Below are 68,444 nucleotides of genomic sequence, written 5' to 3'. Positions count from 1 at the left end.
TAATGAATAAAAATCAGACACAAATGGACACAAATATCTTTGAATACTGTTATTTCGGATCTCTTCTCAGATCTCTTCTAAAAGCATAGTGTTGAATTTGAAGCAGTACTACCTGACTATCTGTACTGTATAACAAATACTCAGGACTATGTTGCTAGATACAAATCTAAATGGTTATTCAGTAGTAATGACCTCTTTTTTTAAAAAATGTACAGCTTTAATTGGTCTCCAAAGTTTAAGATTTTGTTTACCATTCATCTCTCATCCCTCAAAAAAGGAATCCTATTTTATCTGATGTATTTACAATTCAGTGTCTAAGTTTCCTGTGAGATACTATACAAATATATTCAAACAGTCTTCATATCCGCCTTAGAACCTGCAGCTCTACAATTAAGTTTCAAAATACGCATATACAACTTAAGAACAGAGATTGCTGACTGGTACAATAAAAGACATGAGATGTGAATGGCTCCCATATGTCTCATGGGTTCTAATCCTGAAACTCAGTAATCACCTTTTAAAAGGAAATATTAGAAATCACTTTACTTCTGATTGGGAAAAAAAAAAAGAGGTTACTGTGGCTGATAACTCCTCATCACTATTGATTAGTGCCATATTCCAATCCAAACATGGATTGGAACACATACTTACCTGCTATTTGGAATTGCCTGCCAGGAGAATGAAGTTTAATCCTCTCTTTAAAAGAATTTCATTTTCATCCTGGTACACATGACATCCTTTTCACTAGCCATATTTTCAAATGTTCCCTCAACGAGGAGGGCAGACAGCTACAAGCTTTATCTTTCTTATTTTGTGAATAAAATGCTGATTTTTTCACATATGGCTGACAACAAGTGAAACTTCACAGGAGGCCTGCTCCTTTCTTCAGACTGCTCTTGATCTGGAACTCAAGTTAGAGAAGCATTTAAGATCTGAATAGAACTGTCAAGTGATTGTCATTTTTCTTTCTCTTGGATGTGAACATGGCCAGAGAACAAGAGAGCCCTGGAAAAGATGATTCCTAGACTTTGCACAGGAACTGGAAGGAACAGAAGCTTAGGACAAAGTTCTCTATGTCTTAAAGCTCTTCTAAACATTTAAATAATGCTAGCAATGAATAAGCTGCATCTTACCGGGCAAATCTAAAGGATGTGACTGATACATTTGATGTCTGGCTGACATTCAGCAACACATCTAATCATTCAGTAGCAAAACTGAAATCTCGTCCAGATTACAAATGGGTTAAACTCAGAGACGGTGTGAATTAGAGGCCAAACCTGTGATCTCCCACGTCACATACACCAAGGTACCCATTGGTTATGACCTCAGGCACCTGTCCTTGACAGCCACAAGCCCCAGCATGCGGAATATCAAAATTCGTCCTGCAAGTATGCAGCACATAAGGCTATGTGGAAACTCAAGCACATGTAGTATTGTCAGCTCCTCTGCCTCCTTCATTAGCTTGAAGTTTAATTATGTTTGCCTTACAGTCTCTGACTCTCTTATTCTCTCTAGAATATTATGGTTACACCAGAATCTAAGCTTTCTTTTTAAAATGAAATACTTTAGCTTCTGTTTTGAAGATGGAGTTTGGCAATATAACTTGTGTGCCCATTTCAGGTTGAAAACACAGGAGGTAAAACAAAAGGTCCAGGCCTGGGTTAGTTTTTGTTGTGGGAGAGGAATAAACTCAAGAATTTTTGCGATACAAAATACGTTTCAATATATTGGATTAGTATATTAAAGAACTCACTAGTCTTCCTTGTTGAAAAAACTCATAAACATCCTCTTAGAAACAGATTTCGTACAAAACTTTACAGAACGCATTCTATTTAGAACTGAATTACAAACACGCTATCTATAAACAGCTCTACAGAAAACTTTATTTTTAGAGTTTATCTAATTGGTAATATAATTTCTAGTTCACAATGCAGTATGGTCTTCCCATGATTCTGCCAGTATTGTCTCACAAACAGTAGAGCCATTAAGTACTACTTAAAGGGTAGCAGAGACCTAACAGGACACAGACCCTTTTATCTTTGAGTCAGCTTCAACAAGTAGTCCAGGAGATGAAAGGAATGATTGATCTGTGTTTATAAAGTGAGTTAAAAAAAAAAAGTACAGAGGAGTTGCCTGATGGCACCATGGGGAAGAATACTGAAGGCAAGCAATCTTCTCAGTCCAATTCTACCCAAACCGATATCTGTTTTGTAACAATTACTGTCCTTTCTGATACTGTTAGCAGAAAGGTCAAGCTCAAGAAGATTAAATACATCTTTTTGGGTTCTACTTGTTCTGGTCCTTAAGTAACTAACATGGACACTCAATACCATTGATGGACTCCTACAAAAAACATGTAAAATTACAAGGAAGTCAGAAAAAAACCCCAAACACTAAAATCCAAGTACATGTTTGAAATTTAAGTAAATTCATCTAAAGGGGTTAATATAATTTGACAGTTTTTGTGCTGTCATGAATTCCTGTGCATCTAGAGCGTTCAAACCCAGAGCCTTTTCATTGAACTGCAGACTGCATCAGATAATCTGATTCTTCAGGCTAGCATGTTATATGTATTAATGTCTGGTAATTCAGCTATAAATCAGCAGAGGGCATAAAGAAATCAGAAAGCTTTCAGTTGTAATCTAATCTGAAAATACCTTTCAATAATCCATTGTTTTAGCATAATTTTTTTTCATTATCAAAATTTGCCTTTTGTTACAACTACAAACTACTGCTTCCAGGCATAAGAAAATGAATTTTATAAACATTAAATATAAAGACATATTCTTGGTATATGGTATATTCTTACAGCTGTTACCTTCCCAAAGCCTTTGTTATATGAATTTCCACAGAAAAGCACATAGGAAAATAACAAAACAAAGGCAGGTGTTTGCAGACTTACCCTTCTCAAGAAAGCCCAGTATGATTTATAAATGAAGTTTTGAATGTCACAGTACTGGCTTAGAGTACGCACATTTGAAAACTAAGAGTCAGCATATGTAAAAAAAGTTATGCCTGAAGCAGTGAATCTAATCTTATCTGTGCAGCTGAAAGCATGATTCAGTGTTTAATTCAAAGGACTCACACAACTCAATGTACTGATCCTATTTTGACAAGAATCTTAGAAAAAGACAAAAGACTCGATGTCTTTATCAAACAGTTTTAGGTCTACTTTGGCTGTAGCATGATTAGAAACTTCTAAAGTCATGGCCAGTGCCTTCAGTAAGTTGTGCATATTTTTTGAAACTGTAATTTTTGTCCTCACAGCTGATAAATATAACAGAACCTAGAAAATTCAAGTCTGGTAAGGCTGAATGATCATATGTCTGATTTTGACTGTCTTAACCAGCTGCATCAGAATCTGTTCCTGCACAGTACTGGAAACACTTATTAAGAGCTCAAGCAGCTCTGCACCTTGTGATATCACCAAGGTCATCAGAAATGTAAGCAATAGCTTTGGAGAGAGCTCATCACAAAGCTTTAAACTTTGCATTAGAGCCTCCCCGGTGGTCTCCAAAGCATGTATGTGGTAGGGGGGAGTACCCCTCAGGATGTGTGCAAAACAACCCACTGGAGTGCAGGAATATGGTTTTTAGCATTAACAAATAAAACAAAATGAAATGAAATAAAATATTTTTTAAAATAGTGTTTGTTTCATCTTTATCTCATACTGTTTTGATTTTTGTATATGCTTTATAATGTATATAAAGTATTAATACAACAGTACATGTATACAAATATATATGTGTCTATTAGGGGTGCATGCTTAAAGAGGTTTTACTGATAGAGGTGCATGATCAGAAACGTTTGGACATCATTGTTTTAGCCCTAGTACACTAATGGTATCAGTAAATAAGAGCAGAGGATGTGCCATTCTTAGATGTAAATTCTTTTATCAGAATGAACTGATTTCTCCTGGACATAAAAAAAAATACAGGAATTGGAAAAACAGAAGTAACATAGGATGTTTCCCCCTTTCATCTCCTTTCCACTTCCTTTTATTTTTCCATTTTCCTTCTTCCTGTCTTTCACTGTATTTGGCACTTCTTCATCTATTAATTTCTCCACTCCCATTATGATTAGTTACATTTTCCTTTCAAAAAATGTTTTATTTTATAAAGACAAAAGCTCTTAACTCCTTTTATATTTTTCTTCTCACTTTTCCTTTTACTCATTTTGTTTAGTTCTCTCAAAATCTCTCACTACTCCCGGGATCTCCCATTTCCATCTCATTCTGCTCGTTTTGCCCTCCTGTCCCCAACCACAAGCTCTTTTTATCTGAATTGCAGATCCATCTTTGGGCCTTCCCCAGGCCTATTTCCTGTCCCCCAGCTGAACTTTAACCTTTTTTCTTTTTCCCCAGCGGAGCTGTGTATTTCCAACATCCTCTCTTTCCTGTTATTTTCTTTTCCCACAACGAGATGGAAGAGAAATACTTAAGAGTAGTGACATGCCTTTGTAGTGTTCTATTTCCTCTGGCCTTCCAGCTACCCTTCCGCTTGGCAACAAACCTCCGCTTACAAAATCAGGAATAGCTGAACACTTGCTGCAGCAAGTCCCTTCCTGTCTGCGTTCCTCTGCACCACTGAAACGCAGGACATGGCATGCAGTCAGTGGAGCCTCCTCCACTTCTGTCAGCAGGTTGGAAGATTTCTGAGATGATGTACAGGCTTGTGAATCACTGAACTGGTACAGGGACAGCTAGACAAGAAGAGTGCAAGGGTGAAAAAAGGGAACAGGTAAGAGCCTGCAGGAAGAAATGAGTGTGTCCATTCGAGAGCTGTAGCACAGGAACAAGACAATCTAACCTCAAGGGAAGACTGGCCACATTTGCATGTGGCAATTACTTTAACTCAAATACTGCAATAGGAGCAAACATTAGAATAAGCAATTTGGCAACGTGCAACTTAAGAGCCTTTGAAGTCTGACATTATGTATTTAGTTGTTTCCCTGCTGCTGCACATTTAAAAAAATTATTAACCTGTTTCGACACACACAATGGCATAAGAAATTATCAGTTACAGTGAAGTGTAAACCAAAAAATAGTAATGTAGATACTTAAGGCACATATCAACTAACTTTACTAACATGTGAAAGATGACCACTGAATTAGTCCTCAAAATATTTGCTGATTCATAATTTCACTGCTTTAACTATACTAAAAAATAATAATCTAAGTGCTTTGGAGAGTATGTCTTCCTTTTTTGATACATTTTATTCTATTAATGTATTTTTTTAATTATTCTATCAGAGAAACAGTGTGAGCATCTACACTCCATGAATGCCATCTCCTTTCCTACAGTAATGGTCTCAAAAGTCAATAAAAACATGTCTATAGAAATATTGTTCCATAATATACAGCAACAGCTAAATTATATATTTATACCCTATATATATATCTATATACAATATATACTGTGTCTCTCTTTATCAGATTATTGGAAATCATGTGCACCTATTTTCAGTAATGCAGTTTCTTAGTGCACACTATGTTTGCACTACTTTTCAAACATGACATAACATAGGAAAACTAAATGATTAAGGAGAGGGAGCATTTGCTTTACAAATAAAAACTACGAAACCTGCTAGAGGGAAGTTGGGCAAGACAATGGCAGAATTGTTCACCAAATCCTGCAAACACAAAATGGAAGACAATCATTTAGCAGTGAAAATTTTAGGACATGGATTTAGAAGAGAAAAGAAAGTACTTCTTTTAGGGTGAGTGATGAAACTGTTGGATTTGTAGCCATGGAACAACAGTATCGAGAAGTTTGGAAAGGGAATAAATACAATCATATATAAAAGATATAAAATGGCATAGGTTTGGACATAGCCTTTAACATTTCTAGTTCTCTGATTTCAGGTGTTGGTGGAGCATAAGAAGATCTGACAAGAGGGTACGCACATCTACAACCTCTTCCTAAGTCACACCTCTGATTAGCAATGTTGCAGACAGAACACTGGGACATATGGACAATTTACTTGACATGCTAAGGCACTTTTTAAGAGAATTTACTGCAAGAAAAGCACTCACCATGCATTAGTTGCTAATCTGTTTGCATGTTCTAAGATGTGTAAATGTGATAAGATTAAAAGAAAGAAGCATGAGGAATCATGTATTTATTGTGGGTAAGGTCACAGGGTTATTGCAGAAAAATCAGTATATAAGAAATTAATACTGTGCACCTATATTCTGTTGCTCTACATGCAGTCCACACAGTGCAGAAAGCTGCAATGATATAAAATCTAGATGTGGAAACAGATGTCTCTATGTTTCATGGAAGCTCAATGCAGTGGAATGGCTCCTATCATCATAACAAAAATGGTTCTTTAATTAGACTAATCATTCACTAATAATAAGAATCTAATTCTTGGCAATCATAAATGATCACAATTGACTAAAATGAAAGTATACAATTATTCAAAAGCTATATACCGACAGAGTTATGATATGTGTGTATTTCAAAAATACTAATCAAATGCTTAAGAACACACGCCTTAGTTATTCCTGGTTATTTATAAAATAAACAATTTTAAAACAATTTTAAAATTGTTCACTGAAGTAATAACATGCTAATTACAATTCAGAACAAGTGATAAGTTTAAATAAAAGAACAACAAAGTTACCATTAAACACACATTCTCATGGCCAAGTCCTCACATATCACACATAGAAAGAGACAGATGACTTGAATAGCTGTTGAACACTGACAAAGCAGTAATCAGAAATGAGTCATAATTCTTTGTTCCCACATGAACATTATTGTTCATATGTGACTGTTTTTTGAAGCAGCTATTCCCCAACCACAGAATTCATAGAATTGTTAAGGTTGGAAAAGATCTTTAAGGTCACCAAGTCCAACCACTATCCATCCCATGTCCCTGAGTATTGTGTCTACTTGTCTTTTAAATACCTCCAGGGAAGGTGACTAAACCACTTCCCTGGGCAGCCTGTTCCAATCCTTGACAGTCCTTTTGGTGAAGAAATTTGTGTTAATACTCAATCCAAATGCTCCTGGGGCAACAAGAGGCCATTTTCTCATCCTATCACTTGCTACTTGGGAGAAGAGACTGACATATGTAAACAAACCTGTTTATGCAAACTTCAGTACAAAGCAAGCATAAATGTCACAGATCAGACACTCGTGGGAAAATACAATGTGATTTTGTAATTGATGAACAATGCCTTGCATTTCCTTACAGTTAGTAGTTGAAAATCTAGCACAACAATGATGTATTGTAACAGCAATGTCTGAAATGATCATAGCTTAGATTTAATGTTTACCTTATCTGCTTTATTCTGGAGTTGCCTTCAGGGCTGCATATTTAATTTGCATAATCAGATTTGCCAGTCCTTGTGGTTTTATCATGCCTTATGATATCTCACATCTCTGAAGAGCTCTAGTTACTGACAAGTGAACCTCAACTTTTCTTTGAAACAGAACCATCTATCTTTGTGACTACAAACACATAAAATACAGCCTAGATATCATTCTAACTTTTAGAATTACTCCAATTCTTTTTGTTTAGGAATCATAAATGACATAATGTTAGGTCATCTATTAGACACCTGCTACAGCAGAACAGTAACTCATGCATTTTCAAGACTGCTTTCTTTGCCTGCCCTCCTGTTCTGGCTCCAAGCATATGGCTTGTGTTCCACCACTTGGGAGGCCACAAAACCTCTGACAGGTAGCAACTTTCATTCAAGCTTGTTGCTAACTATACAAAAGAATTGGCCAAATACAAAATAAAGACGCAAACTATGTACTTATTTAGTGACATCTTCGGTAGTAGAAAGGTCTGAAAACCATAATTCCTTATCAGCACTTAGGCTTTATCACCCAGATCTTTTGTGAATGTGCTTCTAGTGAATTAAAACATTGCCATCAACGTAACAAAACAGAACCATCCTGGCAGGCTGTTTTAAAGCAGTGATCACACTGAATAGTGTGCAGCATCTACCAAATGGACCTAGCAAACCTATTTTAATAAATGCATCATATGTGCCTACATATCAATAATGCTCTGACAAAGCTGCTAGTGATTTTTAGTTCATACTCTCCTTGCTCTCCTTAGAACGGCTTACAACATTTACAGTGTACTTAGACTGTATGACCTTTAAGAGCTGATGACTTGCCCAATCGAAGATCTTAGCAATACTTAAGGCGCTAGAGAAAGACTTGCACTGCTGTTATATTTCTTCAAACAACTAGATGAGTTGGTGATCAAATGACTTAAAATGCTCTTCTAGCTTAAGACTTATTTGGATCTTTGGCATAGTTCAGTTCTAGAATATAGTACATCCACCATTTATCTGACTCCAGAAGAAAACTTGGGGCAAAAACTTTTGTGGTGTTGTGGTTTTGGAAGTCAAAAATGTCCCAGTGTGACAGCCTGCTAATATTCATACGGATATGCCCTATGCTCTAGGAGACAGGGCATAGTTACCTATTTTTGATGCCTGCAGCTTCTAGCATAATAAAAAGGTAAACTGACTATCTCATCTTCAATAACATCTCTTTCATGTCTTCTCTGCAGTGCTTGCTGAAGGTTAGAAAACTATTTGCCCTCTTGAAGCAAAAATATTTGAAAATGAAGCATTAAAATTACAACCATTTGTACGATGCCTCCTTTACCAACCACAAAACCTGTTCTAGGCAATAAAACCCTTTTGAGGTTTTCTAATTATTTTGAAATACATTATTAGACTAAGACACCTTAAAAATGCCTCTGGGAAAAAGTTAATGCTGGGATAATTTCTTATGGTTGGTCCTCCTTTGCTGGCAGGATAATCTGTTTTTAAAACCACTTTTTTTACACTGTCCTCTTTCTTAAAGCATTTTCCTTGCCATTTCACCAGAAGTTTGCTAGAACTTTACTTCCTTCCACAGAAAGAAAGAAGACACATTAGCTGAGGGGGAGGAAAAAAAAGGAAGAAGGTACAGTATAGAATTTATTATCATCATATCACAGAAATTCTTAATAGGGAAACATTGTTCCTTTGTATGGCTATTTTACAATTAATAATCTCACAACACAAATTGGTTATGAAGTTCTATATGTCAAGAGTTCTAAGAGTTCTAATGAGTTCAGGAGTTCTAATGCTGCTATTTTAATTTGGTGCTACTTAAGCTTTATTGGTTTTCACACAAACTTTTAACAGTTGGAAAGAGTCAAATGCTATTTGAATTGTTTAAGTGACAGAGAGCAAGCCTGATGCACAGTTACTAGCTCATGACAAACTTCCCCATAAACAACTTCTCATTTCCATTCTACAAAGAAGTAGAGCAAGCTTTACTATTCAGGTTTTTTGAAACAACCCAAAACAACCCTATCTCCATTCGGTCCCCTCTGCTGCTTGCCAAGCACATAGCATCATAGTAGTTGTGAATGCAACAGTCCCATCTTTGAGAATGTTTAAGATATCTTCTGAGCACTTCTTCTCTTTTCAGGATAGCATGCTTATACTTTGCATCTAGCTTTTCAACCTTCCATTTGTAGTACACTGTAGCAATGTGATCTCTGATGACACTGTCTGTGGTATAAATTTTGGTATGTCTGACTCAGCAGCAGTGCATCAAACAGTGATGGCCTCATGATTAAGAGAAAAAGAGGTCTTCCCCTAGCAGTCTCCTTTGTTGCTTTCTGTTGCTTAAAAATGAAAGCATCAAAAGTAGAGAGCATCAAATGAATATAATTCTTGTAACTAAATCTTCACTTCTGAGCTGGTGCACAAATATGTGTAATACTAAATATATCAATTATTTGCATACTTCACAAAAAACACATAAAGGCAGAGGCTGAAAGGGACCCCTTGAGATCATCTGCTCTGACTCTTGTGCTCAGAGCAGGGTCAGGTACTGCAGGTTGCCTAGGGCTGCACTCAGCTGAGTTCTAACTGTTTGTAAAGATGAGACCTCCACAGTCAGTTCCAGAGTCTGATCTTCCTCACAGAAAAAAAAAAAAAAAAAAAAAAGTTGTTTTCTGATTCCAGATTAGATTTCCTGTATTTCAGTGTGTGTGCTCCCTGACTCTTGCCCTCTCAGTGACAAACACTGATTTGGGGAATCACTGATTTGGGGACTCCAGCTCTCGCCACACCCTCCCTCAGATACTCATGCACAATTAATATCCCGACAAACCTTTTATTCTCCAGGATGAACACCCCCAGCTCTCTCAGCCTGTCTTCCTCCAGTCCTTCAGTCATAGCTGTGACCCTGTACTGGACTTGCTTCAGTATATCCATATCTTCCTTACACTCAAGAGCCAATACCTAGATTCAGCTCACATGTGTCCGTACTCACAGTGCAGAGTTGAGGGGCAGGATACTTCCCATGACCTGCCATCAAGTCTCTGCCTAACACAGCCCAAGACACTGTTAGTCACCTTTGCTGTAAGGCTGCATTGTTGGCTCATGGTCAGCTTGTGGTCCACCAGGGTCCACAACTCCTTTTCTGCAAAGTTTAGAACAGATCAGTCCCCTACTTACGTGCTATTTTCCTTACTTTTGACTTTAATATAATGACAATATCTACTGTATAGTGAGAAAAATTAGTATCTGTAGGACCTGGAATATTCCATAGGAGAGGTACCCTGCCCTAATGTCATCTAATTAAGAGCCCAAAAGTAAACACGCAATTTTTTCCCCACTAAAAAAAAACCCAAAAACCCCCCCAAAAACAAACCAAACAAACAAAAAAGCCAAAAAAAAAAAACAACTTGAAAAGGAAAGCAAGCTTTAAATCAGTCAACAAGAGTAGCTAACTGAACATACAGTGGAATTCTCTGCTGCCACAAGCAGAGAGTACAGAGAGAGAAGTTTTATGTAGCTGTGAATGTAACACAGCAAAACATGTCCAAAAGACCCCACTTTTAGATGGTAATCTCATATTTTACATAAACAAAGTTGTTGTAAAGGTTGATTTGCCAAGGTTTCCAGAACTGAAGAAAACAGTTTACTGTCAAATATTTGTCTCTTAAAGAAAGAAAACAGAAATGACACCACGAGGTTCACAAAATGCTCTTTTCTTTTTCCCTAAAATACAGACATTGTCTCGTTAATGAATGCTGAATCAACTCTTATTTATCATGAGACAATTGCATTTATAACATTAAACAACACCCATTGTCAGTTTCACCAAAATGATGGTTGAAGGACAAGACAACCAGAATGTCACATGTTTTGTGCCTAGCTGCAACAGTTCGGAGTTGTCTTCTGTCACTAGCAAGTTTGCTGATATAATACAATTCTCAATGCAAGCTAGGCTTTGCCTTAAGCCAATTTTAGTTCCTTCAAGTAAAAACTTATCTGAAAAACCTAGGTGTAAAACACAAATCAGAATGAACTGGTAATAATTAATAATGGATAAGTGGCGCAAAAGAGAGCAGAACCTCTTCTCACCAGTGTAATCCAGCACAGCTGCATATACTGACGACAAAACAGTGTTAGTCAGGCCTTTTGTTCTGCTTCAACAAAACACAGAAACAAAAGCAGCAAAACCACTATGCCACCTTTTCTGCCTCTTTCAATTACAGGGTGCCATAATATTCCCTGGCACAATCAGATAGTTCTTGCGATGCCACTTGATCATTTGCCTGTAATTTGCAAGCCATCAAAATACAGCCCCCATCTGTATCACTTATCATTGCACTTATACATTCTTTATTTGTGAATTTCTGAAGAAGAGTCTCAAAACAGGCTTCATTCATCATACAGAAAGCACTTAAACACTTAATTGTAATGATTTCTGTCTAGAACAGACATAGTGGTCGGAAAGTAGCAAGAAAAGGAAACCAAACTGTATTCAATATGATGTAATAAAGCTCAGTTACACACCTTTAGCCAAATACTTTGTATTAGGATAAAAATCCTCTGATCTAATGTTATTTTGCCTGAATATATTCTGAATTTCAGAACACATTGAAGCATACTTGATCAAGAAGACAAACAAGAAGCCAGTTGCTTGAGAAAAAATTTCCTTCAACTCAGTTAACTCCCCAAAATGCACAAGAGAAGACATCCTTTTAATTTTGAAGGAGGAAATATCAGAATTCATTACAGAAGAATGTTTACAAGCATCTTTGCAGCAGAAAACCTGTATGCTGAATGGCAAATAATAGCAAGATGAGGTCTGGGGGTGGGAGGGCAATCAGAACAGTCACAGCTGATGAAGAAATGTGCTGACAATTCATAACAATGGGTTAGCGCTTTAGTTCTAAGATTTCCTAGAGTAAATGGGGAGTTGCTTAGCATTTTGATATTGCAAGCAACCATCGCTATTTCTTTGGAAAAAAACTAAGGAAGAAGAGCAAGTTTGTGGAATATTGTTTACTTTTAATCAACACATCTTAAAGTTTTCACAATACTTGAAGCTACACTTAAGTATACAACAGTCTCAATCACAAAAAACAAGCAGAACAATTAAACTACATAAGGCCTCAGAAGCACAGTGTGTATTGTTGGAATATTATTTTGTTTCCAAATAGGGTACATATAATTAAGTTTATTTTCCATAGTTTTATTAACGCAAAATGCATTCTAGGGAAAGGTGACTTTATTTCACTATGAGTTAACAGAAAAATGTCAACATTCTCTTCTTGTCCCTCCTCCCACCCCAACCAGGCCTGAATAGTAAAATTTCCATACAATACTCAAAAACCAATAAGGTTTTGCACTAAGCATTCAAAAGTAAGCCTGATCAGACAACTGCAAACTTGCAAATTGTTTATTACAATGTTGGATAAATTTCCAGGTTCTTTTGAACAAAACATTGTACCTCTACACAATCAATGTTTAAAACTACTTGGTTTTAAAAAAAACATGGTCCATAAAGTCTTCTAGGTTCTAAAAAGTCTTATTAGTTTCAAAGAAGTAATTTGTGGCCTCAGTAGCAATGATGTGAAAGATACTTGCATTACAACAATGATAACTTCTGGCATTATTTTGGCAAGATTAAGACTCCTGAGGACATGAATAGGTAAATTTTTTTAACCTGAAAGGTAAGGGACAACACAAGTACAAAATAACTAAAGTAAATCTAAGCACAAAAGATATGAAAAATATGGGAAAAGATAACTATTTTGACCCTCTCCCCCCTATAACAGGGCATGGATCATTTCCAGTGACTGTCTGTTCTTATTACATACATTAGTAATTGCTCAAAATCATGGCTATTACATTTTTAGAGAACAACTGCTTAGAAGTCTGGTTTTTAGTAACACCTGCGCAACAGAGTAAGTCACAGTACATTTTGAGATGTTTAAAAAATATCTATAAACTTGTTTTTGATACACTAAAGCACTTGGCAACACTTTTACAGCATTTGATTTTATATAATTAAAATTTCTTACAGTACTCCTTGTGATTTTTTTTACATCTAGGAAGAAAAAACCTCACACAAAGTCATGTGAACTGCCAAGTTTGACCGCAGGATCATGTAATTCCAGTTTATAATGCTGGCACTAAAACCTTCATTAATTATGTTAACAAATCATTACCTGTACATTTAATGAAGGCAACCAAGATGATTTGAAAACACAACATTCAGGTTTTATGTTATGTATTTATCAAGATGTGCAGTTCTGCAGTGAAATGAAAACAGCATATAAATATACAAAGAAAATTACAAGTTCACCAGTTCATGTGAGACAAACTGTTTTAATCTTTCCAGGTACTGTCCGTAGAGTTCCACATCATTATGCCCTGCTCCTTCTACCCACAGTGGTTCTACAGGTCTCTGGCAACGCTCAAACAATGCTAGGCCATGTGAAAAGTCAATTACTTCATCTTCAGTCCCATGGATTATTAACACAGGAGATGTTATTTTAGAAATTTTGTCAATGCTGTAAGAAAAAGATTATATCCATGAACACAGGGATATAGTTCTGAAATATATGACAGGAATTTTCTTCAGTTAAGGTCTACTTAGTTTTACAGTCTTACAGAAATATATTGCAAAAGACTTTCTTCACAGTTATCCAGATTAACAATTCACTGGACTGGAACTACTTGTTAGAACTAGGAATTTACATGTTATGTACAGGAAAACTAATTACTTCTTTAGCAGATATCCACTAAAAAGATTAGGGATATGAAACATCTAGGTTTACAAAGTTCTGCGAACTTCAAATCAAATGGTCCTCTTTGTTATTATTAATTGATTTTTCTCCAACTGTTTTATTAGACCCTTGAAAAATATTTTAGAGAATTTACCAGACTATTTGTTACTCTTCTAGTCGAAAACTTCTGTACTAGAGAAAAATGCTGGAAAAAACCCCATCCCACAACTTACTTTGGGAATGCATCAAAGCAATAGGTCTTCTTTGTATCAGGAAAAGCTACTCGCATTCCTGAGGTCAGTGGAGAATGAAGGATTACAGCAGCACTTTCATACCTAGCAGCAAGATCCACAGATGGTACTGTTCCTATACTCTGGCCATATATAATCACATTTTCAGGGCGGATTCCATACCTAGAAAATTAAAAATGTTAAAAAAAAGTGGAATATAAAGTGAAACAGATAAAACAACTACAGAACAAGGAAAAAAAAAAGCATTTCTGAAGGTGAAAATCTTCTGAAGGGTATCAGCAAGACTGTTCTGTGACATTTGTGACTAAAAGGCACAATTATTTACTCTCCACTTGCAGTAACTTTTTTTCCTTATGCCTGAATGATATTGAAATAAGGGTTTAATTTATTGAATATGGATTTGTGAATACAGTTGTGACTTGCATACTAGTTGAAAGTCTTTACTAGTAACTCTAGTGGACCTACAACAGAAGACTGATGAAATCAAATGGAGCACAATCAAGCCTGCAAAGATTTGGTCAGCTTTACTCTTCTGATACCTGTTAAAAACTGCAAGCTGGTAACATTGTTCATAAATTTAGTGAGACTTAAAGCATTCTCATACTGACAGTGGTCAGAATATTGTGCATTCCATGGAATAGGCGAGATTCTTGGTCTTATCAACCTAATCCACAAATAAGACAGCCCAATAAGCAACACCGAATTAATGCCAAAGCCTCCCTCATAGTAAGGTGAAAACACTCTTTTCTCTGTAATCAACAGAAGTAAAGAAAAGAAACATCTAGTTAACACTTATACAAGTCAGACTTAGTATCTTTTTCTGCATTAGTGTGGATACAAAGAGCCGTTGCTACCCAAGTAACACTAGAAAAGCCTGTAAGGAGAATGTTATGTGGGCAAGAACAGCGCTCACAGCAGAAGTGAGCTGCTGATGCATTGATCTCTGCTAACCAAGTACTCTCAGCACAGGTCAGACTGCAACAGTGTATCTGCACTTGGGAAAGAAAGTACCTTAAATAGGAAGAGATACTGCATTGCATTAAAAGCAAATCCAGAAAACCCCCGGAACCAACAACAAGCTCCTTCCCTCACTCCCCAAAAAAACAAACCACAAAACCAAAACTAAACCAAAAAAACCAAACACTAATAATTGTTCTCATGCATTACTAGAAATTTGTTCAGCTTTCTAAGTGAGAGCGGGCTAGCCTAATGTCACTGTGGAACAGCATGAGGTGACTTCAGTGTTTGCCACTGTAATTCTAAAAGGAATGGAAATCGAGTGAAGTAAAGTGTACCTGTTATCTCATCTACAATAAATGCACACATCTTTTCTGTCAACGCTATATAACACCACCCATACCCACAAAGAAGTTATCAAATTAGTATATTTCTCATACCTTCAGTAAAGTCAGGGAAGCAAAGGTAACGAAAAATTCATAGTATCTTATAAAGATGGGTAAATAACTGTATAGTAACTGTATAGGTCACCAAACACTAAAAGTCCAAAAGACTCAAAGTCAGGAACATTGGAAAAAAGATGTTTCACGTGCACCAAGACATTCAAATTACCAACCAACAAAAAAGCCATAATCCACAAGTACTTTTCAATAAGTCAGAAGAAATGTCCCATATGTTACATCAGTATATAATACACAGTTAATAAAAAATTTATATCTAGGAAGATTTCAAGAAAAACAATATCACATTTGAGTATTACTAAAATGCTAAGTATCAGTATCAGAACTCATTAGGTACCCCAATAAACTTTCTAAATCAGGCTTAAAATCCACTGTTCTCATCTAACATTGTCTATTTAACTATTCATCTCTTTATTTAAATTGTGTTCTGTTAGACTGAAATATAAGATTTAAAAGTATTAGCACAGAGACATTCCAGGAGTCTGCCCTTATCACGACTTCTTAATTACTATTGGTGTTTCCTAGAAAGAGTTTCTAGTCATAATCAGATCATGATCAAATTAAGACTTCTACAAAACTAAGATTCAATCAATCATCAGCCTGGAACAAGCCAGACCTCCACCTTCCAACAGTTCTTGAAGAATAAAAAAGTTCAAACATTCTGATTAACAAGATTTTCTCAAAATTCCAACATACAAAAATACAATAAATGAAAGCTTTGAAATAAAATCAAATGTAAGGTCTTCACTATTTTTGCATCTCTTCTGGAACACCTGAGAACAGATGCGCTCCTATCCTTTTACAATTAATCTCCCAATTCACATTTGTCCACTCTGAAGATACAGCATGACCTTCTCTCCCTTCTATAAAATCTGAACAAAACTTGCATTAATACCTGACACTTTGCATCATTAGTATGGCATGCAGATTGCACACAGCACATTATGACACAACACAGCTCTCCAAAAATAAACCCTGCAAATTATCACACTTGCATTTCCTTGGATAGTGAGTTTTACAAGATGCACAGGAAATTAAAGCACAACTTAAAAGTATATTTTGGAACATATATTCTCCTCTTTTTCATTATTCTTTCCCCTATTTTGGATCTGTCAGCCTAAAGATAGATAAATGATGGCTACAAGAAAAATAATCCAAAAAAAGCATTTACTATATTTGGATTAAAGTAATCCTTTCTCCTCCACAGTCAAGCAGATTGCCTCACAGTGCCCAGTGGAAACTATTTGGCTTGCAATTTGAAAACTAAAAGAGTGAGGCCAATAACCAAAAGTGGTGGTTTAAAGTAGACTTTTGAATATTCTGGTTTGAAGAGAAAAAAACAAAACCCAATCAACCCCCCCCTCCCAAATAACAAAATCCAAGCAGCTTGGAAAACAGATCACCATCTGTTGTTTCTAGTCTTCCCTCTTCTCTTGGACAGGCTTCTGAAATCTTTGAGAAAAAGAAAGAGTCCAACTGTGCCTCAGTTGCTATCTCTCAGAAGTATGACTTTACAATCTAAAACAGAAGAATTCTTGAAAAAGTAACTGTTGCTAAGTTCCCTGGTCTTAAAATTTGTCTACTCCTTTTGATAGTCCCATAAATGCCAGTTAAACTCCAAGAAGTTTTGTACAGAATTATCAGTTGACTATACACCTGGTCTCCCAAATGAGGAAGTGTCAGATCAAGAGAAAAAGTGGCAGTAATATTGTTCTCTTAATCAGTGTCTTAGAAGTACAGGCCATCCTGAGGAAGAGGAATGTGACATTTACAGAGCCATATGCTGCAAGTAGTTGTCCCGGTGACAAGAGGTCAAAGACATGCTGTAAAAATTGTTAATATCTTTGGAAGCTCATTATGCTGATAATAGGACTAATATAAACACTATTGGCCATTCAAGTAATCTTAGATAACTTGTATCACCATAGGTTTTTTGAGGGGTTTTGTATTTGTTTGTTTGTTGCTGGGGTTTTTTTTTGGTGTGAGGTGGGTTTTTTTGTTTGTTTGTTTTGGGATTTTTTTCCTTTTTTAAAAATTTTTTAACTTCAATTACCTTTAAGAACCAAATATCATCTGGAATTACCATGATACACTGTCAAGCTCTTAAAAGAATACCTGCTATTTTGACCTTCATATACGTAAGGGAGACTACTGTTCTTAATCTAGAACACTCACTCAATTTACAACAACAGAATAAAGCATAAGTAAAATCAACCTTAGAAGGGTACATTTTCCATAACACCTCTGAAGCTTACACTAATGAAGAGTTACAATAGATGCTCTCGAGAAGCTACTGTTCCTAAAGATATTGCAACATACACATTTAGGAAACTGACACGGGCGCTTGGGGCACACGGAACAAAGGGGAACATCCTGAGGGAATTTTCAATGCACATTCAGAACCTTTTGTCATCATGGACATAACATGTAAATTACAGCTGCAAATGGCAGAACATGAAGGGCATGAACATTATCCACATCTTTAACTATCAACATTCCAGGCCATGAATAAAATTCATGAGTGTACAGCTCCTCCTCAATTGAGATGCTTGTCCCCCTTCTTGTGTATAAAATACTTAACACTGGGAGAAGAAAAAAGGAACTGTGTTATATGAGAGGCAAGCCTATTGACCATACATACAGTAATCAACAAACTGCACCTTCTCTGTCTTTCTCATGACAGTCTGGTCTTTTCTAAACTTCACAATGCTACTGATACATTTGTTCTATTGACAAGATTTCTCTTCATAACTGAGTTTTTTCCTATCAATTTAAATAAAAGCTCAATTTCTCTCCAAATATACAAAGTTACAGTACAACTTCCAGCTAAAAAAACTCTACCTATTTTTGAATTAAAAAAAAATTAATTTGTGAATTCTCAAATGAACACTTTTGGCCAACATCCAAACAGATTCAATCTTATTCCTATATCTGGCTGTTCCAATTATGGACATCCTGTTCACTTTGACACATCAATCTGATGGTGACATTTAGCCTTCAATGTTTCAATTATAAGACAGCCCATGACAAACAACAATGAAAATGGCTGTTTGGCTTCTTACAGGTAAATCTGGTCATGAGGCAATTCTGGCAAGTCTTCAGAGGTTTCTGAAGGAGCGCCACTTGCCCTGCATTTGCCTGGGGCTGGTTAAACCTTTCCACCCTTGCTAGGGTGTCATCAAAGGCCTTCAGAGACCAGAACAGCAGAAAACAGGCGTATCCCAAAATGACTCCTGGCATTTCAACACTTTGTAGCTATGACAGTCAGAAAAAGAATGTCTTCACTTGCCACGTTTATATAGTTCCATGCACATGAATATGCAATAATGTATAACTTTTCCTAACATGATGAAGGTAGTGAATCACATTGCCTCCTTTCACAGGCAGCTTCTATATAGGTACTTACTGCTTCCTATTAAAACACTTAAAACAGGTAAAGAATAGGAACACAACTCAGAATCTGCGTCTGCTGTTTACCTTTTCTGTTCTGCTACCAAATTAGCTTTCTGTATTCACTTACATCAATGTTAATATTCACATACCCTTACAGCAAAATCTCACCATCACCCTCAATACTAGTTCCAGACTATTTCACCCCAGGTGTCCAGTCCCCACCAGACAGTCGTTCTGATTTACAAATGAGCATTGGATTGTCCCTCCAAGATACAAAGCTTAAGATGCTACCAAGTCTTCACCACAATCAGTTTTGTTGACTGTAGAACTAAGTCCACGTCAGCATTTCAATGTACCCTAGAAACATCTTTTAGTGCTGGGTTCTACAATCCCATTTCTCAGAACAAGGAACGCAGGGAGCTGTGGGTAACTGATCAACCTCCAAAGGTCATTTCTCCATTCTTCATCACATCACAAGCTGTGAGGCACACTTTAAAAGTCTAGGGTCCCTTATCTCATCAACAAGAATTTCAAAGGAGTTACAGCTATACTTACATTTATCCTGCAAAAAACTTGCTGAATTAATTTGCTTTTGCAGAACAAGTTATAAAATGTTGAAGATGATGTCAGTGTAAACTGATAGACCAGGAAAGTGAATCAATATGGCAGCAAGTGTTCAAAGTCTTTGTTCTGGTCCAGATATTCATCAAGTAGTTAAACACAGCTGAGCACTGTCTCAGGGCTCAAAAGAATACCATGGAGTGATAACCAAACATTCAGATACAAGGGCAAGACCAATTGGAAAGTTGTTCTAAGTACTACAGATAAAAGTAGTAACACCAACCTCTTTCTAAGCAACGGACAAAATTCAGTTCACATTTGTGAAATCCACAAGTTGGGCAGACCAACCCAAACTTGAGACACTATACAGAATTATTTCATTTCTGTAGAAGGTTTTGACACAAAAAATAAACATAGACAACAAATAGGACTGAGCTGAGGTCATTCTTAAATGGAAGAGAGAAATGCACATAGATGTAATATGTATTCAGAGGTTCCCCCAAAAACAACATCTGCTCAGAAAAGAGCATGCTTAGATGGGACATTATAGTCATTGAATGGTTTGTGTTGGAAGGGATCTTTAAAGATCATGTAATTCCAACGTCCTGGACTGTGGCAGGGATATCTTTCACTAGACCAGTTTGCTCAAAGCTCCATTTAACCTGGCCTTGAACATTTCCAGGGATGGGGTAAGTTGCCCACAATTTCTCTGGGCAACCTGTTCTTCTCTGGGCAACCTGGTTCCAGAGCTGAATCATCATCACAGAAAAGAATTTCTTCCTAATATCTAATCTAGATCTACCCTCTTTCAGTTTAAAGCCATTAGCCCTTGTCCTATCAATAATGAACAATCTTATTTGATTAGAGAAAGTACACTTCATTGTTTAAGAATGCATGTGAGAATTCAAATGGCAATTACATTTCCTTGTAGGTTTTCTACTCAGATATTTATTATGAGGAAAAAGCAACAATAATTACAAATTAGTTCATAAAACAGAGTCTGTAAATTGACATTAAAAAGTATTGTTTCACCATCCAGTTCTCTCACATTTTCTGATACATTTAAATAATTCAGACTATCTTCCATATTGTTCACAAACCATATTATGCTTTTGGTCACTATCACTGGGTATTTGACCAAGTAGCTAACTTCCAGATCACCCATCAACTACAAACAGTGCACCTGTTGCAGTGCTGGGCTTATGGAACAGATCTAATCATATCTCAACTTTCTACCATAATAAAAATAAACACCAACACCTAATCTAACAACACAGTATGCATGTCTTTGAATATATGAGGCTGAAAATCTGTCCTCTGTGGTTGAATAATGCTTATGATAGTAAGCTTTTCCCCTACTTTAATACAGGAATAAAATACACTTCTTTGAAAAGAAATATCATGCTGTTGTTATAATGTAAAAGAAATGCAAGACAATATGTGTATTTGAAACACTGAAAAGGGATAATCTGCTCTTTAACACTACATTGACCAAGTTCTAAACTCACTGTGACAACTACCAGGCTTTAGTCTTTTGAAGTCTTTACTCGTCATTACGCTAAGTCACATCACTGATACTGTAATTATTAAACAGGATGGTCAAGTTGCAATGATCAAACCATAACAAGATGCTTTACATTAAATTCAGGGTTTCACACCTTTTCGGTGCAAAATGCACAACATGTTGAGATTATTTTTTTTTTTTTGTGCGCAGCTATTCTTATGATTGCATAGGATTTTAAAAAAATATGTTTTGTAGTTTGGGTGTTTGTAACACAAGAAGAATATTGATCTAAATGGAACAAATCATGGTGAATAATGCTCTCAAATTTAAGAAGCTGCACTTATTTGGTGCCTAGGATTCTCACCTGTATCAGTGAATGCCTCCAGTCTTTCATCTTACTATTTTATCTTGCCAAAACCAGAGGCTTAGAACACAGAAACAACATCCTTCCAATTTGCATTTTTTCCTTGTCCAGTTTTATTCTATTTGAGATAACACCACTGATTCAAAGTCTTGACTTTTTGTTCCCACCATAATGTATTCACCCAGATCCATCACATCATACATGTAAATGAAGTAAAACCATTTGAAAAGCATGCTGTAGAAGAAAAATGGCAACTGATGTCTTACCTTGTTCTAAGAGCCACCCAAGCAGCATCAATGTCAGCATACAGATTCTTCTCTGTTGGCTTTCCAGAACTTGCACCATATCCAGAATAATCATATGAGAAGATGTTGCAATTAATTCGTGAACCCAGTCCTATATAAAAGCTGCTCATCTGACCCAGGTCGACAGCATTTCCATGCGAGAAGAGCAAAGTGTACTTGGCGTTAGGTGAGCAACGCACAAACATACAGGCAATCCTGTTACCTTTACTTGTTCTAGTCATGAAGCATTCAATGGCATCTTTTTCTCTAGAAGAATATTGCCAGTCTGCTCGCTCTGAGAGATGTAAAGTCCAGCGACTACCACTCTCATCGCACATCAGTGTGTATGTGGGATCAGGAGGTAAGAATGCCAGCTTGGAGGCAATTTTCCCTGGGCATGGTGGACAACAGAACAGGCAACACAATTCACTAAAGGAAAGATTATTCATCTTCTAGTCTGAAACAGGAAGAGAGAATGATATCAGTTTCTAGTTACAATCCTATATTAAAAAAGAAAAAGAAAAAACCTAATGAAAAATGTAAACAGTGTCTTAGAAAATAATACATAATTTTAGTGGAAACATTTAACAAAATATAGATTCAAATATATATACGTATATTTCCATATAATATCTAAGTTGATATTATTAGTTACTTTACAGTGAGCATATTATTGAAGAAGAATGATAACTCTAAAGCCCTTTGATAAATATCAAAAGTTAAATATGATTACCCAGGGTAAGAACAAGCATGAGTTTTGGAGCTCCTCTGGAGGAAATGAAGGGCCTCATCCTACGACATTACAAAAAGTGTTCTTCCCATTGACAAATACATACGTTTCAAAGAACACCTGGTAGTGTTGCAATGTATCTCCTAAATACAGAGAACATGTACTGCACTCATGAGATATGGGCTCCTCCGGGCAGTATCAGGAGTATGAAAGGTGCATGAAGGCCAAAGCTTAGAAGACAAAATAACCTGATGCTTGTCACTTAGCTAACACTGCAGAGTTTTGGTACACTAAAATCCAACCACAAACTCATCTGTGCCCCATGTACTGGCTGACATAAATGTTTCCTCAAAAGCAGACATTAATTTACATCAGGGAAAAAATCCTTTGTTGTGATGATAGTTTTTTTGAGCAGTGGGAAGAGCAATAAAATTTGCCAAGTACCGTGCTGGAAACCAGAACACTTAAGATAAGCATTTACACTTCTTTCCTTGTGTTAAGGTATCTGACATTTTACCTCAACTTAAACAAATTTTTAATGTCAAATCTATCTACAGGTCTCCAACTCATCTCCTGACAAGTCCCTGTGAAGAGAAACACTCTCAGTTTCACATACCAGCTTTGACTGATAGCCTTAAGCTTACAAATAGGAACAAATCAAGCTGATTTCAGATGACAACAGTACTGTGCTGTTTCAGAAATATTAGGGTCATCTGACAATAAAATCTTACTGCTAACTATAATAACTGACAATATTTAGGTCATATTTCAACTTTTGTCCTCTAACTTGTATACAAGTATAGTTTTCATGCCTGTAAAATTTCTCTTTAAAAAAGCTTCAAGAACACTGTTATAAAAACACTTGAACATATATCACAGAACAACTATCTGTATTTTGGATGCATGAATGGTCTGTTCCCTGTGGTAGAATATGAATGCATACTGCAACACAATTCTACATGGAGCAGACTTTCAAAGTAGCAAACACAGGCAAGACAGTCTGACAAACAGCATGAGTGTTCTGGGAATACTACTTCTCTTTGTAGGGCACAAAAAAAGGGGCTGCTGCAGCCAACAGCTTTCATCCCAAGTCTCCAGTTTTCTTCAAAACAGAGGGAAAACACAGATGCTTAGATATGGGAAATCAACATTAACAGTTTAGAGGAGATGGCAGGAAGGGTGCACTGATCAGCTTCCATAAAAAGGTAGATGGTTTCTTAATGACCACACTCCTGCCAGCTAAAGTAACAATAAACTTGGGTATCTATGTAATCAGCCCAATTAGTCACTCATATTTGGAATAATTCATCTGTTCCATCAATGTTTCATCTGTTTCTCATCTGTCAGATAAGATTATATGAACATCAAATTTCATTTTTACGCATGAGTCAGGACAAGTGAAAGGAGTCTATGGAGGATGGCTAGGGATTGGGAAAAGGCTTAGGCTCTCTTATGCATAGGAAAAATCCTATACTTCTTTTTGTTCCTTCTTTACTTCTCTTACATTTGTGAGCACCGAAGGAGCAACTTTTTCACCTCTACTTAGTAAGTTCATGTTCACAGTCCAGAGAAACTCCTGTGATGCCTCAATAGGTTTTTCATCCAAGAACTACTTATGAGCCAATACTCAACCATTCTTCTATTTCTAAGAGAAACTATTAAATGGATCTGTTCCAAGTGAGTTTTCTCACCTTTTCAGAAAAGCTGAAGGCAAGTTAGATATTCTACTTTATTGTAAGAGGTTGATTTTTTTTTTTTTTTGGTGAAAAAGGGAAGAGAACATGTACTTACAAAAGTAAGGTATAAATAGCTTGTTTCTGCGCCCAGGAACAGCAGACTGCACTGTATACAGTATACTGCATACTACGATGGCTGCAGATAACTTCTTCCCAATCCACTTGTCAGAAAGAATTAGAACAGTTTACATTATTTGTAACTATAAACAGCCTAGCAACACTACAAATATGATCTAACTCAGAAAATATTTGCTATTTGTCAAAGTAATCTCAGAAGACTGGAAGCTGGTTGATGGTATTCATGCCCAGGGCAGCACTGCAGTAACCACAGTTAACCAGCTGAAGTGGTACTGTGCCCCAAGACAGCTTAGATGTGCTAAAAGTGGGCTATCACACAATATGGAAAATGACATGCTGAAGACCATGGATGAAGCATTATCTCTCCCCTAGTGCTAGACTAATGCAGACTTTATATATTATTATTTTAATCCAATGGCAGATCTGTCTAGTGTAACTAAAGATTCTGATTCTAGAGTAATTCTCCATCTAAATCATGGTTAACAATAATTCTTTTCTTTAGAACACATACGTGCTGCTTTCTTCACTTAGAAGACCCAAGAAAAACAGCAGATCCCTAGCCTCACTAACTGAACAAATCTGACACAAAACACCTGCTGAACTCCCTCAGGAGGATACCTTCAACTAAATGCAAACAATGTTTCTATTATACTGGAACTGGTTTGTCATTCATTGTATTCACATAAGTGTGTTCTTAACCTCCGGATCTGGAATGGAACGAGGATGTAAGAGAGTCTCCAGGGCGTACAGAGTAATTCTGCTATTGCTGTCTGAAAGTTCAACTGAATCAGCATTTCAGCCTAGTAGTTATCCTGCAGATGTCATAATTTAATGTCAACCAAACATGGATTATCTTTCTTCAAAAGTTATTCTGCTCAGACACTTCAAACAGGGGATTAAACTTAACATTACTTCACCAATAGTGTTATTTTGATATGTTTTATAATTTGATTTGTTATTTTATATTAATGTTAGAAAACATGATTTCCTAATGATTCCTCCATCCAGAAATTATTATGGTAAAAACTATATAAAAAGTCACAAAAACCCTTTCATTTAACACCACCCAGCCTTGGTAAAACCTTTGGAGGTCAACAAAACCAGTCACTTCGAGTCTAAAATATAATTCATGGAAAGTAAACAAGACACTACATGTGATGTTGCATTAAAAGCTAAGAACAAGTGGGTTTGATCTATGCCTAATCTGAGCTCTTACTGAAACCAGGGCAAAACCAACTCTGACTATAAATTACCTTAAGCATACAGTTCCACTAGTACGGATGAGTAACTTCAATGGGACTCATTTGACTAAGACATGTTGTGCACACCTAAGTCTAACACTTTCTGAGCATGTATGATGTAAATCTCTGTGCTCATCAGAGTAGCATCATCAGACTCTGAGGTCAACACATCCTAACAGCATAACTATCTCACCTTCTATTTGACATTTCAATAATAAGGATGCCAGTGCTGTGCTGCAAACACAGTTTCTTCTGCTGGTAAAATATATTAACAACAAAAAGAACATTATAAGAGAAACATACATTCCCTTTAAAATTATACTGCATTCTTCAAATTAATTAAGTAGGAAAATTCTGTGGAAGAAACTGTAGAAAGCTGATACACTTCTTTTATTGCAGTAATAGAGGCTAAGAAATAAAACAGACCCAAGTGGCATCACCTACCCCTTCTGTGATAGCCTTTAAAAGGAAGTCCAGGTCATTTTATCAGTTTTATCTCTTTCACCCTTTTATGAATAATGAAGTAACACATAAAATTACAAATGTAAAACTGCCCCCAGGCAGTAATTTCCATTTGTTCTTTGGCAATTAACCTTCTCATAAAGGCTGACAGAAGGAAGGGGAAAACATCTATCTCATCTTAAAGAACACCTCTGGTGATTCCTACGATAACACAAATATAGTTCTTTCATATAAGCAATTACTCCTGTCCTCTCTCTGCAAATTGTAACGAGAAGGTGGAACCTATTATTGACATCTTTGAGTACTTTACCACATATTAGCCTTAAAAGCCCAACACTTGTAAACACTTATCTAGAAATCTTATATTTACATTAAATACAAATTATTCTAATTGTATAGTTAAATTAAATTATCTTTTTCACAGGAACTATTCACAAGAACAAAGTCAAACTTGTAAATATAGCTGCTGGTTTGCAATTTTAGTGTTGCACTAACTGTACCAGGCAAGGTATTAAAATTTTGGGGGTTTTTTGCTTGGTTGTTGTTTGTATGTGGGTTTTTGTTGTGGTTTTTGTTTGGGGTTTTTTTTAATTATTATTTTTCATCATATATTACTGGAACAAGACATTCTAAAGTATTTTCCCTCACACTTTCATTAAACAAAATGCAATGAAAACTTGAGGTCAAGTCACGACTGAAGTACACTTTAAATATTTACTTCAACATCTGCTTTAAATAAAAAATGGAACAGAAGGATAGTCATCCTTCTAAAGGATGGCCATCCTTTAACTACTTCGACAGTTATCTAATTAAGTATTATATAAAAGGATTAAGTTCATAGAATATTAAGAAAGAATACACAATAGCTCTGGAGAACACCACAAAGGAAGTGTATTTAATAATGAAAAAGCCATACCAAGAAATACTGTGAAGTAACTGTTTAAGATAGTTTTCAAAGAGCAAAGCAACCTACATAAAAACACAGAAGCCTCACAGAACCAAAACTTCATTTTGCTTAATTTGATTCTAAAGAAATAAACAGCTTTACTACTCTCACAAATTGTAGCTAGTTTAGCGTATATGGGGATATTATTCGCCTTTTGCTGGTTACATTGTATATCTCAAACCTAATGGCACAGTTGGAAAAAAGAAAAGGAATACAGGAAACACCAACTGAAAAATCCAGACGTTCCTTATCACCTAGAAAACAAACTAACTCTCTAAAGGTCCCAGACAGACAACTCCGGGATTAAGTCAATTGCATAAGGCCTTGCACGCTCCAAAGTAAGGCTCTGCCCCACGGATCTGCTCTGCTAAAGCCCCCCGCCCGCCGTGTTTCGGACCCTCCACCTCGGCGTTCGCCCTCGCCGGGCGGTCACGAACCCGCAGCTCCGCCTCTGACACCGCTCTGTGCCCAGGGGGCTCCGTTCTCACTTCCGCAGTCACCAAGTTTCCAACCTAATCCCTGACCAAGCACTTTAAACTTTCAAATTAACAATTCCTGAGAGCAACTTTAACGCCAGCGTCACTCCCACCCTCAACACCAGAAGCTGAGGGAATAAATTACATCAGGCTGGAGAGAACTAAATGAATTCCTCAGGTGTCTGTATCTGGAAAGGACTTCAGAAGTCCACAGCAGTAACACGAGGACAATTGTTTAGACCTGAGAAGAGCCAGGCTTTAACAAGCGTGTCACGAGCCACCGAGCTGGTTTCCAACAAAGGCGTCCAGGGCAAGACCACGGAGACGGGAGCGTCGGAACAGCCCCGGACGCTGCGGCGGCGACACCCGGGGGCACCGGCCGGAGGGCGGCCGGGGCCGGCTGCTCCCCGCGCGGTTCAGACCCACCGCCGCCGCCCTGGCCAAACAAATGCGGTGGGCGCCGCAGACCTTCCCGCCCGCCCCGGGCCCGCCTCACGCCTGCGCCGGGCGGAGCGGACGGACCGCGGGTCCGAGCGGGGGGACGGCTCGCCCACGCACCGGGCAGCGGGTCATCGCCACACCGCCCACCCCCGCACCGCCGCCACGGGAGGCGAGTCCGTACCTGCACCTGGCGCTCCGCCCGGCGGCCCCGCGCTGTCCCGGCTGCCGGGCCGGCGGGGTGGGGAGTGCCGGCTGTGCTGAGTAACGGCGCGGCGGGGGCGGCCCTCAGCGCCCCGGTCCGCGCCCGCAGCTCCACGGCAGAGAACGCGCGGCCCTGGCAGCGCTAAGCCCGCCCCGCGCGGCCTCGGGAGCGACGCCGGCCTGGCCTCGCCCGCAGACTGCACCGGCGCGGCGGCTACCGGGGCGGCCGGGGGCGGCCGGGGCGGGGCTTCGGCGGCAGCAGCACCAATGGGGCGCAGCCGCAGCGCTGCCCCGGCCGCAGAGGCTCCGCCTGAGCGCGGGGGGAGGGGGCGGTGGCGGTGACGGTGACGGGGAGGCCGCGGACCGCCGCGGGTGGGGCATGTGCGAGCGCCGGGGCCGCGGGGCGGTTCCGGGGCAGGCGGTCGGCCGGGAATGAGCTCGGAGAGGGGGAACGTGTCCCGCACGCGGCCCCAGCGCCACCAGAACGCCCGCGCCTTTAGGAACGACAAGTACGACACGAGCACCCGGCTCAAGGTAGGCGGGGGTGGCCCAGGGGATGTGGAGGGGTCCCAGCGGGAGAAGGGACCCCTCCGGAGGCGGTGGAGCGCCTGAGGGCGGAGCGGTGGAAAGGGCTTGGTGCCGAAACTATGAACAGGGCCCTCTGCGGCCTGTGAAGCCACGGCCTACCCCTGTGAGGTCTGTGCCGGGTCCTGGAAAACTTCGGGATTGCAGACGAAGTCACGGGGCGGTGGAAGCCGAGGCACCTCTTCGTTATAGTGTTGGAGATACCTTTCACCCTGGTCTGCCCAAACCAGACACAGTGGTGCTAAGGGAGTGATCGTAACAAGGCGCTTGAGTAAGCGGTCACAGATGTGTGGTGTGAAACTTGAATCGTATTTGTGACATGAAAGTACCTCGTTAAGGCAAAGAATTATTAAGAGGAAGACTGAAATAAAGCACTTACATTTATGCAGTGAGTGTAGTAATTAAACGTTCCATGTGGTGTTATCCAGGTGAGTTCCTGAAAGGTGCTTGGACTTCTCAAACTTTGTAACTATATGGTCACACTTCAGAGATCTTGAAGTTTTCAAAGTTTAGTTTGAACAACTCCCCTATCATCGATAGAAATATTAAGCTTTACTTAGTATACTTTTGAGACTTTAAACTGACTCACGTTTGTTTTAATTTCTTAAAAAAAAATTTAAGCATCTTTTCTGATTAGTTACATAAGAAGCTATTCTGTCAGTGCTTTTCCCACGCATTACCATGGTTTGATATCTTCACACTGTTGTTACAGAAGACTATTTTGTGTATTTTGTTTCTAAGCAAGGAAGCGGAAATGGTTTACGATATATTTTTGGAACACACTCATGCTTGTAGTTGTGGTAACATACTAGCACTGTGGGAGGGTATGAAGACAAGTAGTGTGACTGAGTACCACCACCAAGGGGGGGGTGTTTCCTCTTGCAAGGTAAACTGGAAAGGTGAATGAGACAAAATAGAAATGAGCATTCTAGAAGAGACTTATCTGGTGCTATTGCTGTCATGTCAGTGTTCCTTTAACTGAACCTTACTGGGCTGTAAAAAAGGGACAGAAAGTAGTAGGTTAAAACCATGACACCAAAGAGGGAGATTTGGGGTTTGTGTGTGTTTGTTTTGGTTGTTTGTTTAGATGTTGTAGGACTGGTTCTGCAGGTTGAATGGGCTGCTTTCCTGGGACTCTAAGCAGTGACAGTATTATTTATTGAGTGATTCACTGCATCCAGCTACATGCACACACACCTTCAGGCAGTCATCCTAGGAGGACAACTCTAATTCCAAACCCAGGCAGATGGAGCTCTCTTAGCCTTATAAGGCCATCCATCCAAGAGAAGGGTACTGTAATTAAACCTACATCCTAAGGACCTCACTGTCACCATCCAAGCTCGCTAGGCCCTGGCAGATGAACTTTAGGATTCAAGGGTGGGTCCTGTTCTGTGCTTGCTGCATCTCACCTAAAAAATCCACTGCGCAGGCTCGAGGGTGACATCCACATTTGTAAAGCCCTGTAGCAACAGGTGAGGGTCGAAACAGCAGGTGATAGGGTGCACTGGAAGCCGCAGACCCAACCCTGCATGAAGGTGGTTCAGGACATTGGTTGCCTGAGACTGACCCCGGAGATGACAGTCTCTTTCAGCAGCACCCTGAATGACCAAGCAGCCTTTTTCAAGGAGAGCACTGCTTGCTCCACTCGGAGAGGGGCCTAGAAAAGGTGACCTAACGAAAGCCACCCTTCACCCAGTTGGTTAACTGCGGCCAAAGGGCATTTCTGATGCGGTCGAACAAAGTCTAAGAAACAAAGGCATACACCTGCCTTCAAAGGTGTACCCAAACTGACACTCACATGCTGGAACATCAGAACCATGCTTGGTGCTGTGGATAGTGGACATCCTGAGTGCCTTTCTACCCTAATTGCCCACAAACTGTCACATCTCAACATCGACATTGCTGCTCTCAGTGAAGTTCGTCTCCATGAGGAAAGCAGCCTTAGAGAACATGGTGCCAATTATACTCTCTTTTAGTCAGGTAAACCCAGAACTTAAAGGCATCTTTCAGAGTTGGCTTCATGATTAAAAACTCCATTGTTCCTAAACTTGAAAATCTGCCAACGGGTCATTCTGATCGCATTATCTCCCTACGCCTTCTACTACACAACAACCAACATGTTGCCCTCTTTAGTATATATGCCCCAACTCTCCAAGCTGACTGCTCCGAAAAAGATAAATTTTACACTGACCTGCACCGCCTTACCGAAAAGATTCCCACAGATGATAGGATCATAATCCTTGGTAATTTCAATGCCAGAGTAGGACAGAACTTTGAAGCCTGGAAAGGAGTTTTAGGCAAGCATGGTGTTGGAAACTGCAACGATAATGGACACCTTCTGCTAGAATTCTGTGCGGAGCAACAGCTCACCATCACTAAGACTATCTGCATAAAAATAGTCTGAAGACAACCTGGATGCATCCTAGATCTAAGCATTGGCACCTCATTGATTATGTCTTGGTGCGACAGAGTGATGTTCGCGATGTTCGTCATACCCACGTGATGCCCAGTGCAGAATGCCAAACAGATCATCGGCTTGTGCGCTGTAAATTTAACTTCAGCCTTAAGTTCAGACCTATAAGGGGCGGTATCCCAAGGAGGAGACTCCAAGTTAACAATCTTCAAACAGCCACAGTGAGAGACAGATTCCAGGCAAATCTTCAAACTAGGCTTGAAAATCATTCTATAGATCCCTCTCCTGAAACACTTTGGCAATCTATTAAAAATAGCTTCCTGCAGTCCTCTGAAGAATCCTTAGGGTTCTCCTTCAAGAAGAACAAGGACTGGTTTGATGAAAACAATCAAGAGATCCAGGAATTGTTGAGGAAAAAGAGATCTGCTCACCAAGCACACCTTGCTCAGCCATCTTGTCATGTAAGAAAAGCAGCCTTTTGTCTTGCATACAGCGAGCTCCAACAGAAACTTTGTGACACCCAGAACAAGTGGTGGATCAATCTAGCAGAAAAGATTAAATTATGTGCAGATAACGGGTGATCACAGAGGATTCTATGAGGCTTTGAAAACAGCATACGGGCCTACATACCAGGTCCAAAGCCCTCCACTTAGTGCAGATGGTCAAATGCTTCTGACAGATAAAACCTCCATTCTGAATTGATGGTCTGAACACTTTCAGACTCTTTTCAGTACCAACCGTGTAGTTCAAGACTCAGCAATTCAGTCCATCACACAACAACCGGTGAAGAATGAATTGGATACTGCCCCTACTATGGGAGAAACTCTTAAGACCATACAGCAGGTGAAAACTGGCAAGGCAGCTGGGGTTGATGGAATTCCACCTGAAGTCTGGAAGCATGGGGGCCAAGCACTTCTTGCTAAACTTAACGAGTTTGTGGTGAGCTGTTGGGAACTAGGCAAACTACCATCAGACCTTTGTGATGCAGTCATCATCACCTTGTATAAGAAGAAAGGAGATAAATCAGACTGTTCAAATTACTGTGGTATTACTCTGCTCTCCATTGCTGGCAAAATCCTGGCAAGAATACTTTTGAACAGACTAATACCCACTATAGCAGAAGGAATTCTACCTGAAAGCCAATGTGGTTTCAGAGCCAACAGGAGCACCACAGACATGGTGTTTGTTCTCAGAGAACTGCAAGAGAGTGTAGGGAACAGAACAAAGGTCTCTATGTAACCTTTGTTGATCTCACCAAGGCTTTCGATACTGTGAGCAGAAAAGGTCTATGGCAGATTTTGGAACGTTTAGGATGTCCCCCCAAGTTCCTTAAAATGATCATCTGATTTCATGAGGCTCAGCACAGACAAGTCAGATACAGCGATGCACTTTCTGAGCCCTTTCTAATAACTAATGGTGTGAAACAAGGCTGTGTTCTTGCACCAACCCTATTTACAGTCTTTTTCAGCATGATGCTCCAAAGGGCCACGGCAGACCTCGGTGATCAGGACGGTATCTACATTCGATACCGTACTGGTGGAAGCCTTTTCAACCAACCTAAGGCGACTGAAGACCCACACTAAGACCTTAAACCATCTTGTCCGGGAGCTGCTTTATGCTGATGACGACACCCTCGTCGCCCACACAGAAGCAGCTCTGCAGTGTTTAACATCCTGCTTTGCAGAGGCTGCTGAGCTCTTTGGGCTGGAAGTCAGCTTAAAGAAGGCAGAAGTTTTCTATCAACCTGCACCTCAGGAAGTCTTCCACCATCCCCATATCACCATTGGCCAATCAGAGCTCAAATCAGTCCAGCAGTTTAATTACCTAGGTAGCCTCATCTCCTTGGACAGTAAGATTGACGGAGAGATAGACAACAGGTTAGAAAAAGGCATATAGTGCTTTTGGAAAACTCCGTAAAAGAGTTTGGCATAATAAACACCTGAAGAAAAGCACAAAGATCAGTGTTTACAGAGCCATAGTGCTGTCTACTCTCTTATATGGGTCCGAATCATGGGTCATTTACTGCCACCACCTGCAACTCCTAGAATGCTTCCATCAGTGCTGTCTCCGTGCAATCCTAAACATCCACTGGTCAGATTATGTGACTAATACGTCTGTTCTAGAACAAGCAGCAGTCACAAGTATTGAGGCCATGTTGCTGAGAACACAGCTGTGTTGGGCAAGACACATCTCCAGGATGAAGGACCACCACCTCCCTAAGATCGTGCTTTATGGTGAACTTGCCACCGGCTGCTGCAAGAGAGGAGCCCCAAAGAGGAGATACAAGGACTCCCTGAAACAACATCTCAGCCTTGGTCATATTGATCAACATAACTGGTCTACTCTGGCCTCCATTTGGGAGGTCTGGAGACACACCATCTATAACGCTGCTGATTCTTTTGAGAACACACGCAGGATCACCCTTGAGGAGAAAAGACAGCACAGAAAGAATCGTGTCTTGCCGATACCACCTAAGGAGTTTTTCTGCTGTGCCTTTTGCAACCAAACTTTTCTATCTCATATTGGCCTTTTTAGCCACCAGCTCACTTGTAGCAAATGTGGGCAGAGCCCTTCCCAAATCCTCGTTCGTGAAGCCCAGCCATGACATAGATACACAAAAATATCCTCGAGAGTTGGTCTATCAGAAAAGTCTTCTAAGAGAAACTGAATTCTGACATCAGTTTCGTGACTGAAAATATCACTTTAATACCCACATGGCTGTTTTTCTTCCCTTTTAAAATATTTTATATCCTATAGAACAAAATACTGTGCACTCATATAAATGTAATTTTTTAATGTAACCAAGGTATACTGTGGGCATCAATTTGTATATTTTCTGTTTCAAGCAAATTATTTCTTTTCTTTCTGATCCTGCCAGTTCATGGAGAGGGCTGAGCACAGGGAATAAGTGTCCTAAAGAAGGTGCTTCCTATCCTGGGGTTAGGTTGTGTATGTGGTAGGGGGAAGAGATGCGTTTTTCTTTTGGCATGCCGTCATACAGTAATTCAAATCCTAAAGAATGTCGTGGTTTAGGAATGTTATATTCCCCAATTTAGTGTTCCCACTGAAACGCTCCAAACCATTTGCCACTCACTCACTCCCCCCTTCCCCTACCCTTCCTCCTTTGACAGGATGGAATTGTAAGCAAAAAAACACTGAAGATCACAGATTAACATAAGAACAGTTTACTGGAAACAGTAAATGAAATAAGAAAACAACCCGTAACCCCAACAATATTTATAACAGTGTACAAGAGATGAGTGATTCACACGTGAACGCTCACCATGACAATACCTGGCTGTACCATGCTACTCGACTGAAGAGACTCCTTCCCTGTGGTACAGAATAACCTCCAGGTCCTAGCCATGGCCCTGCCGGCTACTGCCAAAATTAACCCTGTCCTGGCTGGAAATAGGACAGGGTTACACAAGGGTCATTATAACAATCAATAGTTCTGTTTCGGCTGTTTGTGAAATTTGTAAAGAAGTTAGACCAGCAAAGATTAAGTCATGATTAATGTCATGGTTTAGATACAGACTGTGTTGAATGGTGACAGTTTTGCATCTATGTCTCGTGTAGCCCTGAGTGATCAGATAGATGTGCCATGGATGTTCAAGGTGTGATGAGGGAAAAGAAGAAATAGTATAAATTCTATCACAGGGACTGATACAGGAGTGGGGCTTTTTTCCTCTCTTCCTCTCATTAGCTCAGTAGATCAGAGGAATGCTCAGAGCTGCTGAAAGATAGCAATCTCCTGTAAATCCCTTTTAAACTCTTTTTTTGTTTTGGTGTTTGGCCTGTCTACTGTTACACACTGTCCAATGCAATACTATCTTTAAAGGCTACAAAATGCTTATTAACTTAAAATTTGGATTCTGCTGCATTTGTCCTCTGAATTACCAATATTGAATATTTACTACAGTAGCTTCAGGTTGTACAGTGTGTGGAGTTGAGGTGGTTTTTTATAGTATAATTGCTGCTTCTTTTGGTGAAGCAGTATGTGCAGAGGAAACTGATCTAATGGTATTTTGACTTTTCTCTGCTGACAGTCATTATCCAGTTGTTTTGTGGTTTTTTGAAAGGTTTTGTGCTCTTTGTCTGTCACTGACTTTGGCCATTTCTAATCTTAAAGGCCATAGATCTGGTTACTTGCAAAAGATCCATCTTTCCTCTAATGATTAGTCTTTACTACAACATTACTCTGGAATAGGCTTGTTGAAGTGAAACACACTTGCGTCAAAGTACACGGCCTCTCTACTGTATTTGCTACAACAGTGCTGGGAAAGCTTGCATTTTAGAGTGAGCTGAAGAATGAATAGCCAGGGCAGGGTAAGACACTGTATTCTTAGTGATTGACTCTTAGAATTTGTTTATGGGTGTTTGCTTTAAATGGTATATTCCAGAACAGCTCTTTGGAGTACTGAGGTGAGGAATATACATTATGTTGTATGAATATACATTTTATGTAAAGCATATTACATAATTCATCATGAAAGCTGCAGTAGTTCCAGAAATGAAAACAGGTATCATTCAATGAGAACATTTAAAACTCCACTGTAGTAAGATGGTAAACCACAAAGTGATTCATATTTACACCTCGATGGGTGATTTTTCTCCATTTCTTTCCTCTCATTAAGTACAATCCAGATGATAATCCACATTTGCCTAAATTTCAGCAGTTTTGAACTCTGAACCTCAGCTTTACCATTGTGTTGATGTCCGCTACATTTTCAGCTGGATATATGGATAAATAACTTATTTCATTGGAGACAGTGGTTGAGGCTGTGGGAAGGCATTAGGAACAGGGCAGGTGAATATAGAGATTAAATGCTGAGTCAGTGATCCTGACTTGAAGCACAGAAGGGAGATAGAGATAAACCAGTGCCCAACTGGAATTGTCAGATAACAGCATTGCAGTGTTTTTAGCTTATGCTCTTGCTGCAACGTACGGTTGCTTGATAGGCTAAAGTTTATTCTCTAGCTATCCCTGTTATTCTGTGTTCAGAAGTACCTTCAGGCTTGGGTTGTAGCCTTTCATGTAGGGAGAATAGGAGCAAATATAACATCTGTTCTGGATTCTAACTCAACTTTGGAAGTAGTGGGGAGAGGGAGAGAGAGAATGAGTGGTTGCACAAGGTGTGTATGGGGGGGGTGTGTATGGGGGGGGTGTCTTCGTGTGTTTTCCATTCTTTCTGGGCTATGTGTTGAGAGTTGACTGACAGTCCTTCCAGTGCTCCCTTAAATGCTATATAGACATCCATGTGTTGATTAAAATTTGAAATACACTTGATGAGAAAGTATCTGTAGAAAAAGAAATTTCAAGTAACACTGATAGAGTATATGAGCAAGTGAAGCTCTATGGGAGACTTAATTTCAGCTGGTGAAATATGTCTTAGAACCCTGAAATCTGCCATCTCAGTTTCACATTTGTTAGTCTGCATTGATCTGCTATAACTGCCTTATAGTGATGTGCTGCAAATCCTGGGGAGTTTTGTTTCTCTGAGAAGCGCAGTTGTTCAGAAGTGCTGCATTCATCCTTGTTGATTGAAGCAGTGTCACCTGTGTTTCTGACAAGAAAATTTATGGGTGGCATTAACATTACATTCATTTACAGCAGAATAGACTACTGATGTGTGTTCAATAGAGAAAATCAAAATACCCATGGATTCACATATAATTAGAAATTTGCAAACAGATGCTGAAGCTTCTTTGAAGCCCTGTCATTACACCTTGCTTGTGAGTGCTTTAATGCTAGTTTAAACTAGGGATTATTTTGTTTGCCAAGTTAGTAGGTGTAGATGCATGTGTTTAATACATTCTGAACTGCTTTTGGCAGGATGTTAAGTGTTTTGTTACTAGGTTTTGTGAGCAGAGGATGTTGATTCCTTAATGTACAACTGTGTGTATATAGGGTGCACATGGAATATTTTGTGACTTCATAGATTAAGACTGTTTATGTCTGTCTGTTTACATATTGCATAACTGTAATTTCTTTGGAGAATATATAGATCTGCTGTAAGCACTGGATGAGTTGCACTTGTCATTGAAGCAAAGTATGGCAAAGAGAGCACTATTGACTAAAACAGGGAAATGAGCATAAAGAAAATCCCAGAAAAACTGCTGTGACAGAAACATAATCTAACCTGTTGGAGTAGTTTTCACACCAAGAAATTAATTTCAGACCACAAGCACTACCTCCTATTTGGGTGTAAAAGCTGGGTAGAAAAGTTGGAGGGGAGTAATGAAGTTGACAAGCCTTATGCAGCTGTTTGTGTGATTGTTGGTTTTTTTATACCCTTAAAGGAAAGCAAGCAAATGGGCAAAAGAAGAAAATATGACTACATGAAAGTTTAAACAATATACAAAATATAATAGGATAATAGGTGACTATTAATAGGAAAAGTAAGCAGCAGAGGGGTTTCTTTGATTTTGCTGGTGACTTCCCCATTCTGACTGGGAACTGAGAAACCAGAAAAGTTTATCTTCCAGTTTGTTAGGAGAACTTACTCTCACATGTTCTTTAGTGATTTCAAAAATCCGAAAAACCAGCTTATTGAAATCTTTCATTAGGGACAGCTTTCTTTAAACTTCTTTAGTCTGCATTGCTTTTGGAAGTGGTATATTACCTTTTTTTTGGTCAAAGAAAATATCGTATTCAGTGTAAAAAACCACAGTAAATTGTCAACTTGTTTTAGTAATAGTTGCATTTAAATATCATGCTTTTTTTTCTGATCAAAATAAATGTAAAAGACAAACATAAGTCAAGGTTAAGCTCTGTAATTGCCTGCTTTACATCAATCCATCGTTCTCTATTGACTTTCTAAACCAACAGCCTGGTAGAGGGATTGTAGAGTCATAATCTCTCTTATATTCGGATGTGCTGAGCCAATGATTAACTACACTGTCCCATATTTGAAGTGTCAACATTGAGTAAAAAATGCAGGAGATTGCTGAAGGGGAGGAAGAGGCTGTATATGTGCCTGTTAGAAGGAGGAAATTAGAACTTGAAAGCTGTTTTCTTTCTTCCAGTTTGTTACCTTCTGAGCAGATGCTATATGATTTCTTTGAGTAGCTGTGTAAGATTTATGGTCCTGCAGATAACAAGGTTGAAAAATCCAGGTGTATTTATACCTTGATCAGGATCCTAAATGTGATTTTTGGCACACATAAATGTGATTATAGAATCATAGAATGGTTTGGGTTGAAAGGGACCTTAAAGATCATCTAGTTCCACCCCCACTGCCATGGGCAGGGATCCCTTCCACTAGACCAGGTTGCTCAGAGCTCCATACAACCTAGCCTTAAACACTTTGAGAAATGGAGAATTCATAACTTCTCTGAGCAGCCTGTTCCAATGCCTCACCACTTTCACAATAAAGAATTTTTTCCTAATATCTGATCTAAACCTATTCTTTTTCAGTTTGAAGTAATTTTTCCTTGTCCTGTCACTATACCCTCTTGTAAAAAGTCCCTTCTACCTCTCTTATAACCCTGTTACATACTGGAAGGTGCTCTGAGGTCTCCACAGATCCTTCTCTAGGCTAAACAGCCAAACTCTCTCACCCTGTCTTCATAGGAGAGATGTTCCAGCCCTGTGATCAACTTAGTGGATCATCTCTGGACTTGTTCATGTCTTTCTTATGTTGAGAACCCCAGAGCTGGATGCAGTACTCCAGGTGGGGTCTCACAAGAGCGGAGCAGAGGGGCAGAATCACCTCCCTTGACCTGCTGGCCACGCTGCTTTTGATGCAGCCCAGGACACAGTTGACTTTCTGGGCTGTGAATGCACATTGCCGGCTCATGTCCAGCTTCTCATCCACCAGCAGCCCCACAGTCCTTTTCCTCAGAGCTGCTCTCCACCCACCCTGTATTTGTGCTTGGGATTGCTCTGACCCAGATGTAGCACCTTGCGCTTGGTCTAGTTAAATTTCACAAGGTTCACACAGGCCCACCTCTCAAGACTGTCCAGATCCCTCTGGATGACATCCCTTTCCTCCAGTGGGTTGACCGTGCCACACAGTTTGGTGTCATGGGAAAACTTGCTGAGGGTGCACTTGATCCCGCTGTCCAAATCCCTTCTTCTTGTCCTGAGTAATGAGGTCTTCGGCATCCTTCCAGAGAGGGCCCACATTTTCCCTAGTCTTTCTTTTACTGCTGATGTACGTAAAGAAGACTTTTTTTTTTGTTACCTTCGATATCCTTGGCCGGATGTAGTTCTGCCCGTGCTTTAGCTTTCCTAACCATCCCCCTGGCTGTTTGGACAATTTCTGTGTATTCCCTTCAGGCTACCTTTCCCTGCTTCCACCCTCTCTGAGCTACCTGTTTATGTTTAAGTTTGTCCAGGAGCTTGTTCATCCATGCAGGCATCCTGGTTTTCTTCCTTGATTTCCTCTTTGTAGGGATGCATTGCTCTTGAGACTGGAGGAGACAATCCTTGAATATCGTCGAGCTCTCTTGGGCCCCTCTTCCCTCTAGAGTTCTATCCCATGGCACTCTACCAAGGAGGTCCTTGAAGACACTAAAGACTGCTCTCTGAAGTCCAGGGCAGTGAGCTTTCTCTCACCCTCCTCGCTGACCCAAGGATCTTAAACTCCACTGCTTCATGGTCACTGCAGCCCAGGCTGCCCCTGGACTTCACATTGCCCACCAACCCCTTCTTGTTGGTGAGAACAAGGTCCAACATAGCACCTCCTCTCACTGGCTCTTCAATCACTTGGAAAGTTGTCATTAGTGCATGCTAGGAACCTCCTTGATTACCTATGCCCTGCTATGCTGCCCCTCCATCCTTGCCATCTTGGGCTTTCAGAATGGCCAGTGTTTCAGTCTGATTAAAAAAAAGAAAAAGAAATCACTGTGTGATTGTTGTGTATTCTGGAGCCAGATGGTAAGCATATTGGGAAAGGGAATAGCTTTATAAATCTTCATTAATAATAGCTTTGCATATTTCCTTGTTCTATAGCAGATACTTAGCAGAATTTATCATAGGCTGCCTATTTGACAAACTTTGGTTTTGCTTCGGATGGGAGGTGAAGTAGTTTCTATTTCATTCTTCTGCACTGTTTATGCCACATGCAGTCCTGAGCCTGGCCTCTTGCCTCCAAGTGCCTTACTCATGGCTGAGCCTGTCCCTCCATTACTTGGTACTGCAGCTCTGGCCCCAGCCAGCAGCTATTGTGTCAGAATGTGTTGTGGGAAATGAGGTGGTTTTCATTCAGGAGTGCCTTTGGAAAGACAACTGTCTGTCTTCAGCTTAAACTAGTGCAGTCTTTTGATGTTTATTGGGTTTTGCCCTAGCAATACTAGCAAATAACAGAAAACAGTAAAGAGCACCTGGAAATACAAATTACAGTGTTTGTGTCTGTCCCCCCTCCTGCATTACCAATCAATGCAAGTCAGGCGAGTGAGAGGGAAAACTGGAAAGTTTGGGTTAATTTGCAGGTTGGTAGAAGCTTACTGGAGCCTTACTTCAGTGCTGGTCAAGCACTGAAAATAAGGCTTACCTTTGAATGGCATGAATTTTGAAACACTGAACACTGTGCTCACAGCGGTTTGAATTGTGAGCCCTCTAACAAGGAGAACTTACTGATGCTGAGAACTTACTGATGATTTGCTTTTCTCAGAAAGTTTGCACATTAGCCAAATGTTTGTGTTTCTTGGAAAATGTAATTCATGATGCATCAGAACCACACCTTTCTGTAATCAATATTCAAGCAGTCTGCAAAACCTTGTTTCTTTGGTTTCTTAACGTGCAAAGTCTGTAATTGATAATTTGGAAAATAGTTTTGTTTTAACTGAAATTGCCAGAGCGCACCACACCTTCAGTTAACCACACCATGGGAAAACTCCTACCAAATGGTGGAAGTTTAGTAAAACTGGAGATAATGGAAAACAAGTCCCAGATTATACTCTCACTTGAAAGTAGCATTTTCTCTGCCACAAACATAGAATACGATACTGTATTTTTAAAACTGGGCTTGTTGTTTGTCTGATGTATTGAAGTAGAACTTTGTGGAGTAGAGAGAAGCTCTTGTGGGTCATAAAAGTAGGAAATTACTTCAGAACATAGAATATACTCATGGAATATTCATATTCATAGAACTTTTGGTTTATTTGTAAAAGAGTAACATGAACTGTAATCCAAATTAATACACAATCTGTTCTAATGAACTTTTAGGTATTCTAAGAGGTAGATGTGGTTTAGACCATCTTAATAATGTAGTGTTAGTGTGGTAGCCATTTTTAAGTCTTAAAAAAGGCACAATGGTTTTTTATTACATGCAATTTCTTAATTGTGAAATTTCTTTTTTAAATTTCTGAATGAATACAACATCCATATGATAGATAATGTTACTACTGTCATTCTTAGATAGAGGAGAAATAAAACTATGTTGAACATGCAAGTATATGTTTCCTGTTATTTAAGGTGGCAGTGTGGTTTGGTACTACTTCCTATCTCAGAATAACTTCTCTTGTACAAATAGTATTGGCAAATTGACATTTTATATTTCTAAGCAAGGTAAAACAAAATGTTTTGGAGATCTTAAGGTAAATTTTGTCTTGAAAATACCCTATTGTTTAGATGACCATTTTGAGGATTTTATCTTAGTTACATGAGAGCAAAAATGTATTAGTTTTTCATAAAAGAAGGTTAGGGTTAGAGAGGGATTGAATGGTTTGACTGCAAATAGTGTTTGGATTCTACTTTATTGTTATCTGAGAAAAAAAATCCTGAGGCTATTTGAAGTATGTAGTATAGTGATAACTTGAGCAATAATAACTTAAATCTTAAGTCTTGTGAGTTGCCTTCTTTGGATAAAAACGGTATATTTCCAAGCTCTTTTATCCTTAAGTCTGTTTTGTAAAATTTCTGGAGATGAAAAGTAATAATAAAATATCTATAATAATCTATTATCAACTACATAATAAGTACTGCTATTAAGAATATTAAAATTAGTATAATGATAATGTAGTCTTTAACCTCAAAGTAGTCTTCTTCAGCACTCTTTCCATTGAAGAAAATTATTAGCAATAAATGTATATGAAATTATTAATGTTAAGATCAAGTAAACATATTTCTAAATACTGTATTAATCATATAATTGGTGGAAATGCTTTCTAAACAAGATCATACTTATTACAGTAGGAAATCAATGTATTTTTGTTTTTATTTATTTACTTAGAAAATAAATGCTAAGCTTCATGATGGTGTATGTCAGCATTGCAAAGGTATCTTGGAGTGGCGAGTAAAATTCAGCAAGTACAAACTACTATCAAAACCTAAAAAATGGTGAGTTAAGATACTTTGTGTTAATTGCTGATCATGTAGTTTTTGAAATTTTGGAAAATATTCTTGTTTTGGAAACTTAAGGAACTGCTACTATGTAACATTTTTCAAATTTGGAGTCTGCAGTGACAATATATATGCAATAAAAGTTTTTTAATTTGTATTAATTAATTAAAATTAATTTTCTAATTCATTATTCTTTTACCTTAAACTTTCGGATAGAAAACACAGAGGAAAAGCAACTGCTTCCCTCTTTGCTGTTAAAAATGGTTGAACTGTGGACCTGGAAGTTTCCAAGACTTGCAGTGTGTCCTCCTGAATAAAAATTCAAACTGGACCTGTTGTAACACAATTTTCTAAGTCCTTGTATCAAGTCAGTACTAGAGGAATCTGCACATCTCTTAACTTTTGTACTTCACAAATGTTTGCCATACATGCATTTCGTTACCTCTTAGCATGTTTGCTCCTTTTCCGTAAGAAACTATAATTTCCTAAATATTAAAATGCTGGCATTGTTTGCACACAGTTCTGTATTATGTGGTTTTGTATAAGTGCATAACAAAGATGATAAATATTTTAACCTATCACAAACCTATACATTATTTTAATTTTCCAGACTAGATGCTCTCTGCTTACTTCTTATTTGCTCAGGTCCTTACCCTCCTGTGGTAGCAGAACAAGCAGTGTTTCAGCAGTGAAACACTGAACCCAGAGAAACCACAGCTGAGCTGTGGTCTGATGCAGCCAGATTTGTCACAGTAGCTTGCTCAGTGCTTGTGTGTTGCATTCTTCTGAAATACTCAGGAACTGCTTGAAGAGGTTCTGTAAATGTATTTGTGCAGTTCCCTGAGTAGATGATGTATTTTATTTTTACCTTCATTAGATTAAAAAGTCATTAGTATTGTTGCTGTTACAGTTCGTTTACTTTTGAGGGCATGAGAACCAAGAAGAAGTGACTTCTAAGACAGCTGCGTTACATGGAGTATATTGTTCTGGGTTACGTTCTCCAAAGATACAAGGCTTTAGAAACATCAGCTCAATGTTAAGCCATAGCATTTTGGAAATTGCTTAATCTACAGGGTTTTATCATAGTTTGAAAAAGAATAGGCCAAAACCTCTACATAATTAGGTTGGGTTTGTTGAGAATACTTTTCCATACAGGCTTGTGTTCATAGAAAACAAAGTCCAGCACTGGCTCAGTTTATATTGATAAGTTTAAGAGCAGTGTTTGAACTGAAAGCTTTTTATTTGTAAAATCCATATACCTTTTTATACCATATTCTACTTTTATCATTAAACCAGAAGAAGAAGTTATGCAACTTTAAAAATAAAAACTATCTAGTGAAATGAATGGAAACCTTTCTTTTGTCACTTCAAATATAAAAATTCTTGATTTAGTGTTTCTTTTTCAGTTCTTGTTTTAATAATTCTTCCTGAAAAAGGTATGGGAGAGAGATAAAAGGCAATGATATTGATAGTGCTACTTGTTGAAACACTGGTTGTTTTACTCGAAACTGGCATAAAACAAGTTGTTTCTCTTTTGAAGAATATGTCTGTATTGTGTTTGAACACAGAATGTTTGATATGTGTCCACAATATTTTTTTAATCATGTTTTCTTTCTCTTCACAGTGTGAAGTGCCTCCAGAAGACTGTAAAAGATCCTTATCATATTATTTGTCGGCCATGTGCTAGTAAACTAGAAATTTGTGCAAAATGTGGAAAAGAAGAAGAAATAGTAATTCCGTAAGTAGCTCATAGTTTACGTAGTTTCAGTACTGCACTGTTTCTTTCCCTTTTAATAAACCTTGTTTGGAAATTGCCAAGAAGCTGTTGTACTTTATGCCATATTCTGCATAATTCTAACAGGAATCAGCAGGAATAAATTTCCTCACTTTCTTCTTATGAAACTGGGGGTGAAGTGCTTATTGATGTTAGTGGGGCTGAGCCAAAAAAAGTTGTACTCAGGTAAGACTTTTAACATCAAAGAGTGAATTGCACATCTTCCTTAAGAGCAAAGCACTTCAAAACAGATTTTAGTGTAGAGCATCATAAAATATGCATAAGCCAACTTACTGTTTGCATTTTGTCTGTCACTTGGTGATTCAATTACTAGTGAACAGAAAAACTAAACAAGGACTGATATTGAGCACAGTTACCACAGTATATTTATTAGACTTTGGGGGTTTTTATTCTTTGACTGTCTCTTTACTGAGCATGATACATAAAACACTTTAATTTACTGTGGACAGCAACAGCTGTCCAGCAGTTGCGTAGGTGGTCAAGCTGTTAATTTTTTTATTTTTTTCCTTCACAGACTCTTCCATATGAAATACTTTTTGATGTATAAAATACGTACTTTACTGTGTTCTGTATCTTTGCTATTCAATGTGAAAGTAACTTTAGGTTATTGTTCCCCTCCTCCTTCTTCTTCCCACCTCCTGCCATCACTCATCCCATATTGATATGAAATATTGGGAGAATATTCTATCCTCCATCCCATTCTTGTTTAAATTCCTGAAGTGGGTGGTGATAACATCCATCTTGCTTTCTGCAGGATTGACAAAGGACAAGGCAGAACTGAGAGGGAGACTACTAAAACCAGCCAAGAGAGCAGTGGATTGGAGGATGAGCTGGATTTTGATACAAACTTCAGTAGTACAGATAGTGATGAAGATTCCGATGTGCTTGAAGAACGATTTAAAAGTATGAACTTTTGAAGGACAGAGATCTGAAAGGTTGAGTTTATATGAGAAACTATATGCGATCAGAAGTGGTAAACCACTTTTAAACTGCTCTGAAAACCTGATTTGACATCTAAGGTCTTTACATGTAAATGTTGGCACTGTGTACTATGATGTTTTTTGGGGGGTTTGTATAAATAAATATTTTTTTGTATTAAGAGCAGAATTTCTTGTGAAAAGATTCAGAAATTGAATCTGTAAGCACAGTTAGTTATTGCATACATATAACAACTTACTGTTTCTCTGAAATAAAGCCTCTTTGTATAATCATGTAGTTGTTCTAAATTCAATATTACATGATTGTTGTATTGCCACTTGGAAAGCTACATGAAAGTCTAGAATAAGTACAGTCTTGTCATAAAAAAGGAAAAGTTAAACCAGATGTAATGGCTTATTGAAGGAAGAACTTGCAAAATTCTGTCAGTGAGTTTCCAAATGGGGTCAAAATACCAAGTGGTCATTACCCTTAAGCCTGTTGTCTCTTTTCTGTGGAAAAAAAAAAAGAGGATCTAAATGCTATCACCATTTCATGAGCAGTTAATGCTTATTTACCATATATAAATATGCATAGCCAGCTGGGAGTCAGTCTCTTCTCCCAGATAACTAGCAAAGGACAAGAGGACACAGTCTTAAGCTGCACCAGGGGAGGTTTAGGTTGGACCTTAGGAAGAACTTCTTCACAGAAGAGGTGATTGGGCATTGGAATGCCCCAGGGAGGTGGTGGATTCACCGCCTCTGGAGGTATTTAAGAAGAGACTGGATGTGGCACTTAGTGCCATGGTCTAGTTGACAAGGTGGTGTTGGGTAGCAGGTAAGACTCAATGATCTCAGAAGTCTTTTCCAACCTAGGTAATTCTGTGATTACAGATTTGTGACCTTGTTACTACCAATGTTTGTAAAGAAAATACCTGCAGACTACTTAGAATTCGTCATAACAGGTTTCACACTTCCTCTTCCTTTGACTCTAGATCTAGTTTTGTGAATGATGATCATACAGTTACTCCCTTCCCAATTTTCAGTTCTCTCTAGGGGTCATTCCAACATAGATTAAGCTCTACAAAGAACTTAACTGAATTTGCAGTAACTGTGTTTTACTGGATTCAGGATGGTTTGATTTCTTCTCTTCTGCCTTATCTCTATATACATTCAGCTGACAATATATAGACGTTAACCTATGACAATGTACTGTGCCATTTTTACTAACTGCATAGTAGCTACACATCTGCTTTGGTGCTTTGCCTGATTTGCAAGTGGGTATGGAAAAATTTGCTTCCCAAGCTACCTTTTTTAAGTGCACTATGGGGGAATTCAGCTCTGGGATTATTCCCCATCCCTGCCCTGGAATGAGGGAAATACTGCAACTTAATCCTTTGGCTACGGATAGGCACCCCATGTTTGTTCTGAAGAGTCAGTGAACCTGCAAAACACCAAGAGGTGCTTACTACCAGAAAAGGTGGTTGTCAGATGTGTTCAGAAGTGACTGAATCTGAAAGTCACGTTGCATTGACAGATGAACCCTCCCAGCAGAGCAGCAGTGACATCTGGCTTGGTGTTACATTTGTTGTCCTGCCACTTTACGTCAGCAAAGGCAGAGTAAACAGGAAATAGCGCACACACACACACACTGCAGATGACCATGTAGAGGGGTGGGTAGAGGGAAGTTACTAAGTAATCTGGATTTAGCTTCAGAAAGGATCTGTCTGAAAGGGAAACCATGTCACCAAAAGCTTGGCTTTTGAAAGTGACATGCGTATGGGAAATGTTCTTCCACTTGGAAAAATTTATAATGGCCTAATTCTTTGTCAGAAGGTAAGAGGAAATCCTGAAATGATAGGAAAACATGTCGTGGAACTGGCAGGACCTGTATAATGAGAAAATTAGGGGAAGTACTCTCTTGTCGAAGTGGTGGCACAACCTGTCAGTACCAGGGGTAAGCAGAGACACATACAGATAAGCCACATGTAGCAACAGAATATAAACAGCACAGGAAGTCCTCTGAAGTCAGCATCTTCATGCCACACACCTAATGCTCTGTCTGGAGCTTAGGTAGGCAGTTGATACTAGAGCTGATGAAACTTTGCTGTGTTACGGAAGCCTAAATGATGCTCTCAGACTGCAGGCTGGCAGGCAAAAGATTTTATTATAAACAAACTTGTTCTTTTTATCTACTTTTTCTCTGTCCAGGTGCTAATATAATATATGTCATTGGTGAAGTGTTCTTGTTCACGCGTCTGTATCTCATCACTAATTGGTCTCTAGCTTCTGTGCACGCGCCCCATCCTGTCTCCTGACAGGTCACCGGCGTCTCTTCTCATGTCCAAACACATTCCTCTATCTGCAGCTGTTTTTCTTCTCTTTCTCACACTGTCTTCCTTAATGAGGTTTTACTTGTTCCTTTGCCAGGCCACAGCTGTAGCTCAAGGTCAAAGCTGCCTTACTACAGCTGTGAGTGAGCACAGTTGCAGAGGTGACTGGCTGATGTTAGTCCAGCCTCTCTGAAGACAGCTTTTGGTTCTGGGTCTGTGTCGTTGGTCATAACTGTGGTTAAAAGATATGCTACTGGAAATGATTGCTGCAAGACCATGTACCATGGTGGCTGTGAGTCAGCTTGCAAAGTTGCACCTTTACAAGTGTGATAATTTTCACCCTCACGTCTCAAGGATGAAGGACCACCGCCTCCCTAAGATCTTGTTTTATGGTGAACTTGCCACGGGCTGCCGCAAGAGAGGAGCCCCGAAGAAAAGATTCAAGGACTCCCTGAAACAACATCTCAGCCTTGGCCATATTGATCACCATAACTGGTCTACTCTGGCCTCAAATCGGGAGGTCTGGAGACACACCATCTATAACGCTGCAAATGCCTTTGAGAACACACGCAGGATCACTCTCGAGGAGAAAAGGCAACGCAGGAAGAACCGTGTCCTGCGGAATACACCATCTAAGGAGTCTTTCTGTTGTGCCTTTTGCAATCGGATATGTCTGTCACGTATTGGCCTCATAAGTCACCAACGTGCCTGTAACAAATGTGGATAAAGCCTTCCCAAATCTTCGTTCGCAAAGCCCAGCCATGAATTTTCACCCTAGACCTTCCTGGAGATGTTGAGAAAACACTTCTAACAGGAATAGTAAGAACAATTTTAATTTTATTGTTTAATTTTGACTGAAGTTAGAACATATTTGTAACTGCATCAAGTATTATTTTTCTAAGAATTTAACAGTTCTGAATTTCAGGGTTTTTTTCTTTTTTTTTCCTTTCTATTATGTGAATAACTTATTGAACATAGGATTATGCAGGGGTATGACCCCTTTAAATGCTGATATTTAGTAAAAGAATATATAGATGAGAAAATTTTTAAGAAAGGAAGAAAATCAAAAGTCACCAGAGATTTCTGAAAATATCTTCAGCTTAGTCACGTAAAAGAAATTATTTTTAGAGTTTTTAATTGAGATTTTGAAAGCTTTCTACCTCTTTTTCACAAATAATAATGAATTTGTATTTATAAACTTCAAAAGATAAGAAATAATAATGTCACACTGCCTGCAAGGTATTGAGATGCAGTTCAAACAGTATATCTAGGATGACTGATGGGGGTTTCAAGAATTTATCTGGACCTTATGGGTCCTCACTGAATACATTACTGAAGAAGAGAATGATGGGTTTTAATAATTAGTCATCTGAAAAATAAATGATGCATCACAACTAATGCAGTGATGTTGCTGACAGTTGAATTCCTGTTATCTGATTGTCTTTAGGAGTGTTACCGATTCTCATTTGGCATGACTCAATGCTGAAGTAATTAATTAGATAATGGACTGTCAGCATGTGCAAGACAGACATGCAAAGATGATTCTGAATTCACAGGGGGAAATGCTTATCACAGGCTTGAGCTATCAGAACTTGTCCTTGTTGACTCACACATTTCTGGAAACCAAATTCCCATATATAAGGATTTCCTGAGACAACCTGGATGCATTGCAGTATGAGGAGAGTCTTGTATGAATATAGTGCTACCTCCTAGCATGATTCCTTAACAGTCTTCTCTGTCAAAGTTCACAAGCATCTCTGAGGCATTGTGTCATCAAATGTTTTGAAGGATACAAAAAACATTGCCCAGTGATTTACTTCTAGTTTTGCATGGGCTGGGCTCTTCTATTCTTGTCTTGGCTACTGATTAATCTGTATTCCTGTAAAATACTAAGGTAACACCAGCCTCTGAAGGTTTATAGGACTACTGGTTAATTAGGAAAAGCATAGCTTGTTTTCTTCCTATAATGGGCATGTACTTGGATGTTGAGGTGCAAATCATAGCATTAGCAAGGAAAATAGAAGAAAATATAGCAGGTAATCAAATGTGAGCCACCTTGTGAACCTCTAGCCCTACAATTATATGTGTTTACTTTGTTTAGAAGTTCTCATAAGTAAACACATGCTGGTAGAAAATGCAAAACTAACTGCTTATTGGAAGCATCAGACTGACCTACAAAGTTAATGAGGAAAGCTTTGTAAGTGAGAGACATTCTTAACTATCAGATATATAGGGAGCTGCTCATGCGCACTGCCAGCATCTCACTTAATTCTCCTGCATGCCTTTTATCTGAAAGCTAATAAAATTCAAAGCTATATGAAAAAGAAAGCATGTGCTCTGCATGCATGCTCTCATCACATATGGTGAGTGTGTAAAGTAGGGTTCCTAAACTTGAAGCAGTTGAAAATACACTAGTATTTGAAGTGAACTCGTTCTAGGAATTGATAACACATTCTCAGACAACTTACCTGTAACAAACTAGAAATCAAATATCTGACCTGTTTCAGACAGCAGACTTTTGTGTCAGAGCCTCTAAAATACTTAAGATGAAATCATGCAGGAGTTACCTTTTTTTCTTCTGAAGTCAATGAGAAAACAACAATTTTTACTAATAGAAAACAACTGACTTGTACTCATAATTCAGTCATCAATAAGAAGCTTGAATTCAAGGATCTGAAAACGGGGGCCAAAGACCACACACAACATATCCAAGATTTTACCTGAATCTCCACTTAGCTTTGCCTTTGACATATCTTTAGAAACTCATTGGAAGGGTCTAGTGTATTCTTATTGCTATAAGGTCTTTGAAAACAGTATCAAATATGTTTTTCTTCAGAGAGAAGAGGGTGTTTTTGTATTAAAAAGAAAAAAAAAAAAAAGAAACAAGGAAAGAAGATTATGCCTGTTCCAAACTGGCAGCACTCACTTGAAATCTCTCATTTTAGAACACCTTGGATTTCTGAGTCTCAAGATTGTAATATCTGTACTTCTTGCACTAGACTTGCAGTTTTCCTAATCTTAAGTGAGCAAGTATGCCACAATATGTAAAAAATATCTGTGAAAAGTATCCATAGTTTACTTATTAGTATATACAGTAACAATGAAACTTGTAGTGTTTATTGAATCAGCATTTGCAAAGCTACATGTATAACAGTTTGATTTTTTTTTTCTCATGGACTTTATGATGTCCTGATTGTTATGTTCCTTTTAGAGAACGTAATAATTTATCTTTGTTCTATGGCATGGCTCTGCATTGTAGAAGTTGCTAGCCTGAATGGGAGCTGATACAGCCTCAGACTGTCAGCAACAGTATATTACTGTGGGTTATTCCCAGTAGAAGCAATAGAACTAGTGCCAAAACTATAAACCAAACTTCATGGGTCCGTCTTGGAGACAGATTGTGTTGGCTTCATTGGACACAGGGGAAACTTCTACCAGCTTCTCAGAAAGAACACCCTTGTAGCACCCTTGCTCCCAAAACCTTGCCATACAAACCAAGTACAAAGTGGTTTGTGAGATGTATGTGAAGTGAAATAAAGCCATGAGTTTTGGTGAAAAAAATAAAAGGGCCCTACAATACATTTTTTTAGTAGTACAGAAATGCAGAATAACCCCAAGCCTTCCAATTCCAAGGAAAAATAAACCCCATAAAATCAGACTACTTCTATTCTTTTTAGCAACAACAGATTTACTATTGCCTACATGACAAAGATTTAAAAAGTCTTTCTCTGGAAATGGCTAATATCTCATGCTCAAAGAATAATAACTCTTCAGTAGCAGCTCAATCTTGCTTACAATAAATTAGTGATGGAAGCTCTCAGAATGGAACAAGCTCGTACCTTCATTATTTAGAGAAAAGTCATAATGCAATCTTTATGTTATAAAACTCAAATCCTGTGCTTTGAAAAGACCACAAGGAATTTGGCTAAAAGATTCAAGCTGTTTTGCCAAAATCTTCCTATTTCAGGAAATTGTTACATAAAGGATTAAGCCATCTCAAAACTATACAGTGACCAGAACTTCAGCACTATTGTTTTTACTGTATTTCAGCAGAAAGTGTTCTACTCTTTCCAGTTTTTGTATTATCTTGAGTTACATTTGCGTATTAGTAGTTCTGACATTATGATCTCTTCTTTCAGGAAAGAATTACATTTTGGATCACCATATCTAGTTAGTTGCTCCTTTCTTATCCTCATAACTACACATAAGGTCTATGGAGACCAAGCATAGGTGATGGCTATCTATGTTACTTCAAAAAAATCACATTAAAAAAAAAAAAAAGACTGTAGCAGTCACCCAGTGTACTGTCAAGATGCATCTTGTTGGGTATTCTTGTCCCTTGCCACTCCAGACCAGTTTAGGCCTCTCTCTAGAGGCCAGAATTAAAAGTGTGCTCAGCTTCCCTGCTGAGCAGAGATATTCTGCTCACCATTAATGAGAACACTGTGTGTGGTCCAAAAGGATAGGGTAATGTGTATACCTCTAGTCTTTAAATGGAAAGAAGGGTCTCTGCCAAATATCTGAAGGTGTCAGACAAGGTTCTCAAGCCAGGTTTGTCCAAAATGCCATTTAAAGGAGCAGAGGTCAGGGAGGAAGGGGGTAGTGATGGTGAAACAACTTGTGAGTAATTTCAGAGGTTCACACAGCCTGCATTTACCTCTCTTCATCTTCAGTCTTCAGCTGTCACTGTAATGTTCATGAAAGTCAATCCAAATAATAAACCTACAGTTTTACCGTAATTAGCCTGACAACAAGTTAGTGTTTGTTGCCCCCTAGCATGTCAAAGGAGGTATGCAAGCAGGTTCCAAGGAATGAAATACATTGTTGCTGTTTGAGTGCCCTTAATTTTGGGTGTAATTAATGTAATTTAAATGAGACTTTATAATAGACAGGAACTATTACATAATGTATATGTTCCCCTGGGACCTAAATGGAAATTAGCTACAGATTAAGAATCCTGCTCCTAAAACTGAAGCTAGACCTTCACAGTGACAAGAGACAAATTACAGTTATCGCCACTTTAACTCGGTAATTTGATAGGATTTTTCTTTTTAACAAGTTTTCGGGGGGATAGGTTTTTGGTTTGGTTTGTGTTTTGTTTTTTTTTTAATAATAAAGTTTACCATTAGTGATGCTATTGAGCATAGGTCTGTCCTGCACAAAGCTACTGCATTAATAGCCATATCACTTAGTTGTGTTATGCTGGTGATGCTATGCTCCTTCCTAAAGGTAAATTGTGTTACAGGGGAACTTCATTTACTGATCTTGACTACACTATATTGGTGGTTAAATATATTTTCCCTGACTGATTTAACATCAAAATGGTTAACGGGGTTTGATGTCAGACATGCTTTAACTGAGAATTGAGTTCAGGTTTTTTTGTTTATGTTTTTATTTAGAGGAGTGCTTTGCTACTTCATTACAGAGATGGGCCCCAAATCTGTGTGGCGGTTGCTGTTCCAGAGTATACTGCATACATAAATCACCTAGGGTAGATGCATGAGATCACAGGAGCTACCAGATCAGCAAAAGACTAGCAACAGAACCCAAAACTTTCACATCCTAATCCGGTGCCTTACTCAGTTGATTTTACTGCCCACCATGTAACTTCTACACACAATGTTAACTGGGAGGTATGGCCTCATGCAGACTAAGAAAGTTGGCTCTGTGTTTTCACTTAATTGGTGTGGAACAAAGAAAATAGTGCTAAAAACCCCCCTTGTGATCGAAAAATCAGAACATTTGTTTGCCAGTGACAAGACACAAGCCGTTTTGGTGCTGCTTTTACTGAAGTTAATCATGCTTCTCTCGAAAAAGCTAACTTGCAACACCAGGTGTCACTGTAACAAAGTGAGAAAGTTTGCTTGAAAGTTAGCTTCACATTGATCGATGATACTCCAGACTGGGTATCTCGAAAGAGCTTTGTTTGCATGCCCCGGAGTTGGCTGGCCAGCTTTTATCTCTCAGAGAAGCAGCTCTTCTTGATCTATGCATTGAGCTGCAACCCAGATGATCTGTGCTCCTGGCAAGTTGCTGAGGAGAGGAGGTTGGCATTAAGAGCAGACACCTGAGCTGGGAATCCTGCTTTTAATGTGGAGTCGGCTCTTATGGAAACCTTAAAAGGTCATGCTTCCCAGCCTGGCCAACCCACCTGCAGCTGCAGTATCACAAGCAGACGAATATTGAATTTCCAAAAGTCAGAGCTACCAAGCTCATACAGTATGTTGGCCTCTTGTAATGTGAATAATTACTTAGAACCCAAAAAATCCCACCCCAAAATAAACAAACAAACAAACAAGCCAACGGTACACAAATCATATATTGATCACAGCAATTATAAGACTACACATTGTTAGATGAAGCTCAGCTCATGAATATCCTCAGAAGTCTTGGAGAAACTGGTGTAGAATTGTTGAGAGAGAATGAAGCCTGAAAACGAAAAATGCTGCCACCAAATAATATTTCACCCACAATATTTTTTTTTCGGCAGCAGCTTCTCAGGAGCAACCCTGAGCTGCTAGTTAGAAGGGCATCAAAGGTAGTGTGTGTCAGAGTCAACACAATTTTTACTTTTCTCTTTAGCTAACTGAAAAAAAGAACAGAAGGAAAAGATTTAGTTTGGCTTCCTGTGGTGAATTCCATCTCAATAAACACCTGCTCATTTACTATGCTGGGCCAGACTTGGCTAAAAGCCAAATCCCCACACAGCTGCTTACTCACTCCCTTCTCCCACAGCATGAGAGAAAGTAGAAGGAAGGCAAGGAGACAATTGAGATTGAGATAATTACAGCTTAATAGGGACAGCAAAAGCTGTGCACAGAAAGCAAATCAAAAAGAGGAATTCACTTGCCACTTCTGGGAGCTGTTTAGTTGCTACCAGAAGAGCAGGGCTTTGCCACGTGTAACACTTACGAGCTGCTGTGAGAAAGTCAACCCCATCCCAGACAGACCCAATACATTCATGTATTGAATTTGCTTTCTGAATTTTTTCAGTGTTACAGCAAACTCATCTCTGAGTGACAAAAATAGAAACAACTGTAAAATTTTCGATACAGATCTTTGTTGATGCAGACTGAATAAATTTGTGAGAAAATATATCTACATACACATGGGAACCATATGCACCAATCTGATGAAATGTTTGCCCCTCACTGAAAGTTAGTAGATATATTCACTGAGGGATAGAATGCATGGTAAGCAGCTCTTTTCTTGAAAGAAAGATTTGAACCTGTATTTTAAAAAGAATGACTTCCTCATTAGTTAGCTACTTGAAGACTGTGAACAAATAATACCTGTAAGGTACTGGATGTCTAGGATTGTGTTATTTGGAATCAAAGAGTGACATTTGAGTTTATAAATGCTTGGTGGTTTGTCTTTTCCTCTTTTGGAGGTTCCTCAATCACTTCATTTCAATAATGTGTGTGTGTGTGTTCTAGACAAGTTCGAGGGTGGTCATGAGTTGGACAAGTTACAATCATAAGTGGTTAAGAGTAGACATCTGGAAACTACTTATTGGCTACTTCTCTTCAGACCTTTTCAGAGCCCCCTCTTTTTTATTTCATGATTAATTTCATATTTTAACTGATGATATCTAGCAGATAGCCATGTGCATGACAGCATTCAAAACCACACCAGCATGTTGTTTAATTTAGTATTAAAGGTCTATGTTACTATAGTGCAGCTTTATAGAGCAGCACTGCAGAAGATTTTTGTTCTGGATGTACTGAAAGGCTTTCCAAGAAACATGGAATTGTTAATTTATCTCAGGTGTCCTCTTTTTGGCGGAATAGTTAATTTTCTTCCTAGTATTTGGTACAGTACTGTGGTTTAGATTTATACTTTTTGAAGGAAAAAGGAATTTAAAGGTTTAACACCACCTGGCAACTAAGCCCCTCACAGCCACTGGCTCATTCTACATCATCTGTTTCCCCCCCGCCCCTTCCAGGGGAATGGGGGGGGTGAATTAGAGTAAAACAGAAGAGTCATGGGGTAAGATGAAAATAGTTTAATAGGTAAAGCAAGAGTGCACACACAAGAAAAGCAAAACAAGTAATTAGTTCACTGCTTCCCATGGGCAGGCAGGTGTTCAGCCAGCTCCAGGAAAGATGCTCCATTACAGGTAATGGTGACTTGGGAAGACAAACACCATCACTACAAACCTCCCTCTACCTCCTTCTTCCACTGAGAAGGAGCAGAGCATGACACTGTAGGGTATGGGATATCCCTTTGATCAGTTGTGGTCAGCTGTAATGGCTGTGTCCCCTCCCAACTTACACACCCGCAACCTTCTCTCTGGTGGAGTTCAGTGAGATGCAGAAAAGACCTTGGTTCTGTGTCAGCACTGCAACAAATTCAGACTGTATAAAAATCAATGGGAGTTTTGATACTAAATCTACTGGTGTCTGGAGCTGACATTTTCAGATCTGTACTCTGCTAATGGTTATTTTGACTATGAAGCCTTATGCATGACAGCATAACAGCACTCAGAAAAAAACTTGATTGTGCTGAGAAGACCTTGTGGGGCATATGAAGTCTCACTATAATGTGATGATTCACAAGGGTATTTGCTCACAAATGCTTGTTCATCCAAACTGGTCACACAGAAACTGCTTTGAAAAGCTGTTATAGCAGTATATGTCTCTGAGGCGAGTGTTTCTTCACGTGAAGGTTGAGCTGAAGGATCCGTCTTCCAATGGTGTAAGACTAGTGGGCAGAGAGGCGTTAAGTAAGAGTGTTATCAGCCATTCTCCTGTTTTTCTATCCCTTTCTCAGCAGCACCAAAGGTTTCAAACATCCCTGCTGCTGCTAACTAGACTTCCACACACCCCAGTGTGCTGTCTGGTGGCCACAATCTATACAACTACATTGTCACGACAATAATCAGGTCACCCACTAAAACACTCCTAATGAACAGAGGCTTGATATTTTTCTGCCTCTGAGGGTATTTTGTGCACTGAAAACATAATACATGAAATTTAACAGCATCTGTTACATCTTCCCTAAATTTCCACATAATTTTTTGTTGTGAACTTAAGTGATTTCTATGGTAACAGCAGAAGAGTGTTTCTATATTTATAACATCACACTGTGGGTGGGCATCAGTGCTCTTCTCTGCTGAAAGATATTTGCAATTTAACAATTATAGGTAAAGTCTAAGACTTGCTTAAAACAGATGATACTTTTTTATTGTTTTACTTTGTAGGGAAGATACAGCAGTCAAAAAGTTCTTTTTTTTTTTTTTCAGAATTTAGTTCACGAATCACTTGACTGCAGCAAATGTGGTGACTGGATTAGCTACACTAGCAATGTTCAGGTGTCAAGAACTCTTCCTTTACATAATGTAAATCATAAAAGTGTCAAAACCAAATGTCTGGTCATGATCATGGCTGATGATATAACCATGGTTTTATCAAGAATACGAGCATTTTTAATTAAAGACCAAATCAAAAGCAAGAAATGGAAATGCACATGAAAGCTACAACTTTCACAATGCTGTAATGATTTAATGAAATAGTAACAGTATTAATATTGAATTAAATTAAGTAAAATTAGTATTTGTTATCACAGAATAAATCTAATAGTTCTTGACAGATATTCTAAGTAGGCATATTCCTAGTGCTTTTTGAAATGGATAAAGTAGTGGCTAGGTTTCCATTAATGTTGAAAGCAGCTTTTTTCCTGTGGAGCATTTGAATTTTATCCACAGTGTTCCTTGAGTTGCGAATGGCTCTACAGTAAAAGGCACAGGCCATTACCTAAGTAAACTGTATATGGAACAAAATAAAGGAAAACAAAACATGTTGTAAAGACACGTAATATACCCTTTTAGGAATTGGATGTTACACTGGAATATCATTTCTCTCTGCATACTTCCTGGTTTACATAAAATAACACAGAAGCATAGAAGGGTTTGAGTTGGAAGGGACATTAAAGATCATTTAGTTCCAAATCCCCTGGCATGGACGGACACACCTTCCTCTTCCAGAACTATCAGTTCTTTTCTTTCCTAATTAAGAGTGAGTGGATGAGAATTTGAAAAAGTGGACAGGAAGAGAGAAACAGTGTCTTTTTTTTTAACCAGTAGACAGAAATTAATAAATAGAAAAACTGTTTTCAATAATATTTTCCTAATCATATTTTTCTGACACCAACTTCTTGACTAGCAATTTTTTTCTGATTGAAAAGAGAGCTACAGAGACAAACACATCAACATGGAAGGCCTAAAAAATGTTCCATGAAACACAAACCACTTGTGTCTTAAACTTAAAAACTTAAATATTAGTCCTCTGGGCCTTGTGCAAACAACTGGAGTCTAATTTCACCTTCCGAAAAAAATCAAATCTATTTTTGTACCACCTTTAAAATAAACAAACAACAAACCAACTTTGACTCTTTGACTTGGTCCATTCATTTTTTTTTTTTGTTTCTCTCTTTTACAGTTGCTGTTTGCAGAGTGCAGGAACACTCTGATTAATGTCTGCACTGTTTCACATCAAACACAGGCCTGTTCCTTTCAACAGTTTTACTGAAGTGGGTCCAACTCGTAACACAATATATGGAGCAGGCCAGTTTAAAAATATTAATTATACATTCCCTCCCTGTTTCTGGCTTACAAATAAGTAACCATGGTGACTGCAAAAGCTGAACTCCTGCACAGATTCTGAGATTATCATCTCTCACAGCTTTCTTTCCTCCTTAACTCCCCAGAAAGAATTACCTTGCCAAAATAACTCCACTACTCCATAACATGATGCCAATTGCAAAGCATCTTGTAACTCAGTCTAACTTCAAACTGTTGCCATTTTATCATGCAGCAGGTTATCTCTAATCTCATATCTACATAGCAATTCTTGTGGCAAACTAGAAAAAAAAAAAGCTGACCAAACAAGTCCAAAGGACATTCTCAACATGCAAGATAAGGCTTTCAGCAACACTTCTATGCCTGGGGAGCCCAGTATGTGCTGACTCCTTGACACATAAAGCTTACTGATGTGACCTCTGCAGCTCATTTCAGAGCACAGCATCAGCCAGTGCGCAGCAGGTTTGTACCCAACCTGGGAAGTGTCTCCAGGATCACCACTGCCAGGAAGTCCAGCTTGGAAAGGCTAGAAGGGAGTCAATCTCCAGAGAGAGGCGGAATAGGGACAACTGGTAGTGGAAGGAGTCCCTTGCCTTCAGTCCCGTCGAGCCATAACACTGCCACTACCACTAAACACCCCAAGCAGTCTCTCTGCCTGGCAAGGGGCACGATCTCACTTCATTTGGGAATACACATCAGGCTTTCTTGTCCAGTGAGGTATCACCCTAACAATGAAAACTAATGTTTTCCTAGAGTTGTTTTCCCGTATGTGTGGTATTTACAGTATGTACATCAACCTGAATTGTGCATGGTCATTCCATGAAAAATCCTGGACTGATCTACACATCTTTTGCCCTATTATAAAAGCATTAAGAATCACACATCACATCAACAGATGATGGTTTTTACCTTTAAATGCATATGTCCATAAATGATTCTTACCATAAAGGGATGTCTGCAAGTGAAATGCTCTGTTTACAGGAAGTGCGCTCAAATACATCACTTCACATGTCTCTGTCTGACAAAAGTGGAGCAGCAACTGTTCTACCTGAGTAGCTTAGGTCAGCCAATCTTTGCTTCCATGAATTTCCTTACATCAGACAAAGCATCGCCAGCCAGCCAAGGGAGGTGATTGTCCCACTCTGCTCTGCACTGGTGAGGCCTCACCTTGAATACTGTGAGCAGTTTTGGGTGCCACAATATAAGAAAGATATTAAATTATTAGAGAGTGTCCAAAGGAGGGCAACAAACATGGTGAAGGGCCTTGAGGGGAAGCTTTCTGAGGAGTGGCTGAGGTCACTTGGTGTGTTTGGCCTGAAGGAGACTGAGTAGAGACCTCATTGCAGTCTACAACTTCCTCATGAGGGGAAGAGGAGGGGCAGGCACTGATCTCTTTTCTGTGATGACCAGTGACAGGACCTGAGGGAATGGCCTGAGGTTGTGTTGGGGGAGGTTTAGGTTGGATATTAGAAAAAGTTTCTTCACCCAGAGGTTGTGTGGGCACTGGAACAGGCTCCCCAAGGAAGTGGTCACAGCACCAAGAAGTGTTTGGACAATACTCTCAGGCACATGGTGTGACTCCTGGGGATGGTCCTGTTCAGGGCCAGGAGTTGGACTCAATAGACATCCTTTCCAACTCAACCAATTCTGTGATTCTGTGATTCTGTGATTCTGTGATTCTGTGATTCTGTGATTCTGTGAATTGTACACCTCTTGGAAGTGTAAAGAAAGACTTTTGCATAAAATTGCTTTTATACTCAACACCAAACACACTCTTACTTTCTCAGTTTCAATTGGCTAATCTGTCTTATGTTGTAAAGCCTTGTCAGAAAGAAGAAACTCAATTATCGAGATAGACATGGTGCTATTTTCCAAAATCACTTTGTAAAGAAGCCTCCAAGTCTTTAAAAACTTTGCTGTACAATCATTCTGAAAAAATAAGAAAAACACCTTCAAGCAAAGTTGGAACAGAGGTCCCACAGTAATTTTGTTGTTCATCTATATAACACATTTCTTCAAGCTGGTTTAGTATAGCTCTTTTTAAAAAGGACAAAAGTTCACTAGACTATACTTCATGGAACAAAGTCTCAGCCAAGGAGGAAACTTGCATTTTAAGTACCTGCTGAACTGTGACTGCAAAATGGAAATGGAGGCTGCTTGTTTCTGTGATCCAGATGTAGTTTTAAAACTGAAACAGCTCATCTCTGCGGGGCTGTGAGTGTATTAACACTAGAGGTGGACAGATTACTGCATTTTGGTGGAGGATGAGAAACAGGAATGCTGCTGCTAGCTATAAAATCAGACATCTGATGTGGTATACATAAGGTCTGACTAATGTATTGATTATGATTGATTTTTAGGTGCTAAGAGATTGCCTAGTCTTCTGTAAGACATTGGATCCTTATATTAATTATTGGCTCAGACCAACTTAAGTGTGTGGGGGTGGGGCAGGTTGAATTTCACGGAGGTGAGATGACACTCTGCCCCATACCCCCACCCCTGCGAGTGTCCTGGGGCAGCTCTGGAGCAGCTGTCAGTCAAAGGCAGCCCAGGAGCATGCCCACACCACCCTGGAATCCCTAACCCAGCCTCTGATCAGCTGGCACAGTGGGAGCACCACCCCTCACCCCACCCCAGAGCCCCAGAGTGGGATGGGAGTCTTACCTGGGAGGGGTGACCACAGGGGGCCAAAGCACATAAAAACAGTAATATGTGCTGTTCATGTTGCTTGAACCCTCCTTCTTCTAGACTGCTAGAAGGTAAGTGGACCTACACTGGATCTAAGGATGAAAGAGATATTTCTCTTTTTCTCTTTCTTTACTTTTTCTTCTTCTCCTAATCTTCTTTCTTAATATTTTGGGTTAGCATGTGTTAAATCAGTGGTTGTATGTTGCCCTTTAAACTTTTGTGAAGTACTCTTATTTTCTAAAAGTTTACCATTAGAAGTACCCTCTGAGAAATGTGTGTAGCTTTCCTCCTATGTGCTCTCTCTTATGGTGCTAAAAGAACTGAGGGCTCTTTAAATAATCCAGTGGGTGAATTTTTGGAGCTTTTTATGTTTTTAAAGTAAAACTCCTTTGGTGAGCTCATAGCTCTGGAGTCTGTGGTCTTACATCATTGAATATAAGTAAAAGCACAGTGGAAATTTTGAGGTTTGCCTGCTCCCATCACAGCAACCCATAGACATCTAACAACAACAGCTGCAACACTGCCAAAATGCACTGCTGTTTATGTCCTCACAATGGTCTTTAACACACTCGAGACCCAAGATTAACACTACTGTGGGGAACATCTGAGGAACAAACCTTCCTCTTACAAATAATGTCTTTCACACATTGTGTTAAAATTTATAGCTGCCCTTATAAATTTATTTTCCATTGTTATGCATGCTAATATTCAAGTCCTTCACAGACCTAAGAGAATGTAAGCACTATCATGATAACCATGGCTACATTATTATTACAGTTTAACTTTCAGATGGCTTTCAAAAAACATTGGTTTCAGCAGTGCTGGTAATCAGTCCATGAAGTCTAACTGTAATTTTTCTGATTAATTAGACTGTTCCTATATCTCAGCCTTGTACAGCAAACTTTCTGATTTATTAGGACTAATTTTTCCTGGCTGTGCTTCCAAAAACTGGAAAGATCAAAATTTACTTCATGACTGGCAGGAGGCTGCTGATGTGTGGTGACTCATCACTCTGGCCACTACTGGGGACCTCACGCTGGACTCCGTGACCACCATTATATCACAGCCTTCAGCAAAGACCCCAGGCCTTGCTGCACCCCTGCTGCAGACAGCACCGTGTCCCTCTGAGATGTCTTCATTCTCTATGACCGGGAAGCAGTTGCAGAATTATGCTCAAAATCCTATTTATGGCAAAGAGGAATCAAACCTTACATACAAGTAAAGCTGGAAATGTATTGTTAGATTATTGGAAATCTTAAAAGTCTAATTCATAAATCTTTAGGCATGTACTGCATGTGAGGGTGATCTGTCTGTGACTTCTGGCACCCCACTGATTGCAAGGGTTGGTTTGACTGATTTGGGTAGCTGGGCAGGTTCCTCTCTCCTCTCTCTCCTCTCTCTCCTCTCTCTCCTCTCTCTCCTCTCTCTCCTCTCTCTCCTCTCTCTCCTCTCTCTCCTCTCTCCTCCTCTCTCTCCTCTCTCTCCTCTCTCTCCCTCTCTCTCCTCTCTCTCCTCTCTCTTTCTCTCTAACACATCTCTCCTCTCTCTCTCTCCTCTCTCCTCTCTCTCTCCTCTCTCCTCTCTCCTCTCTCTCCCTCTCCCTCTCTCTCTCTCTCTCTCTCCTCTCTCTCCTCTCTCTCCTCTCTCTCCTCTCTCTCCTCTCTCTCCTCTCTCTCCTCTCTCCTCCTCTCTCTCCTCTCTCCCTCTCTCTCCTCTCTGTCCTCTCTCTCGTCCTCTCTCTCTCTCCTCTCTCTCCTCTCTCTCCTCTCTCTCCTCTCCTCTCCTCTCTCTCCTCTCTCCCGTCCTCTCTCTCTCCTCTCTCCCGTCCTCTCTCTCTCCTCTCTCTCCCTCTCCTCCTCCTCTCTCTCCTCTCTCTCCTCTCTCTCCTCTCTCTCCTCTCTCTCCTCTCTCTCCTCTCTCTCCTCTCTCTCTCTCTCCTCTCTCTCTCTCCTCTCTCTCCTCTCTCTCCTCTCTCTCCTCTCTCCCTCAGTGTTCCCTGTGGGTCCCTCCCAAAGTTGTGTGCTCGGCTGATAAGGACAACCTTCCTCATAGAGATGGTATCATTTGTTGGTCAAGGGTATACGGTAGCTGCACCCCCCTTCTAGAAACTCCAAACAAGTTCAAGGTCCATTTGTTTTGGAATGTAAGGTAGTCAAGCTTCCAAGACTGAAGACACATCTGAGTGAGGAGCTGCATGAAGCAGTCTGCCACTGCTTTTTTAAAAAATAAATTTTTAAGGAAACAATGCTGGTGAAGGGTTTAGAGAATAAGTTTTATGACCTGGGTCTGAGGAAGCTGGGGGTATTTAGTCTGGAGAAAAGGAGATTCAGAGGGACCTTATTGCTCTCCACAACTACCTGAAAGGAGGTTGTAGTGAGGTGGAGATTAGTCTGTTCTTCCAGGTAGCTAGTGCCAGGGTAAGAGGAAATGGCCTCAAGCTGCATGAGAGGAGATTCAGGATAGACATCAGGATGAATTCTTCACTGCAAGTTTTGTCAAACATTGGAACAGGCTGCCCAGGGAGTGAAGGTGTTGAAGAAATGACTGGTCATGACACTTGACCAGTCTACTTGATGGTCTACTTGATATGGTAGTGTTCAGTTAAGGATTGGACTCAATGATCTTGGACGTATTTCCCATAGAATCTTAATGATTCTATGAATCTCTGGTCTAGATCTAATAATTACAGAACATGAAATAATAGTATTTCAGTCAATAACTTCTATGGAAAAGTCTTGGTAATAATAAAATGAAAATTGAAACACACACATTCTGTAGTTTCTATCCCCCTTTTCCCGGTGCTCATCTTTCCACTACTCAACTGCATCTTTAAGTTAACAGACTTGGGTTCCTAGAGAGGACAATGTCAGAAGCTGTCGTCCTCACGAACCCTTCAGGAGGAAAAAAATGTTGATGTTGCTGGTTTCTTCTTTCTGTCCCCAGGAGCCACTTGAGGCCACTCATACACATTTGCTAACATGATTTTCTTTTCATCTTCTTTTTTCTTCAGTGATCTGTAGTATCATGCTATATCTAAATTTACTATATATGGTGTCCCCTACATGTGTTAGTTGTCATTGATTTGTTCTCTTTGATATCTTTTAAACCAGTTTGTGGACATCTCTGGGTCTACCTCTCTTTAACTGATCACAGGAGAGTTTTTCATAGCTGCAGAGTCTCTCCCCAGTGCTAAGCCCATCTCTTATCACTCCATGCCTGTAGTCCTCTGCACCATATCCTGCATCTCTGTTTTTCAAGGGCTTTGCTATTGCACTAGACATGGGTTTCTCTGCCCTACATCATTATGTAAGAGATGTAATTATCCCATCCTGTATAGAATGACTGCTCATTACCCCATCTATAAAAAAAATGCATACTTACACAAGTAAAACAGATTGATCATCAGCACCTGGTCAATTAGAGAAATTGCTTTCACAGCTAAGACAAGAAATACAAAGTTGTAGGTCAAAAAAAAAAAAAATTCAGACAGCCCAAGATTGACAAGCCTCAGACCCGAGACCTTATGAATTCAACACAAAGAGTAAGTGTGGCAACTCTGAGACTCTGCTAAGCTGCTCTGAGCCACTGTGGAAACAGACACCATTTCTGCCATGTCTACCATAAAAAAGCCAAATGCCAAGTGCTTTAAGAACATACTTATTCTTGAAACTCTTGACAGGAGAGAGGTGTCACTTCCCAGAGATATTTGATAGAATCAGGATGAAAACAAACAAACAAACAAATCATGACATTTTGCTTTATCTCCAAGAAGTAAAAACACTGTGGGACTGTCTGGATATACCAGGTTTGGATCAAGGAAGAAAAATAGAATTGTCAATGGCAGAATGAAGGATGAATGGAGAGCATGGATGGCTTCATGATCACAAGTATAAAACATTTATTGTGAAAGCCATATAGCCGCCAAAACAACAACCAAAAAACCAAAACCCCAAATCCAAACTGTATATTAATTGAATACTCTGACAAAAACCTTCAATGTGATTCCAAATTAAGTTATATAAAGCTCATGAGTTGATTACCTTAAGTCACACTTAAAAGTTCTAGGAAAATACCACCTTTCAGATGACTTTTTCAACTCCTATAAGTCTAGTGAAAGTCAAGTGATGCTGCAACTCCTATTATGCGCCTATAAGTGAACAAATAAAAATAACCAATTGTTCAATGATTACCCTTTACCTTTGTATGTTCAAAAATAAAGTAGAAAATGATTTTGGATTAGAAAGACTGATGGTCAAGTCAGATCATGCAGGAGTACTCAACACCCACACATGCCCTGGGATCTGTCAGGCTGCACCCCAGAGTGCTGAGACAGGTGGCTGACATCCTTGTGCAGCAAGTTTCCATCAGCATTCCAAGGCTGTAGAGACCAGGGAGAACCCCTGAAAGGCATCTGTTACACCTGCCTTCAAAAAAGGGCAAAAGGCACCCTGAGGAACCACAGGCTGGCAGGCAGTATCTGTATGAGGCAAAAATCAAAGAGTGAGTTCTCCTGGAGCCCACATTTGGGCACATGTGTGAGCAACAGGGATGGGGAGCAGTCGGTAGGATTCAGGAAGGGTCAGTCTTGCCTCACCTACCCCACTGCCTTCTGCAATAAAATCATGGGGACGAGAGGAGAGCAGCAGATGTCACCTACCTCTGCTCTAGCCAGGCTTTCTGGAATGTCTCTCCCCCAGTATTCTTGTATCTGAGCTGAGACACTGAGGTTTGAGAGGAGTGACATGCTGGCAGGTGAGGACTGGTTGGGTGGTGGGCTCACAGCATGATTGTTGATAGGTAGGGTGCTGTTTCGAGGTCAATGTGAATAGGACATGACCTCGAGAGCCAGGGGAGGGCAGAGAGTGTCCCTTGCCTACAGCTTGGATCCCTAACCCAGAATTCCTTTGTTATCATCTTTGGTTTCAAAATACCAATACAACAGTTAAAAAATATCTGAGAAGAAACTCAGCATCTATGTTCAGCTTGGAACCAGCAAAAAGATTTGGTTGATATTTGGATCAAAAGGAACACAGGCACAGGTCAGCCAAAGGAAATATCAGTGCTAAAGGCAACATCTTGTGTCTGAAGGAGCTTGGCATAATAATTTCAAGGTTGGTCCAGCAGAGTGAGATGATTTTTTCAGGAAAATTTAGACTGCATACTGAGTATTTACAAAAGTGGGCTATCATTGTAACCAAAGATGCTGCAGGTTTTGACACTAGGCTTAAACTGAAGCTGCAGTCTCAGGAGGTATGAGCCTCAGATCACTCTGGAAATCCTGGCTAGATTAGTTGGAGCACTGTGGAAGTCTATCCAGTAGAAGAACTATGAGAGAAAACTGTGTCTACTGATTAACATGAGCACAATCATGACATTTATAAAGGGGATTTCAAAACCCTCTATCCACTATCTCCTTTTTCAGCCCATTTCCCACTTATCTTCATTCAAACATCCAGTTAATGTGATGTATAAATAGGAATAACAAGCTGTGAAAGTGTTTGTTACGGACTGATAACTATTGCTACCTATCAAAGGGAAGGGAATTGTTGCCCTGAACCTGAAAGTTGTAAATTACAAAGCCAGACCCCTGAGCAGGTCTTCAGACACAACCTGTATTTGAACTGCTCAAATACAACATGATGGATTTTTGCATATCCAGATGTAGTGGGTTTCTGTGGCTGAGTTTTGGTAGTGGTGGGGGTCTACAGGGGTGGCTTCTGTTAGAAGCTGCTAGAACCTTCCCCTGTCCCATGGAGTCAATGCCAGCCAGCTCCAGGATGGGCTTCCTGCCGCTGGCCAAGGCCAAGCAAATCAGGAGTAATAGTAATGCTTCTGTGATAACGTATTTCAGAAAAGAAGATTGCTGCACAGAAAAAATTCCAGCCAGGGAAGAGCGAAGTGAGAATGTGGGAATAACAACGTAGACACCAAAGTCAGTGCAGAAGGAGGGGCAGGAGATGCTCCAGGCACCAGAGCTGAGGCCCCTGCAGCCCGTGGTGCAGACCATGGGTGAGTAGCTGTGCCTCTGTAGCCCAGGGAGGACCATCGGGGTGCAGAGACTCCCCTGCAGCCCATGGAGGAGCCCATGCTGGAGCAGGTGGATGCATGAAGGAGGCTGTGACCCCGTGGGAGGCCCAGGATGGAGCAGGGTCCTGCCCAGGACCTGCAGCCCATGGAGAGGGAAGCCTACACTGGAGCAGGTTTTTCCTGGGTAAGACCTGTGGCCCCTGTGGGGGACCCACATCGGTACAGCTCATTCATGAAGGAGTGACCCACAGGACAGTAGCTTGGGAAGAGCTGCTGCCCGAGGGATGGACTCATGCCAGAGAGGTCCATCAAGGACTGTCTCCTGTGGGAAGGACACCACGGGAGCAGGGGAAGGACTCCTCTCCCTGAGCAGCGGCAGAAACAACAACTGACCGTAACCCCCATTCCCCGTCCTCTTGCACCGCTGGGGGGGAGGAAGAAGAACATGGAAGGAAGGAGGGGTGGCGGAAGGTGTTTTTAAGATTGTTTTATTTCTCACTCTTTGGCTCTTATCCTGTTAGTAATAAATATAAGTACTATTCCCATTTTCAGTCTTGTTTTGCCCATGAAGGTAATCAGTATCTGATCTCTCCCAGCCTTTATCTCTGCTCATGAATTCTTAGCTTTTTTTTTTTTTCTCTCTCCTCTGTCCAGTTGCAGAGGGAGAGTGAGAGAACGACTTTAGCGTACCTGGTATCTGGCCAGGGTCAACCCGCTACACCAGAAAATGGAAATCTTCTGGGAGCACTGGTAACTTTTCCTCAGGGAATTATTTCGATATGTCCTTGTGAGAACAACTTATTTAAATCTAACTAGTTATCATTGTCATGGAGACACATACTGCTGGTCAAACAAAATGCCTACAAGGCCATTCTGCTTTTCTGTTTGTTTATTATGCTAGCATTTACAACTATTTGTCCTTCTGTCTGTTAAACAAAGAAAAGGAGGGCCTGGTTATGTGCCTTTGGCCCATGAGCAAGCCAGAAGGATAACACAGATGGAAAGCCCATTGCACATCTGCACTGTGCCTCTGAGGGTAGCAGCACATAACAGACTTAACGCAGTGTCTGAATGTACCATTTGAAATTATGCCCTCTTCATGCTTAAAAGCCTGGTCTGCTTTCATCTAGCCTCTTAGTGCTTTAGTAAAAAACAAACTTTGAAAAAAACCCAATGAAATATTTTTTTTCTAGCATGTAGAAGCACGCAGAAGTGCTGGAAGAAGTACTGAGGCTAAAAATCCCTTTCTACTTTACCCTATGCTTCCTTCAGTAATACATGCTATAACAGCTTAGAATTACAGAGCATTTGTATCCTGATGTCATGTTTCTGAACAGTTATGGTCTCCATTTCTGTTCCCTTCATAAAAATTAAAGCAAATAGAATATGTAAGAGTTTTGATAGAAAAGTTTTTATTTGGAGCCTGTAGAAAGCAAGAAATAATATCAATTGGGAAACATTAATACAGTTTTAGTGTTGTATGAATAAAAAGTAAAAACCAAGATAGATAATTTGCAATGAATCGCTAACAGGAATCTCTCTAATTACAAACCCACTGGCGGATGGAAAGAATGTATCTGTATTTTACTTCATCCATAGACTAAGAGACCTTGTTCATCTATTATATGAAATGTCCATGAATACGTTTAGCCTAGAAATTAGAAGAGAAATCC

General features: G+C 39.4%; 2 protein-coding genes across 3 annotated transcripts; one reads left to right on the top strand and one right to left on the bottom strand.

Annotated features, from left to right (window-relative positions):
* Positions 1–12,316: 12,316 nt before the first annotated feature.
* ABHD17B (abhydrolase domain containing 17B, depalmitoylase) lies at positions 12,317–28,261 on the bottom strand. 2 transcript variants are annotated; one of them, XM_032675681.1, is made up of 4 exons: positions 28,128–28,261; positions 21,819–22,293; positions 14,295–14,474; positions 12,317–13,845 (listed from the first exon to the last, which is right to left on the bottom strand). In XM_032675681.1, exons 2-4 carry the CDS (start codon positions 22,283–22,285, stop codon positions 13,626–13,628), a joined length of 867 nt encoding a protein of 288 aa, XP_032531572.1. In that variant the 5' UTR covers positions 22,286–22,293; positions 28,128–28,261; the 3' UTR covers positions 12,317–13,625. The 2 variants fall into 2 exon arrangements, with proteins under 2 accessions (XP_032531572.1, XP_032531573.1); XM_032675682.1 differs by having other exon boundaries at positions 21,819–22,288; positions 28,128–28,251.
* A 207-nt stretch (positions 28,262–28,468) lies between these two features.
* Positions 28,469–45,441, top strand: CZH9orf85 (chromosome Z C9orf85 homolog). The gene is made up of 4 exons (XM_032675683.1): positions 28,469–28,681; positions 42,326–42,432; positions 44,060–44,173; positions 44,985–45,441. The coding sequence occupies exons 1-4, from the start codon at positions 28,580–28,582 to the stop codon at positions 45,145–45,147; spliced, it is 486 nt and encodes a 161-aa protein (XP_032531574.1). The 5' UTR covers positions 28,469–28,579; the 3' UTR covers positions 45,148–45,441.
* Positions 45,442–68,444: the final 23,003 nt, after the last annotated feature.

Source organism: Chiroxiphia lanceolata, chromosome Z, assembly GCF_009829145.1.
Source record: "Chiroxiphia lanceolata isolate bChiLan1 chromosome Z, bChiLan1.pri, whole genome shotgun sequence".
Classification (NCBI taxonomy): Eukaryota; Metazoa; Chordata; class Aves; order Passeriformes; family Pipridae; genus Chiroxiphia; species Chiroxiphia lanceolata.
The sequence above is the reverse complement of the archived record's forward strand: the minus strand, read 5'-3'. Positions and strand labels throughout refer to the sequence as shown.

Bases quoted from the DNA above. Each gene is read 5' to 3' on its own strand.
- ABHD17B (XM_032675681.1), bottom strand. From the start codon at position 22,285: ATGAATAATCTTTCCTTTAGTGAATTGTGTTGCCTGTTCTGTTGTCCA. The intron at 14,475-21,818 runs GTAAGACATCAG...TTAATTTTCTAG, and splicing joins TGGGTGGCTCTTAGAACAAG to GTATGGAATCCGCCCTGAAA. The intron at 13,846-14,294 runs GTAAGTTGTGGG...TTTTTCTTACAG, and splicing joins TGCTTTGATGCATTCCCAAA to CATTGACAAAATTTCTAAAA.
- CZH9orf85 (XM_032675683.1), top strand. From the start codon at position 28,580: ATGAGCTCGGAGAGGGGGAACGTGTCCCGCACGCGGCCCCAGCGCCAC. The intron at 28,682-42,325 runs GTAGGCGGGGGT...TTATTTACTTAG, and splicing joins ACACGAGCACCCGGCTCAAG to AAAATAAATGCTAAGCTTCA. The intron at 42,433-44,059 runs GTGAGTTAAGAT...TTCTCTTCACAG, and splicing joins CTATCAAAACCTAAAAAATG to TGTGAAGTGCCTCCAGAAGA.